Here is a 72,089-nt window from a genome sequence, read left to right as displayed (position 1 = left end):
TTAAGAGTTTTACAGTTGCAGTTCTTAAATTAGGTCTTTGATCCATTTTCTGTTAATTTTGTATATGATGCAAGGTAGGGTCCAACTTAATTCTTTTTCATGTGGCTATCCATTTGTCCCAGCACCATTTGTTGAAAAGACAATCCTTTTCCCAAGGGTACAATCCTTGGCACCCTTGTCAAAAGTCAATTGACCACAAATGTATGGGTTTATTACCTATCAATTCTGTCCCATTGATTTACATGTCTATACTTATGCAAGTACCCACAGTTTTGATTACTGTAGCTTTATAGTAAGTTTTGAAATCTGAAAGTGTAAATCTTTTAACTTGGTTCTCTTTTTCCTCCCACCCAATGTTGTTTTGGCTATTCTGAGTCCCCTGAATTAATATCTTTAAATTTTAGGACAAGCTTATCAATTTCTATAGAAAACCAGCTGGGATTTTGATAAGGGTTGTATTGATCAGTTTAGAAATATTGACTTCTTAACTATATTAAGTTTTCCAATACGTGAACATAGACTGTCTTTTCATTTATTTAGGTTTTCTTTCTTTCAGTAACATTTTGTAGTTTTAGTGTACAGGTCTTGGACTTCTGTTAAATTTATTCCTACATGTTTTATTCTTTATAATGCTATTGTAAATTGAATTGTTTTAATTTCATTTTCAGATTGTTCATTGCTAGTGTAAAGGAAAACAATTGATTTTTATATATGGATCTTATATCTGAAACCTTACTGAATTTGTTTCTTAGCTCTAATAGGTTTTTGTGTGTGTTTATTAGGGTTTTCATTTATATGAGATCATGTTATATACAAATTGAGATAGCTTTTCTTCCTCTTTTCTAATCTGAATGCCTTTTTAGTTATCTGATTGTCCAAACTTGAACCTCCAGTATAATGTTGAATAGAAGTCACACAAGTACACATATTGTCTTGTTCCTGATCTTTTGGGGAAAGCTTTCCGTCTTTCACCATTATGTCCAATGTTACCAGAAGGGTTTTCTTCAAGGCCCTTAGTCAGTTGAGGAAGTTCCCTTCTATTCCTAGTTTGTTGAGTGTTTTAATAATAAAAGGGTGTTGGATTATGGCAAATTCTTTTCTGTATCTATTGAGAAAATCGTGGTTTCTGTATATATTTTTAGTTAATGTTTTAGTGGTTGCTATAGGGATTACAATTAACATCCTAAATCAGCAGTGGCCAACCTTTCAGACCTCACAGACCACCAGTTGGCGACCTAAATTATAGCAAATACTTCAGATTAATACCAACTTTCAATTCAATTTCAATAGTGTGATGGTTAATTTTATGTAAAAACTTGACTGGGTCATGTTTTTTGGTATTTGGTCAAACATTATTCTGGATGGGTATCTTTTTAAGGTGTGTTTTTTTTTTATATGAGATTAACATTTAAATTTCTTGGGACTGAATAAAGCAGATTACCCTCCTAGGTGTAGGTGGACCTCATGTAATCAGTAGAAGGCCTGAACTGAACAAAAGGAGTGATTCTCTCTTGAGTAACAGAGAATTCCCCTGCCTGACTGTCTTTAAACTGGAACATTGGCTTTTTCTTACCTTCAGGCTTGAGCTGAAACACTGGCTCTTCCTGGGTCGTGAGCCTGCTGGCCTTCGGACATGAACTACACCATTGGCTCTCCTGGGTCTTCAGCTTGTTGACTAACCCTGCAAATCTTGGGATCTGTCAGACTCCATGATCACATAAACCAACTCAGAATGAATGAATGAATGAATGAATGAATGAATATCCTACTGGTTCTGTTTCTCCTATATGGTGCCATTTCCCTCCTTCTTCATGTTACTGTTTTCACATAATTACATTTTTATACATTACATATCCATCAATACAAATTGATAATTATTACCTCATACATTTGTATTTTAAATAAGAAGAAAAACAGTTAAAACAAAAAATATATTTTACCATCTTATATATTTATCTATGTAGTTACCATTACTGGTGCTCTTTATTTCTTCATGTGGATTTGAGTTACTGTCTAATGTCATTTCAGCATGAAAGGGCTCATTATATTATTTCTTACAGAGCAAGTCTGCTAATAACAAATTCAGTTGTTAATTTATTTTGGAGTGCCATAATTTCTCACTCATTTTCAAAGGATATTTTTACTGGCTATAGAATTTTTATTGACAGTCTTTTTCTTTCAGCATTTTGAATAGGTCATCTCATTGCCTTCTGGTCCCAATAGTTTCTGATGAAAAACAAGCTGTTTGAGGATTCCTTGTATGTGATGAATTACTTCTCTCTTGTTGCTTTCAATATTATTTATCTTTGGATAGCTTGATTGTGATGTGTCTAGGTGTGGATGTGTTTGAGCTTATTTGAATGGAGTCCATTTGGTTTTTATTTTGTATCAAATTTGGGAAGTTTTTGGCCATTATTTCTACAAATATTTCTCTTAGAGCCTATTCCTCAAGTTAAAATGTGTCCCTTGACATTGGTCTTAGTAGTGTTTTTGTGAATTTGACTCCAAAGGCAAGTTAAACAAAAGTAAATAAACAAATGGGACTACATCAAACTAAAAGTTTTATACAGCAAAGGAAACCATCAACAAAACAAAAAGGCAACCAACTGAATGGGAAAATATATTTGCATAAGATATTTCCAATAAGAGGTTTAATAACCAAAATATATAAAGAACTTATACAACTCAACAACAGAAAACACACAACACAATTAAAAAATTGTCAGAGGATCAGAACAGAAAATTTTCCATTGAAGGCTTATAGATGGCAAATAGGCACATGAAAAGATGTTCAATATTACTAATTATTAGGGAAATGAAATCAATACCACAATAAGCTATCACCTCACACCTGTTAGAATGGCTAATATAAAAAAATAAAAAATAAAAGTGTTAGAGAGGATGTGGAGAAAAGGGAACCTGTTGGTGGGACTGTAAATTGGAACAGTCACTATGAAAAATAGTATGGAGATTCCTCCAAAGATTGAGAGCTACTATGTTATCCAGTAATTCCTCTCTGGGTATTAATTCAGAGAATATGATAACACTAAATTGAAAAGCTTTCTATGTATACCCCTATGTTCTTTGCAGCATTATTTACTATAGTCAAAATATAGAAACAACCTAAGTGTTTATCAACAGATCAATGAATAAAGAAGATGAGGTACATAATACAATGGAATGCTACTCAGCCATAAAAAAAGATGTAATACTGTCATTTGTGACAACATGGATAGATCTTAAGGGTATTATACTAAGTGGAATAAGTCAAACAGAAAAGGACAAAAACCATATGATTCCACTCATGGAATACTATAAAATAAAAAAGTAACAAATGTACGAACAAAAAAACTAAAACTGTGGATACTGGGCAGGGGAACTTTGTCATGGCGTACAGTGAACAAAGGTCAGAGGGAAAAAGAGCTGAAAATGAAAATCAGAGAATGCTGAGGATGAATATGGCTCCCTCCCAATTTTGCTGGGACAATCCTGCTTTATAAGATCTTCCAGGGATGGGATTTCCCTGTAGAACCCAGGTTGTCACCAAAGGTGTCCTGAGACATCTGGTCATTTTTACAAGAAAAAAGAACAAATTCTTGCTACTGGCATTACTGGCATCTAGTTTATCCCCAGGGCTACTTTTTATCCCCTCGATGCCTGGGCAGCTGCAACAGGCGTTGTCTTCCTTTAGTAAAGGATGAGCTCTTTTTTACCATGGAAACAGGAAGCTACACAGCCTGCGTCAAACAGGCCCAAAGTAAATGTTCATTGAATTAGAAGATGACAGCCCTCTCATTTAGCGACTAGTACATGTCAAGGTGCATCTAGAGTGACGGGGGGAGGAAGAAGAGAAAGCCATCTGCCGCCAAAGATACTTCTCTCTCCATCTTCCAGTTTCTGCATTTTAGCCATGTTACTCCTACACGCCTGTAAACTGCCCTAGATTTTTTTACTTAGCAATTGCCTATGAAGGTGGTAATGTCTCAAATCAATAATTCAGGAACATAGTCGTGCAGAAATAAGATAGGTTGAAAATTTATACAAGGCTATATTGAGTAAACATTATCATCTCAGGCATAACATATTTTGTTTTATTCCCCCTCCTAAGACGTTGTGGAGGGAAATGATTTTCAACAGCAAATCTGCTTCTCTGCGCCCATGTGTACACTCACACATTCTCCCTCTCTCGTTCCACCTTCCTGTTGGCGTCATTCGAGACTGACGCCAACAGGCTTCCTGAGCTTGCTTTAATTTATCTCTGCTGAGCTACTGCACTGGGGTCACAGGGAGGTTAGAGCAGATGTTCTTCTCACTGCCCCTGCTTAATATTCACTTTGTTTTTCTCTTGGGGTTTACCAGAGTAGAAAAAAACCTAGGGGAGATACAAGATACAAAAGGGGACTTGGAAGCTGGGAGATGACAAGATACAAAGGAAATTGGAAGCTGTAGTGCTTTCTTTGGAAAGGGGCAAATGTGAATAGAGAGGTCCAATTAATTCCCTTTCACTGCATCAGACAGGCAGGAACCTCAACCTCACTGTAAGGTCTTTCTAGGTAGGAATGATCTTGTTTATTCTCATATCCTTGGAGTTTTTCACAGGGCCTGGCATACAGAAAATAAACAAGTTTTATGTTAGGAGGTAATGCTGAGAGTCTGGGGACACGATAATTGCCTGGGCAGAGCGTTGTCAATCCCGTGCCTTGACCCAGAATGTTCCAGCAGAAAGATCATAACAGCTGGGAGGTAAGTGCACTCCCCACTAAGGCCAATATCTCCTCTCCGGATTAGACTCTCTAAGATTCTTCAAATATTTGTTATAAGACAAGTGGAAATCGAGGGGCTATAATGCAGTGGAAAGGAGCACAGGCTTTTGAAATCACTCATTCATTCAACAATTATTCGTGTACCCATGTGTTATTGTTTTAGTCTGTTAGGATACAATAATGAACAAAATGGACAAAACACATGCCTTGTGGAATTTATAATGTGGTCGTTGGAGACAGACAGTAAACAGTTATATTGTATCTTAAAAGTAGGTGCTATAGGAAAAAGTAGAGGAGAGTAAGAGGGATCAGGATGAGTAGTGATTTCCAAAATGACATCTCTGAGAAGATGCAGAGACTGGAGGGAGAACAGCCAAGGCAAAGCCCAGCGGTGGGAGCTGCCTGTTTGGACTCAAGGTCAGTGTGGGCAGTGAAGAGAGTGAGGAGGAGACTGTGGGAGGTGAGGTCAGACAGATAATGGGGGGCACATATCATGTAGGGCCTGTTGGTAGGGTTGGCAGATTTAGCAAACATGAATTCCCAGTTAAATGTGAATTTCAGATAATGAATATTTTAAAAGTATAACTATGTCCCAAATATTGCATGAGAGATACTAAAAAACTATTTGCTGTTTATCTGAAATCCAAATTTAACTGGCCATCTTGCATTTATCTGGCAACACCACGTGAAGAACATTGTAGGAGCTCTGAGCAAAACCGGGATTCCTTGCAGGGTCTTAGCAGAGGAGGGATTCCTGGGGTGCCTTGTGGAAAAGAGTGAAAGAGCAATGTAGGAAGCAGGGGCACCAGATGATGGTGTTGATTCAGACCAGGTGGCAGATACATTTTTAAAATATATATTTTTATTGATTTCAGAGAGGAAGGAAGAGGTATAGAGAGATAGAAACATCAATGATGAGAGAGAATCATTGATCGTCTGCCTCCTGCACGCCCACTACTGGGGATCAAGCCTACAACCCAGGCATGTGCCCTTGGCTGGAACCAAACCTGGGATCCTTCAGTCCGCAGGCCGATGCTCTATCCACTGAGCCAAACCGGCTAGGGCTCCAGATACATTTTGAAGGTACAGCCAACAGGATATCCCGTCTGACTGGGTGTGGAGTTGGAGAGAAAGGGACGAGTCAGTGATAACTCTGAGCGTTCTGGCTGTGCAGATAGATGGAGGGAGTTGCAATCAACTGGGTTAGTGAAAACTGTAGGTGGTGTGATCTGATGCAGATGGGATGCGGATATTGAGCTCCATGTTGAAACTGCTAAGTTTGACATCGGAGTGAAGAGGTCAAATAAGCATTTTACTATGGAGTTCAGGAAAGAGGTCCATGCTGGTGATACAAATGGAATCTTCATCATATAGCAATTAAAGCCACGAGATTGGAGAAACTCAATAAATGAGACCTGCTGCCCTCCTGCACTAAGAGGAGGAGCTGGAAAAGGAGATGCGAAGGACTGACCAACAAGTAGGAGGGAACCCTGGAGAATGTGATGTCCCTGGAGGGGAGATAGGTCAGGCTACTGATAGGTCAGGCGAGAAGAGGACTGAGGGCTTACTCTTGGATTCAGCAACAGGAGGTCACTGGAGACCTCAATAGGAGCACTTTTGGTAGAGTGGAGTTGGTGAAACTGGAATGGGTTAAAGAGGGAAAAGAAGAAGCATAATAGGAGACAATATAGGCATCCCTTTAGAGCAGTGGTTCTCAGCCTTCCTAATGCCGCGACCCTTTAATACAGTTCCTCATGTTGTGGTGACCCCCAACCATAAAATTATTTTCGTTGCTACTTCATAACTGTAATTTTGCTACTGTTATGAATCGTAATGTAAATATCTGTGTTTTCCGATGGTCTTAGGCTCTACAGCAGTGGCTCTCAACCTGTGGGTCACGACTCACAGGTTGAAAACCACTAGCAGGGTCGCCTAAGACCTAAGACCATCGGAAAACACAGATATTTACATTACGATTCATAACAGTAGCAAAATTACAGTTATGAAGTAGCAACAAAAATAATTTTATGGTTGGGGGTCACCACAACATGAGGAACTGTATTAAAGGGTCGCGGCATTAGGAAGATTGAGAACCACTGCTTTAGAGGAATCAGACATATTTAGTTCCTGCCACTTACTAGATGTGACTTTGGGTAAATTACTTAATTTTCTCAGCCTTAAGTTTCTCCTCTTGTAAAAAAGGAATAGCAATTGGGACACCGTGAGAATTAAATAAAATATGTAAATTGTATGGCATATACTGTTAACAATATTATGATGCAATATGAATTTGTCCTAGTGTGGGCAAGATACCTGGTACTTAACCTTTCTGTGCTTTAATTTCCTTATCTGTAAAATGGGAATAATAATAATACCCACCCCATGGTGTTGTTGAAAGATTAAGTGAGATAATCTACATAATGCACTTGGAACAAGCCACTTGCGGCACATTATCTGAACTCAATAAAGCTGTTAATATCCAACCAAGTCTCTCATAAATGCTGGTCTACCTCTTTTGTAAATGCACTGCTACCCAGAAGTGAACAGGGTACTGAACTTATAACTTCCCATCTATCCTTGTGTTAATGGATCTAAACTCATTCCCTTTTGATGCCAGTGTCTCTGCAGCTTTGTGATATGTAAACCTGTGCATAAGTGATGGTTATCATAACTGACTCAAGATCCTGCTGTGAGCAAAGCCCACTCTCTGCACCACAGAAGTCGCTTGTCTTCACTTGAAAGTGAGTCACAAAGGTTAGTAGTTGTTTCCCATCTTCCCAGAGAACCCAGAAAGCATATAGGTTTATTAACTTCAGGGTGTAGAATTTCTGCAGGCATTCTTAATCATTTTTGAGAATCTGAGGAGGCTAAGAACTTTCCTCCAGAAAATATACAACCATCCATAATTTAACACCCAGAGATTTAAAAAAATCCTTCTGAAGACTCAGAATGTGTTTAAATTGTAAGAATTTTGCATTTCTCTACAACAGAAACTTATAAAGGAGGTAAAAATCATATCTACTTGGAAAGTCCAAAAGAAAGATGGAAAGGTGACTTTTCCCCATTGAACTTCTTCAGTGGAGCAAGATAGAATTAGCTGCTGTAGCTTCCGAATAAGATGAGGGTCTGGTAGGTGTTTCCCCACCACCTTATGTAATAAAGACAGACAGAAAGAAAGACAGTGTTAAAGTCTAAGTTCTATAAACACAGAAAGCTCTGTGGCAGCTTTCAGCAGTGTTAAATTAGGAGAAACTTTAAATTACTCTAAGACCCTTACTTCCCAAAGGATTCACTAATGTCACAACTTGTTTTTACAAGTAAAGAGAGGTTAGATGAAGTGAGTTCCAAGTTTCATTTCCAACTCTGAAACGACAGGCCATGGAACCAAATATTTCAAGGAAAGGAATTTTATTTTAGCACAGGGCTTGGCACCAGAATTCCTGTCCTAGAGCGCCACCTAGCAGTGAGGAGAGAGCAACACCTAATCTCCAAAGAAAAGCTATTTCATTTGACTTTTAGAACAAAACAAAATTTTAAAAATAAAAGGTAGACTAAAAGATGCCAATTTGGTAAATCAAAATTTTAAAAAGGAGGGTGAGAGGCTGACTGTTGAGAACCTGCAAATGTCAAACCGCTTTTTTTCTTTAATACTTTCTTTTACAAACCAAACTAGAAAAATAATCAAATATGGTTTGTGCAGAAGAATAACCCAGACAAAATATTTCCAGTCTTCCTACTCAGTTCTTATCTGGAGGGCACGCTCTTTAATTCTAAATGCAAAGTTTAAATGGGATGTTGTTTGCTCGTGTGTGATTAATCTCTTCCCAACAAAGCCTTCTGTTTTATATTCAGAACGTAGAAAAGAGATCAAGGTTTCAACGGATCTTATTTGTACCTTATTCTTTGTCCTGTTTACTTATTCATTCACTCAATAAGACTGACTGGAATTCTGCCACGTGCCAGAAGACATGAAGGTGGCTTGGCCTACGTTAGTGGCAGCAGGTCTGCAGGAAAACAGGTGGACTAATGAGGTACTCAGGAGGTAGAATCTGATTTGACTGTGGCAATGAAGGGCAGGGAGTGGTCAAGGATGATTCCACTCCTGGGTTTATATCTGAGGCAACTAGTGGGTGGTGGCAGGGAATACAGGGGTAGAGGTGGGACAGGGGAGAAAGAAGATTTTTCTCACTTTTTTCTGTTCAAGAAAGTGTAAAGAGGGTTTTATGAGTCTTGGATTCCTAAAATTAGGGAACAATATCTATGAATGTGTGCTTTCTGGGGAGACAGTCCTCAGTGTTTGATATTTATTTAAAATAAGGTTAATGACCCCACAAAAGGTTAGGGATCACTCCCCCATAGCATATAGAACTTGGAAATTCTTAAGCATTAAATTCATGACAAACAGAGGGCTCTACCAAGTTGCTCAAGCACATGGTCTTTTTTTTTTTTTTTAATATATTTTATTGATTTTTTACAGAGAGGAAGGGAGAGGGATAGAGAGCTAGAAACATCGATGAGAGAGAAACATCGACCAGCTGCCTCCTGCACACCCCCTACCGGGGTTGTGCCCGCAACCAATGTACATGCCCTTGACCGGAATTGAACCTGGGACCCTTCAGTCCGCAGGCCGACGCTCTATCCACTGAGCCAAACTGGTTTCAGCAAGCACATGGTCTTTAACAGGACTCTATCTCAGGAGTATCCCATGTTTATGATCTGGTCCAAGGACAAAGCAGGACCAGTGAGCATGAATTTCTTTCAACTTAGCTGAGAGACTTAACAAAAATTCCATAGAACTCTAGGTTTGATACCACAAATTCATTTCCACAATACGTTGAATGACTGTAAATCTGAAAAGATCCTAAGTAAAGCCAGTACTGATAATTACATGGTGTTTTCTACAACTGATTTGGCTATTATTGTTCAACTCACCATTTTTCTCTTAAATCAAGTTTTTGAGGCAACTTTCCCGAGTCTCGTGAATCCTGGTAAAGTCAACAATTGGACCAATTCCAAGTAGAAACCAGATTAAGGAGTTATGTTTTTGAATCTAAAAAGTTTAGCAAATATAAATCTGCATCAATTGAAAAAAAAGATTGTTGAAAAACCCATTCTACATGATCATAACAGATGTTCCACTGCCTAAAATGTGAGATGTTACAACCAAATGTTCCATCCCTTTACTCCCAATTTGTTTAACTGCCCTACTCCAGATCAGTACAGGAACACTGTTACTTTTAAAATTCATAAAAGGATAAACCTTGGCTCTAGCCCATATCATGTATCTTTGCTTAAGTTTCATCCTGCTAAGCGAAGGGGAAACATATCCGTTAAGGTATCGTGAGGAGGAAATACGGAACATCCCTCAGGGATATGCTTTGCCTAATAGTATCCTAAATGATACACACAGAGTTTTATTTAACCGACAGATATTTTCATATGTGTGGTATAAGAGGCGGCTTTCCATGGGTATCAACACTACAGTAACAGGATGCTTTGTCAAGAAGTAATTTTTCTAGTAAGTTATGAACTTAGCTGTCTTTGGTTTCTACTGAAGAGTCCAGTGGGATGACAGATGAAAGAAAAGTTTGTAGGAAACGCCACCTGAGAGGAGTGTGAGGACCACCAGTAAATAATCTGCTTTAGGCAGAAGAATTATTGCAGCAAAGGCTCTGAATTTGACTTCAGGAAATCAAGGCAATGCAGCCACAAGATGCGACAGAGGACTGGTATTCAGTAATTTAAGAATTTAAGAAACCGGAAGATGGCTTATAAGGGTTTGATATGTTCATATAAACATAAGAAAAAAAGTCTTAGAAATGTGACTGTCAGATATTTAAGAAGTGGTTCCAGTGCGAGTTAGTTTCCAACTTCATGGAATAAAGGTATTATCTACAATATAGCAAAAGTTTACAAAGGCCAAAGTAAGAATAAAGAGGTCGTACCAAAAATGAAGACAAATATTTTAGTCGAGAAGAATATCAAATCTCTGTTTTCACAATTACACAAGGAAATTTTGTATTTTACTCAAGTTCTTTCAGTCACATATTTAAGTGAAGTTTTCATTTCTGCAGAATCATCACAAAAAAAAGCTAATTTATAAAAACCGGCTTAGACATTTTTGATGAAACCAATTACAACTTCATAAATATTTAAATAAAGCAAGCAAAATGCTGTTACAAACACCAAAGATTAGGTTAATAATAATTCCTTAATACCAATAGCTATCTGTTTGTTCTATAACAAAAGTTTAAAGAGCAGAGATTCATAAATTTGGTTTCCTCACCAATTTATCTAAATTGCATCAAGAATATTAAACACATTGTTGTATGACCATTTTTCCATAAATTAAAAAATATTTTTAAAGACTGACTTGCCTCCAGTCACACTACTTAAATTCCCATATCTGCTGACTCCTAGCTCAGTGCCTTCTCCACAGGAAAATATTTTAAAAAACTTTTTTAAACAATAATATAAAACAAAATTTAAAGTAAAACAGAAAGCTAAAAGCATTTCCTGAAAACTATGTTTATAACCAAGAAAATTTAGCTGTGTATAAATTCTCTACTCAGTTTTGGGGTAGATCAAAGAATTTCATGTGAAAAGTGGCACACCAATCAGTCATGGTTCTAAATATCAGAGCAGTCCTTGACTGCGAAGTTAAAACAATTTCTGTCTACGTGGTTCAAACAGCAGAGTTTACGTATTCTGGTTCCAATTGGATGACTCCAAAAACTCAGTAGGTTGACTGGTGACTAACAATATGAGACAAATGAGTATGGCTAAGTTCAAAGTAAATAGATTTAGTTGATATGCGCCTTGGAAAACATCAAGATCTGAATGGGCTATAGGAAATGAAATTTTTAAGCGTCTTAGTGATGACTCCTGCAAAATTATGAATAATTGAATAATACTGAATATATGAATAATATGAATAATGTTATATAATAATTATGAATATATGAATAATACTGTCTGTGGCACTGTATATAAAACAGGACGAATTTAAGTCTGAAAAGACATCAGAAGTTTGTTAGAAAAGCCTTGCTACACAGTATAAACATTAATAGGAAGCTTCAGGAAGATGGCTTTATAAGATGTTGGTTTTTCATCCCTTACAATGCCCCCTTCCAGGTGTTTTTTTAAAATATATTTTTATTGATTTCAGAGAAGGGAGAGGGAGAAATAGAAACATCAATGATGAGAATCATCTATCAGCTGCCTCCTACACGCCCCCTACTGGGGATGAAACCCACAATCCAGGCATGTGCCCTGACCAGGAATCGACAGTGTCCTCCTAGTTCATAGGTCAACACTCAACCACTGAGCCATGCCAGCCGGGCCCCTTCCAGGTTCTTCAGTAGGACTAGTCCACTGCTATTTAAGCTATCCATGTTCAAGAATATAAGCTCTTAGCAAATCCACCCTGCCCTCCCTTTCAAAACCAGGGGTGTTTCTTCAGCTATCAGAACCACCTTTCTTCTGGATGTACCTACGATACACTGTCTTCTCGCATCAAATCATTTAAACTTCACAAGAGAGAGTTGCAATATTTTCCTGTGGAGAGGGCACTGAGCTACGAGTCAGCAGATATGGGAATTTAAGCAGTGTGACTGGAGGCAAGTCAGTCTTTCTAGGCTTCAAATGTTCTCAATGAAGGTCCCTTCTAGATCAAATTTCTATAATCCTAAATCTCTCAGACATAGTCTGACTGCAGGCTGAAGCCTCTAGTTACCCCCCTTGAAATGGATAACTGGCACCTCAATGTGTGAAACTCAGAGGGAAGAGGCATGGCTGGCTGTAGCTGGAATGACCCCTTTTTTGATACCCCATGGTGTTTTTAGAAGGAAGAGGGGTATTGGCGACAAGCCACTGGAGTCAAAATCTGAGGTCTATTAGTAAAGCCACCCCCTCTTCCATCCCTAAAGAGTTTATAACCAGGAATTTCCTGTATGTTCTCACCCCCATTCCCTCTCACACACCTCAGGCTCCTACTTCCCAGTCAATATTTCTTAGGGACCTCCATTATTTCTAATAGATCCTTAACACCAAATCTGTGGGTAGGGGGGCTGTTCTAAGTACAGTAAATGTCAACCCATCTTTTAACAATAAAATGTAAGTAATTTAACCCTAAACCACGGAGCATCTACCTATCTTTTGAACAGTTCTTTGTGCTGTTCCAGTTAAACAGAGACCTATTTACTCATCTTCAAATGACCTACTAAATTTGTTTCATGCTTTAACTACCAAACAAAGCCCACCTTTTGGGAGAAGACAGGTAAACAGATAGGCAGATTGGCTGTCCTAGTCAAAGCCAAGTGGTCAAAATATGAAGCCACTCAAAGGTCCATTCACTCTGCTAACTCAAACAGGATGTTAACTATTAATTATTAAATAGGTTTCTAAGCATGTTGACAGACAGTGTGAGATGGCGCTGTCTAAATGATTCTTCTCTATCAGGGCATTTGCAATTGGATAGGATTCTGAAAGAGCCTTCACACAGGGATTCCCTAATCCCTATCTAACTGGCAAAGTGTAACATTAGTCACTGCCAGGTTACTCAGCGTTGGCAGAGTTCCTGCTGGTAGCTGAATGCTTTTCAGAGGAAAATGTAAATATTACCCAAAATGTAAATATTGCTTTTACCAAATTTACCTGACCACAAACCCAATGCCTGCCCATCCGGACAAGTGAAGTATGTTACTCAAACTTGGTTTCTTCTTTAAAGCAAGAATTCTAAGATAAATTTTCTTCTTTAGAAACAAATTGTGAATAATTACCTAAGCTTACAGGAAAAACAAAGCTTTTCCAGGCCATATGACAATATCACATATTCTATTTAACTGCCATAGAGACCATTTATTGACCCTCCGTGTAACTCTTCAAATGTCTTCTCCAATAAAAAATGTCTTGATATAAAATAACAAAAATCCAAATGAGTAACTGTTCTTTCCGGTGGGTCAATGATGTTTCCAGATTACTATTTTTTGGGTTAATTGTTATATCATCATTCTTTGAGATAACTGGAATTAAAGGTGAATCTAGATTTTTAAATTTTATTGCAGTACACATGTTTTTTCTAAGGTCTTTAAACCAAAAACTATCAGTAGTTAGCGACTCTGAGTTTAACTTTGTTGTATGAGTACTTACTTCTAAGAAAGAAGTTTCAGCCAATAAGATGATAAATTTAAGTGCATTTCCATATCCACTGTCATCTCACTCCCTTCCTCAGTGGACATTGTGCTAATTAAGTAGCCAAGAAGGAAAGAGGAGAGATTCCTTATTGTAGAAAGAGAGAAAGGAACTAGGGGCAGCTCTGCTGTTTAATGCTAAAACAGGAGGCTGCAGGAGAGGGGCTAAGAAAGTGAGAATAGGTCATATAATATTTTATATTAATAGGTCATATACTATTTCACACAATTGGACTTCAGAGAACATAATGTTATATAAATGCTGAAATACCACGGTTGAACTACTGCAACATTAAGGCTCCTGGGAACTGTGATGACTACAGAGATGGCTCAACTCAGTTTCAACAGTCAGCCTCTAATTTAGTTACTTGTTTCCAAAGAATTGCCTATACTGAGAGACAGCTTTTTTTTAAAAATATATTTTATTGATTTTTTTTTTTACAGAGAGAAAGGGAGAGGGAGGAGAGTTAGAAACATCGATGAGAGAGAAACATCAATCAGCTGCCTCCTGCACACCCTCTACTGGGGATGTGCCCACAACCAAGGTACATGCCCTTGACCGGAATCGAACCTGGGACCCTTCAGGCCGCAGGCTGACACTCTATCCACTGAGCCAATCTGGTTAGGGTGACAGCTTAATATTTTTTAATGTAAAAGTATTTCTATGACCAAAGCTTCAGATGTGGATTTTCTTACTGATCCTAGTATTGCAAAGAAATACAGATGGTAAGAAGTCAAGCCCTGAATTCTTTCTCTGATAGAGAAGATTGCAAATGAATAGAAAAAGCAGCTTCAAGATTCAGACATCCTTTTTCTGGAGATAGAGATGTAAGATCATTTTTATCTTACTAAATATGGATCACAAAACATTAGTTTTTCAGTTTTCATTTATCAGTCATGATATGTATAAGAAAAACATTTATATGTAGCAACATAAAGAAACAACAAATATAAAAACTCCATTAAACTACATTAAACAAAGGTGAACAAAACTATACAGAATAAAAAACAACATCAATAAAAAATTAACAATAAATACCAATACTTACACAACAAAATGGACTATTAGCACAATAAAGATAACACACAGTCACACAGAGAGACAAAGGCCTCAACTACCAAAATACTATTTTGTCTCAACATATCCTCCTATTTTTGGCCTGGGAAATCACCAAGCCCAAAGCAGTGGGTTTATTTTCTCCCCGTCTCCTTCCCTCCCTTCCTTCCTCCTCCCCTCCCTCATGCTTCCATCCTTTTCACACTGGGGTACCAGTGTAGGAAGCTCCTGGATGTGGCTAACCGGGCAGCAGCTCCTAAGGCAGCAGTGGCTGTACTTCGAGGAATGTAGAATTTCTGAGAAATCTGGTGCTCAGGAGACAAAATCAAAGAGAGCTGGTCCATGGCTCCATAGCTTTTATCTTTGAACACTGTGATAGCATGGCTACTAGAAAAATCTTCATTCTTTAGGCTCTCTGGAGAGCTTTCCACTGAAAAAGAAAGAAAGCACAAGTCTTTTCAAGGGATTCTCACACGGCCTTCTCTCTCCTATTCTAGATCTCTACTGTGCGTTACAAACATCTTCTGTTAGGTGGTAAGAACCAATGGCAAATCAGAGAGGATGAGACTTAGAAACTAATCAACAAGTGGAAAGGAAATGAGGATGAGGAATCATGCTTTGAGATAAAATAAACTCCTGTCTGGATGAGGGCAAAAAGAGAGAGAAAAAAAATGTACCCTGAACAAGGAAAGTAAATTTTCTTTCTAGGGCATCTCATCTTATATCCAAAGATTGGATATAATTCCAATTCCAGGGAAGAGTCCTGAAGCACTCCTATTTCCTTCCCTGGCCATTGTCTATTGCCAAAGTGGTCCCAATTCCAAGTCTGTGGCAGTGTAAAAATAAAACTGACTAAGACTATGGTTGCTACGAAGTTCTAAAAACCAGTTATCAGCTATACCCTAAATTCTTTAGGAATTAGTTTCAGCTAAGAAGAAAGAACCTTTCTGGTGAGGGGATTAAGCAGTAGAAATCGGTAGTTGTAGACTAGTCACACAGATGTGGACTGCAGCATGGAGAACATAGTCAATGATGGTGAGATAATGAGGTGTGGGGCCAGGCAGGTGCTTAGGGCAGCAGGGGACCACTCTGTAGAGTGCATGGTGTTCTGGCCACTTTGCTGTACATCTGAAACTGGTGTGAAATGGTACTGAATGTAAACTGTGGTTGAAAAATAATCTATATATATACCTATATATATAAAAGCCTAAGCAACTGGCTGACCGGCTGATCATTTGGGAGCTATGAAGTGCACTGACCACCAGGGGGTAGACACTCAACACAGGAGCTGCTGAGCGACAACAACTTTGCAGAATGCCCTCTCGCACTCCAGGACCCCTCGGGAGATGTCAGACGGCTGGTTTCGATCTGTGCACCAGGCCTCCGACATCCCCTGAGGGGTCCTGGATTGCAAGAGGGCGCAGGTCAGGCCGAGGGACCCCACAGATGCATGAATCCGTGCACAGGAAGGAAGGAAGGAAGGAAGGAAGGAAGGAAGGAAGGAAGGAAGGAAGGAAGGAAGGAAGGAAGGAAGGAAGGAAGGGCCTTTTAACTGAAATAAATTGCTGGGAACTCATATTTCTCAGAGTTCCAAATATCCAAAAAAAAAGGAATGCTAGGCATTTCCACATGTGTAATCTAGACAGTTCTACTAAAAGTAGCTGTTCTATGAAGTATTTATTACTTCCCTACCATGAGAGAAGTAGCTTTTTCCAGCATTCTGCTTCCTTTAAGAAAGTCCTGCTTTTGAAAAAAAATCTACATGAGCTAGACAATGCTCTATTGTGTAGTCCACCATATAAACAGTTCACACACTGGCATCAGTATGCTGACTACATTTTGAAAGCACTGCTCTATACCTTAAAAACACAGATTTTTAAAAAAAATTCAGAGAAGCCCTGTTTACTCAGTGGATAGAACATCAGCTTGTGGACCGAAGGGTCCCAGGTTTGATTCCGGCCAAGGGCACATGCCCAGGTTGTGGGCTCGATCCCTGGTAGGGGCATGCAGAAGGCAGCCAATCAATGATTCTCTCTCATCACTGATGTTTCTATCTCTCTCTCCCTCTCCCTTCCTCACTGAAATTAATAAATATATATTTTTAAAAATGATAATTTTAAAAAAATCAGAGAAAATAGCAGGTATAATCCAACATTTTATTCACTTCCGCATCTTTAGCACTAGCTACAGTAGTAGCATGTGGTATATGTTCCATACATTTCTGATTAATTAATTATATTCAAGATTTGACAGGTTATTCTAAAAAGTAAAACTGCAATCATTAAAACTATAATTGATGCCCACAAGAGAGGAAAAGAGATGGTGTGTTCTAATGCAATCATGTGGTTTGACAGGAAGTCTTCAGTGAGCTCAGGTTTCCAAAAGTATAAAAATATCAAAGCAGGGCCATGTGATCAAAAATTTAAAAGAGCAGCAAAACTGTTTCCAGACATGATGTTAATTTAACAAGGATTGAAAAACAAACTTCCTGCTTTAAGCAACTGGAGAACTGGACAAAATATAGGAAAAAGCAGCTTTCAGACCTGAACAACAAATGTGCAGGACAGAGATCTCGAAGAGGAGGTGAAAAACAAAGTGAGCCCCACCAGTGCCTTAGCTCCCTGGAGATGGTTTCCAGGCTGCAGTACAGGAGGAAGAACCCAAACGGAGCCTGGAGGTCTTACTGGGCTCAGAAGACCGAGTCTGGAATTTGGGAGGAAAATATCAGAGATGGAGGGAGAAGCAGCTGGCAGTCTGCGAGAGGTCCCTCTGAGTCTTAGGCCAAGCAGTGATCTGGCCACAATGTAAAATTAATAGTGTCTACCATCCAATAAAAATTACCAGTAATGCAAAGAAGCAGAAAAAATGACCTGTTATCAGGAGAAAAATCAACCAATAGAGGCTGATTCAAAAAATGACAGAGATGACAGAATGCAGAAATGATATATATGCTAGAATCGCAAGATAAGGGTATGACAATAGCTGTTATACGGAAATGCCAAGTTTTCAAGAAGGCAGAGGAAAAATATGACTGTGATGAGGAGAGGAATGGAAGATATAAAAAAGATCCAAACCAAACCTCTAGGGATGAAAAACATAGTTTCTCAGATGAAAATATATTGAATGGGAAAAGAACATATAACACATGGAACAAGAAAAAGTTAATACACTTGAAAACATAGTAATACAAACTATCCAAAATGAAACACAGAAAGGAAAGACTGGGAAAAAAGCAAGTGTATTAGTGAGCTGCGGAACAACATCAAGTGGTCTATCACATGTGTAATGTGAAAATGGAGTAAAAGAAGGGGGGAGGGTGACTGAAAAAACCTTTTAAAAAACCATGATTTAAATTCCTCCAAATTTAATGGAAACTATAAACTTACAGACCAAGAAGCTCAATGAACCCCAGGCAGAAGAAATAGGAAGAGAACCACACCAAGGCACCTCATAACCAGATTGCTGCAAACCAGTAATAAGAGAGAAAATCTCAAAGCATCCAGAGAAAATACCACATTACAGCAGTGTCACCCGCTTATCCATGAAGGATATGTCTCAAGAACCCCAGTGGATGCCTGAAACCACAAATAGTACTGAACACTATATATACTATTTTTCCGTGTGTGTGTGTGTGTGTGTGTGTATAATTATGATAAAGTTTGATTTACAAATTAGGCACATTAAGAGATCAATAACAATAAGAAATAATAAAAATAGAATAATACTAACATACTGTTATAAAAGTTATGTGAATGTGGTGTGTGTGTGTGTGTGTGTGTGTGTGTGTGTGTGTGTGTGTGTCTTCCTCTATCCCATAACTGATCTGATAACCCAGATGGCTACTAAGTGATTAAAGGGTGGTTAATGCATCTAGTGTGACTATGCTGGAAAAGAGATGATTCATATCTTGGGCATGAAGAACCAGGATGGCATAGGATTTCATCATGCTACTCAGAACAGCATGCAATTTAAAACTTATCAATTATCTCTGGATAACTAAAATCATAGAAAGCAATACCATGAATAAGGGAGGACTACTATACAGAGGAACAAAAATAAGAATGACAACAGACTTCTTGTTAGAAACAGTGACAAGCAGAGTGACATCTTTTAATGCACTGAAAATTTGTCCACCTATAACTTTATATCCAGAAAAATAATCTTAAAGAAATGAAGGAAAAATAAAGACTTTTTGTAATGTATGAAAGCTGAGCGATTACACCAGTAGCAAACCTGTATTACAAGAAAATGTAAAGTTCTTCAAGCAAAAAAAAAAAAAAATAGTAATACCAGATGGAAAGTTGGATTTACAATAGGCATTGGCAAACTACGGCTGGTGGGCCAATACCAGCCTATCACTTGTTTTTTAAATACATTTTTATTGGGACACAGCTATGCTCATTCATTTGCATATTCTCTATGGCTTCTTTGGGGCTATATTATAGAGGTATTTGCAACATAGTCCATATGGTCTATGTAAATATGGTCTATTTACTTTCTGGCTCTTTACAGAATAGGATTGCTGTAAAAATCGGATTTCCTAATTTATACAATAAAATACAGAACACTGGATATAACAGACAAATTAATAAACAAAAGAGAATTTTCTCATTTTTAATTTGTTTAAAAAAATTGACTGTAGCAAAAATAGTAAGAATGGAGTTTGACATTTATAATATATGAAGAAGTAAAATATATAACAATAGCTCAAAGGCTGGGATGGGAAAAATGGAAGTATGCTATTATAATGTTTTCATACTATACACATGATAATAAACACTGATCCTTATATCATACCATTTGCAAAAAATCAATGAACTGGATCACAGACCTAAATGTAAGAACTGAAATTATAGAATTTTCCTAAGAAAATATAAGAGAAAATCTTACTTAGGTTAGAAAAGATTTCTACATAGAACAAAAAACAAACAAACAAAAAAACAACAACTCAAAACTTTAAAGAAAAATAAATCAACAAATCTGACTTCATCAAAATGAAAGCTTTTGTTCTTCCAAAGAAATTAAAAGGCAAGCCATGAACTGGGAGAAAATATTTCCCATGTTATATTTGACAAAGGATTTATGTCTACAATAAAGAATATTTTACAAATCAATAAAAAGGAGATAGTCCAATAAAAATTAGCCAAGCCCTGGCTGGTGCTGCTCAGTGGTTGGAGTGTTGGACAGCAAACCAAAGGGTTTTGGGTTCGATTCCCAGTCAAAGGCACATCCCTGGGTTGCGGGTTCGCTTCCTGCCCCGATCAGGGTGCATGTGGGAGGCAACCAGTTGATGTGTCTCTCTCACATCCATGTTTCTCTCTTTTTCTCTTTCCCATTCCTCCACTCTCCCTTCTTTACCTTCCCTCCCTCCCTCCCACTCTCTCTGAAAAGCAATGGAAAAATATCCTCATGTGAGGATTAACAACAACAACAAAAATTATCCAATATTTGAACAAGTAATCTACTAAAGGAGATATTCAGATGGCACATAAGCACATGAAAAAATGGTCAAAATCATTGGCAAATAGGGAAATGTAAATTAAAACCACAATAAGATACTACTACACACATACTAAAATGGCAAAACGTAAAAAGATTGATGATACCATGTGTTGGCAAGGATGTGGAGCAATCACAACTTTCATACGTTGCTGGTATAAATACAAAAGGTACAGCCACTTTGGAAAACACTTTGGCAGTTTTTAAAAAGAATGTAGTGACCATACGGCCCAGCGATTCCACTCTGAAATATGTACGGAAAAGAAATAAAAAACATCATGTCTACACAAAGAGCTGTATGTGAATTTCACAGCTGCTTTATTCATAATGGCACAAGCCCTGAAACAACCTAAATGGCTGTCATCTGGGGAAGAGATAAACAACCTGTAGTATATCCAACACGCCTGGTTACTACTCAGTGATAAATAGGAACACACTTTTGACACTAGTGACAACTTGAATGAATCTCTAAACCATTTTGCTAAATGAAAGAACTCACTTTCTTCTTCACACATAAAAACTATAAACTTGATGAAATTCTAGAAAAGGGAAAGTAACATGCCCTTTTAGAAGCCAGCAAGTAGGGGGAGGGATTGACTGCACAGGAACACAACAAAACTTTCGGATTGATGTGAACGTCCCATATCACAACTGTGGTGGTAGTTATGAGACTGCATACATTTGTCAAAATTCACAGAATTGTAAAAACTGGCAAATTTTACTGTACGTAAACCTGACACCTCTCAAACTGCAGGAAGAAAGGAAGAGTGGCAAAGTGAAAGGGAACAACTGAGCCCAGGACTTGAGACAAATGCTAACGTCAGCATTTTCCAATTCATGTTCTGGAAAAGGTACGTTTTTTAGCAACATGGTGAGTCACATTTGTCAGTTTTATGTACACCTACCTGAATCAGAGTGTTTTTCTGGGGAATCCACCATGGTCGGGGGTGAGTCGAGTGCTGCTGCAGGGAGCTGAGCCTGCTGTGGCTGCATCTGCGTGCTGTGCAGCTCACACGGGCTCCCTTCTGCTGACTGCTGTGTCTGGATAAGAGAGATGTAGAACTCTTCCAATTTGGGCAATGGGGAAGAATAGGAAGAACCTTCTGAGTTTGGTTGCTGCAGAATGGGAAAAAGGAGGCAAAACCATGGAAAGTAACTGTTAATATAATGGCAGGATTAAGCCTGTTTTGTTTCCTTACTTAAAAATAATAAAAGATAAATATTTTTATATCATAAATTTTAAAAATCATTTTTAAGAATCTATATACTTTCTGGAAAAAACAAGTCCACTAACTTAGTGACCATCATTCATTGAACACATATTTTGAGCAAACATGGCACCTACCAACCACTGCCACACACAGCTAAGGAAGAGTAGCAGGAAACGAGAGACAGTGCTAGGTTATTTGCAAATGTTCTTCATTTCAACATCAGAATGACCACTTTTTGGTTAGGTGTTATGTTTTTGTATTACAGAGAGCTAGAGTAAGTTATCCAATGTCAATCAATGAATGACAATACAGAGATCTGAACTCAGGCCAGTGTGTGTTCTCTGTGCTCAACCACACCATTTTCCCAGGAGATGTGATCCTGGTCCCTAAGGAGCTCACGGTCCTCAGTTAGGGAAACGGTGTGAGCTGCAGCTAGCCATGAAGACGCATTAACTGAAACACAGAGTTAAACAGAAGGCTCCTCAGAAGAAGTGACACAACGGAGTATTAAGAAACCATGGCTTCCAGAAACACCAATCAGAAAGGATATATGCACCCCTATGTTCATAGCAGCACAATTTACAACAGCTAAGATTTGGAAACAGCCCAAGTGCCCATCAGCAGATGAGTGGATTAAAAAACTGTGGTACATCTACACAATGGAATACTATGCTGCTATAAAAAAGAAGGAACTTTTACCATTTGCAACAGCATGGATGGAACTGGAGAGCATTATGCTAAGCGAAATAAGCCAGTCGGAGAAAGATGAATATCACATGATCTCACTCATATGTGGGATATAATGATCAACATAATTTTATGAACAAGAATAGATCCAGAGACAAATGGCAGGGGAGGGGAGGTTAGAGATCAACCAAAGGACTTGTATGCATGCATGTTAGCATAACCAATGGACACAGGCACTGGGGCAGTGGGGGCTTGTCCTCAGGGGTGAGAGAGGGAGGGGGTGTCAATTGGGGAAAAAGGAGACATATGTAAAACTATAGAAAAAAAAAAAGAAAAGAAACCTGGCTTAAGAGAAAAAGATGAATGTCCCAAAGAGAGACTGAATTTGGGCTAAGTGGATGGAATACCAAATTTTAACACACAAAACCACCAATTGTCCTGCTGTTTTCAGGAAGCTCATAACATAGCTGAGAAACAAAAAACAAATGTATTTTATTCCAGGGTTAGTGCGCCTGCCAAACAACATGAAAGAAAACAGACCTAGATAACAGGACAGATACAGAGCTTAAAATTTACAGCTAAGTTATAAAAAAATACCTGTTTATCTATCCCAAACATAGATGCTTAATCAATCTTTTAATTTTAGGCTCAGGGTTTTCTTTTTATTTTTTAAAAAATATATTTTATTGATTTTTTACAGAGAGGAAGAGAGAGGGACAGTTAGAAACATCGATGAGAGAGAAACATCGATCAGCTGCCTCCTGCACACCCCCCACCGGGGATGCAGCTGCCTCCTGCACACCCCCCACCGGGGATGCACCCGCAACCAAGGTACATGCCCCTGACCGGAATCGAACCCGGGACCCCTGAGTCCGCAGGCCGACGCTCTATCCACTGAGCCAAACCGGTTTCGGCAGGGTTTTCTTTTTAAGTATTAAGTTCACTGACATTTTAAAATCAACAAACATTGAATGTATATGTATTCTACAAAATGCTAAGGGAGGGATCATTAACCAGAATTTTACTTTCTAAAAATGAAAGCACTTTCCTCATGCAAACCTGTGAAAATAACATTCATTAGATATTTACCTTTTGAATGCTGGTTGTCCCAGTATTTTTTTCCTGAGCACCCAGTCCTTCTTGTTTTTGAGCTTCTACTTGCATTCCATTCACAAGGCCTAAAGGCTGACATGAATCATCCCATGTATCTTGTGTAGAAAAACACCAATCCTACAGAGAAAAAATTCCAACAATAAACTGAGAAATAGTGACACATGGCCCAAACAGAGGATAACTTGTGCAAGGTAAAGATAAGGAGTCAATGTATATTAAACAAGAAAAGGTACTTATTAATTTTCTGTGACTTTTCCTCCTTGCATTATTGATTGATCCATACCCAGTATCCTAAATTCCTCTGAATACCCATCCTATCTAATAAAAGAGTAATATGCAAATTAACCACCACTCTGCTACACTCACAAGCCACGCCCACCAGCCAATGAGGAGCTAGTATGCAAATTAACCCAATCAAGATGGCTGCGAACAGGAGACTTGGGTTGCTCCCGACGATGGAGGAAGCCAAGCTTTCCGTACACCCTGGCCAGCTCAGACCTCCACTCAAGGCTACAAAGTTTCAATTATATAAGATAAATAAATCCAAAAAAAATGGCTGCTACCACAGAGCAAGCAGGAGGCTTGGCTCCGCTCAAGGCTACAAAGTTTCAATTATAGAAGATAAATAAATCCCAGATACCAGGGACTCCACTTGGGTGCCGGGGAGCGTGGCTGGCCTGCAAACCACCACAGGCCCCTCGCCCAGGCCACGCCAAGCCCCAAGGGAACCCCCACCCTGATCCAGGACACCCTCCAGGGCAAACCAGCTGGCCCCCACCCATGACCAGGCCTCTATCCTAAGTAATAAAAGAGTAATATGCAAATTGACTGTCACTCCAACACACAAGATGGCTGCCCCCATGTGATCAAAGATGGCTGCCACAAGATGGCCAGCAGGGGAGGGCAGTTGGGAGGGACCAGGCTTGCCAAGGAGGGCAGTTGTGATAAAAGGGAAGTCGGACATCCCTCTCACAATCCAGGACTGCTGGCTCCCAACTGCTCGCCTGCCTGCCTTCCTGATTGCCCCTAACCACTTCTGCATGCCAGCCTGATCACCCCCTAACCACTCCCCTGCCAGCCTGATTGCCCCTAACTGCCCTCCCCTGCAGGCCTGGGTCCCCCCCAACTGCCCTTCCCTGCAGGCCCGGTCGCCCCCAACTTCCCTCCTCTGCTGGCCTGGTCACCCCTAACTGCTCTCCCCTGCAGGCCTGGTCCCCAACTGCCCTCCCCTGCAGAACTGGTCCCCCCCCAACTGCTCTCCCCTGCAGGCCTGGGTCCCCCCCAACTGCCCTTCCCTGCAGGCCCGGTCGCCCCCAACTTCCCTCCTCTGCTGGCCTGGTCACCCCTAACTGCCCTTCCCTGCAGGCTTGATCGCCCCCAACTGTCCTCCCCTGCTGGCCATCTTGTAGTGGCCATCTTGTGTCCACATGGGGGCATGATCTTTGACCACATGGGGGCAGCCATCTTGTGTGTTGGAGTGATGGTCAATTTGCATATTACTCTTTTATTAGATAGGATAGTATTTAAATGGCATAAATTAGAAGGAGCACCTTAACTGCAGATATTTCTTCTTTTTCATAACCGGTGGGAAATAAATTAAAATTTAAATATATAGTTAGGACCAATATTAGCAAATGTTCTCTCACTGCTAACATCCAGAAGTTATATTACAAGACTAATGCAGCAAAAACAAAATTCAGGAAAACAGTTTACTTATAGATCCTAATGCCCTGACCAGATGCCAATGATGAAACAAAAATCATGATTGAAAGGGTAGAAAGGCACAATAAGTCCATGGTTTATTTGTCCCTTCTTCATTCTATCCCCCTTCCTACCATGACTAACTTTAAAAGAAACAGTGCATTTTTTTGAATTATCTTCTGATAAATCATTTTGAATTGAAGAATGTATGGCTTTCTTGAAGTGTCAACAGGTGAGTTTACATTTGCTTTTTTTTCAGTAGTGATTCACTTTTTTTCCCTCAAGGATCTAACCTTCTCTGGCATTTCTTTACATGACAGGTATGGCTTCTTTCCACCATGGCTGGAGCGGGAGGCATCGCCCTCTTCTCCCATTTTAGCTCGCAAAGGTAACCAGTTTTCATCCCAAATATCATCACCTATGGTCACTGACTCCAGGCATGGCATTCCAGTGGGGATCTCATCCTAGAATGTATCAGAAGACAGAAAAGCTTTAATTTATAGTTCCTATAGGAGCACATTTTAAAATTTAGGTTTACAATTTTTTTCTGATTCCAGTTAAAGATAGCAGTTTGAATACACAATTTATTACTCTCTCCCTCCTGAAATATCACCAAAATAAAATAAGTAAATTTAAGGTATAAACTCATGGTCAAAGGGAACAAAAGAGGAGAAAATACCATCTACATTCTGGATACAGGAAAGCAGACAAGTGACAGCTGACCAGTAGTCCTGAGAAAGTGGAACCCTAAGCTTAGAGTCGAAAAACTAAGAAGAAACCTAGATTTATACCACTGATACCACAAAACTGCAGGAATTGGCACACAAGGTTTTTTTAAGTAAGGGGTAAAGTGGTAATGAAACAAAAGCACTGGTTGAAAGTCTGAGTAAGAAGCAGTTAGATTCAAATAAAACTGAAACAGACTCATAGACACAGAGATCTGGCTGGTGGCTGCCAGATAGACTGGAGGGTGAAAAAGGTGAAGGGATTAAATCACAAATTGGTAGTTACAAAACAGTCATGGGGATAAAAATACAGATAGGGAATATAGCCAATATTATTGCGATAACTGTATGGTGCCAGGTGGGTACTGGAAATATCAGGGGTACCACTTTGAAAAGGATATGACTGTCTAACTCTAACCATTATGCTGTACACCTGAAACAAATGCACAACAATACTGAAAGTAAACTGTGATTGAAATATAAAAAACGCCCCCCCCCCTCCAAAAAAAAAAGCAGTAGTAGTTAGAGCACCAGATTCAAGGACCCCCATCTCAAGGAACCAGGAAGCTACGTCTTCCTCCCTCTGGAAGGCCAGAGGGTCTTCTCAAGAGAAAAAAGTGAGGGTGGAGCACAAAACTATACATGTGTCAAAACTGACAGGACAGTGCATCAAAAGAAAGTCAATTTTATTGTACGCTGGGTTAAAAAGAAACATTAACACAAGAAAATAGAAGCTATGCAGGGAAGGAACGTTGCCATAACAAATTGGCTGTGAACAGCACTTACAGAGTCATAACACTGTAAATATTGAATGGTGAACTAACAGAAAGTTTGGTAACTATATTAGTGAGATGGTGGGGGGAGGTAAAAAGGATATGGTTGTGTGTGGTCCATACATATACAGATAACTGAAGAATCAATAAATAACATAAGCATCTTATGTAATGAAAGAAATAGAGGTAAATTCCAAAAGCAGCAGCTAAAAGAGATGAAAACGATTGCTCTGTGAAACAGGAAATGTAGGGGGAGGAGTTATGGGTGACTCTAAGCTATGTGTTCATAAACATTTGACTAAAATAAAAATATGTCCTCCAATACTATGCTGCCATAAAAAAAAAAAAAAAAAAGAAGGAATTCTCATCATTTGCAGCAACCTGGATGGAATTGGAGAACATTATGTTAAGTGAAATAAGCCAATCAATGAAAGAAAAATACCATATGATCTCACTCATTTATGGATAATAAAGAACATTATAAACTTGAACAAAAAAGACAGATACAGAGTCAGTAAAGCATCAAACAGACTGTCAAATTACAGGGGGAAAGTTAGGGAGAGGTGGGGGAGATAAGAGATCAATCAAAGGACTTGTATGCATGCATATAAGCATAACCAACGGATGCAAAACTCTGGGGGGTGAGGGCATATATGGGAGTGGGGTGGGGGGTGGCAATGGTAAGATATGTACACATATAATACCTTAATAAAAATAAAAAAAAATATGTCCTCCAAAAAAGTTGTCAGCATTTTTTCCTGATGGGCTTTCCTAATACTGTTTCTCAATACTAGTTTCTAATCACTGCATAATTCTTGAAGACTGCTCAAAGCTATGGGTAGTAACAGATACAGCAAAGCCAGATAAGGCCCTTTCTTTTTTGTGATCAAGACTATGATGCTTCTACTTTGGTCTTGGTGACTGCTGAAGGGAGAATTTCTAATTCATCTGTGGCAGATGCTCTGACTGCACTGAGAGCAACAGTAAGGTTTAAAGAGCTATTTCATTCCAGCCCCCTTCACTTATGGATTATTTGTATTACATTAGTTACATTTAAAAAAATCTTTCCTTCTACCTCATTTTCTTCCTTCAGATCCTTTAGCTTAGGGATAGAACACTTTGTATCTTCTTCATAGCTCTTATCTTGAGTTTTCAAAGAGCTGAATTCAGAATCCTTTAATGGTTTCTTTGACTCATATTCAAAGTCAATGACAGCCTTTTTATCATTAATATCTTGCTAGTAGATATGAAAGATAAAATATTATTGTTATTTTTGTTCATCCATACCTGAGGATATTTTTCCATTGCTTTTCAGAGAGAGTGGAAGAGAGGGGGGGAGAGAGGAGAGAAACATCGATGTGAGAGAGACACATTGACTGGTTGCCTCCTGTAGGTACTCTGACAGGGGGCAGAGAGCAACGCTCTAACCACTGAGCACACCGGCCAGGGCTATTTTATTTAATTTTTATACTAATGCTGTTTCCAAAAGCTACATGCCTATATTCGGGAAGGGGAGGATTATTTTGCTGTGGTTCACACAAATACTACATTGTTTTCTACTTTATTCATGACCATCGGACTTCCCATCCTGCTAAACTAGTTCAGGCCAATAAACATTTATTTAGTACATACTATGAAATGTGTACAAGGTAGTTCTGTGAATTTAAAGATGAGTGCAACAGGTTCCAGCTCTAAAATAACTCAAATATAGCAGGAAAACACACAACTGGATAATCACAGTACAACCAATAGTGAGATCCCTCTCAGTGCTAGAACTAAAATATTACCAGGGAAGGAGGATGTTCTGAGAAGATGCAATAAAGAATTTAACACAAACTGGTGGAATGCTTAAAAGAAGAGTGGGAATTACAGGAAACTCGGTGTCTGTGTGTGTATCATAAAGGAGTATTAATATGTTAAAATATAGGCTGGATGGAATAGGGAAATTTTAAGACTTCTCTCTTTTGCAGAAAAGATGGCCTTATTTCATTTCTAGGGCTGAACTATGATTATCTGAAGACATAAACAGAATGACGATAGTATATTCTACAAATATTAAAGGTTGAATTCAATTCATTATTTTAAAATCAGGAAATATAATTGTTCTAATCAAATAATAATGACTAAGAAAACTTCAGGCTTAAGAAAGCCAAACAAACCCAATTAATTTTAACGTAAACTAGAAAGAAAAAAATCTTTATATTGCATTAAACATGCAGCAATAGCCCTAGCTGGTTTGGCTCAGTGGATAGAGCATCAGCCTGTGGAATGAAGGGTCCCAGGTTCAATTCCAGTTAAGGGCACATGCCTGGGTTGTGGGCTCGATCCCAGTAGGGGCTTGCAGGAGGCAGCCAATCAATGATCCTCTCTCATCATTGATGTTTCTCTCTCTCTCCCGTCTCTGAAATCAATAAAAATATATTTTTAAAAACATGCAGCAATAAACTTTCACACATATTTTTCAAAGCCAGTTAATATCCCCAGTAGTCAAATTTGCTTTTTCTTTTCTCTTTTTGTAATAACTAGTGTCTACTAAAAAACATAATCATATCAATAATTTTCAAGTCACATATGTAAAACATACTAATATTTTCCTATTTTATTAAAAGAAAATAAGTCCTATTGTGTCCAGAAAAACACTTTTTTGGCGCTCCAATTTGAACATACCCTATATTCTTAGCCCAGTACTTGCTGTCAGGAGGAATATAAGACTCAAAGGGCATGTTTATTTGTTCACTGGTTGAAAATCATTTAAGTTCTTACTATGTGCCTCATTTATATGTAAAGTGGAGATATGAAAGTACCAACCTGGTAAAGTGGTTGTGAAAATAAATTAACTAGTACATGTGAGTACTTACAACAGTGCCTGCCACACAGTATGAGTTCAATAAATGTTGCTGTTGTTTTATGTTATTACTGCTACTGGAATAATAATAATGTTTGTATTGCTGTGGGTGGGAGCTGCAAAAAGGTTTACAGAGAAATGAAAACATAAGAACACCTGAAGAAGCAGCTGAGGAGTGTCAGCATTTGGATTGGTGTAAGTGAAGTCACAATCGCACCAAGGCAGCTATGGAATTGAGTGCAGAAGAATTCGTGCAGGGGGAAGCATTACTGAAGCAAAGGGTGAAACCAGAAATTTATGAGAGGTATAGGTAAATGTCTCTCACTAGACATTTCCTAGGTTTGGAAAGCCTCAGTTTCCTTACCTGTAAAATACAATTATTATAGTAACTATGTCACGGGGACTTTATGAAGATTAATATATCATACTTGAAGTTCTATTTATAGTGTTTGGCATATAGTAAGCACTAATTAAATGTTAACAATAAAAATAATTATAATCATATTTGCAAAAACCTATTACCGGGGTATACAAATCACTCTCTTTTGACTGTGGACTTATCTCTCGGTCTTCATTAAAATAGTGGTTCTGGGAAGGACAACCAAGTACTGTCAAGACATCCTCTGGCCCTTCACTGGACTTAGTGTATAAAACTAAAGGATTGAGTTCGCTGAAACCCTAGGATAAAATAAAGAAGAAAGTGTTTAATTACTCAGGGAAAAGTGAAAAAGTACTTCATAATTTTCAATTGTTGTGGAAATGTATTATCTTCTAAAATTAATAGTTAAAAATAATGAAAGTTTTTCCTAGTCAGAAAAATTCTCAACATCAATATTAATGGTAATGCAAACATTGCTATCAATAATTGCAAAATAAGAGAGTACTGTTCTTCTCTAAATACACCTGAGAGAATTAAAATACTTCAGGGTAAATTCTCAATCAATTATTTAAAATACAAGTATTCATAGTCTAAAGGACAGGAAGCTAACTGCAGTTTTTTGTGGTCATCTGAAAATGAAGAGAGTGCTCTGCATTTAGAAGGCAGGAATCTCACAGGTATCTAAGACTAGAGAATAAATAAAATAACCTTCTGTATTAAATTCTCTTATAAATTCTCTTATACCTGTTGAGATTAAATAAAACAAACAAACAAAAAATTACAAAATACTGCTCCACCTTAGAAGGGACATTTTCTCGGCATACAATAGCATGGCCCTCTGTTCTCAAGACATGATGGAAATAGATGTCTTCATTTGAGGATGTATCACACAGAAAAATATTAAGGATTCCATCTATGTATTCATCTACTACTCCCACTAATGGCTTCAAACCACACAACTTCTGGAACTGCAAAATGGCTCTGGATGTCCAATATTCCTGAAATAGAATCAAGATATAAAATTCACATGGTAAACTCAAACATGAATTACATATAGTAAGCATATGCAAAAGTGAATTCCCTGCTACACTGCAAGTTCATTTATTAGGTCTAGTAGTTTTCTGATGGAGTCTTTGGGGTTTTCTACGTATAGTATCATGTCATCTGAGAATGAGGACAGTTTTACTTCTTCTTTACCAATTTGGATGCCTTTTATTTCTTCTTGTCTGATTGCTATGGCTCGCACTTCCAGTACTATATCGAACAGGAGTAGTGAAAGTGGGCATCCCTGTCTTGTTCCCGTTCTTAGGGGAAATGAGTTTAGTTTTTGCCCATTGAGTATGATGTTGGCTGTAGGTTTGTCATATTAGGCTTTTATTATGTTGAGGTATGATCCCTCTATTCCCACTTTGCTGAGAGTTTTTATCAAGAAAGGGTGTTGGATTTTGTCAAATGCTTTTTCTGCATCGATTGATATGATTATGTGATTTTTGTCTCTCAGTTTGTTTATGTGATGTATCACATTTATTGATTTGCGAATATTGTACCATCCTTGCATCCCCGGAATAAATCCCACTTGGTCATGGTGTATGATCTTTCTAATGTAATGCTGAATCCGATTTTCTAGAATTTTGTTGAGAATTTCAGCATCTATGTTCATCAAGGATATTGGCCTGTAGTTCTCTTTTTTTGTGGTGTCTTTATCTGGTTTTGGGATTAGGGTAACGCTGGCTTCATAGAAAAAGAGCATGCCTTCCTCTTGAATTTTTTGGAATAGTCTGAGGAGGATAGGTTTTAGTTCTTCTTTGAATGCTTGTTAGAACTCCCCTGTAAAGTCATCCGGACAGGGCTTTTGTTTGCTGGAAGATTTTTGTTTGCTGCTTCAATTTCTTCGTAGTTATCGGTCTATTCAGGTTTTTTTATTCTTCCTGGTTGAGTTTTGGGAGCTTGTATTTTTCTAAGAATATGTCCATTTCATCTAGGTTGTCCATTTTGTTGGAATAGAATTAACACCCAGAAATCTATGGCCTTTTTATATACCAATAATGAACTCACAGAAAGAGAAACGAAAAAAACAACCTATTTACCATTGCACCAAAAAAATTAAGATACCTAGGAATAAACTTAACTAAGGACATAAAAGACCTGTACCCGGAAAACTTCAGGCCATTGAAAAAAGAGATAGAGGAAGACATAAACAGATGGAAGAACATACCATGTTCATGGATTGGTAGAATCAACATCATTAAAATGTCCATACTACCCAAAGCAATCTACAGATTCAATGCACTCCCCATTAAAATACCAACTGCATATTTCAAAGATCTAGAACAAACTCTCCAAAAATTCATCTGGAATAAAAAAAGACCCCGAATAGCCACAGCAATCCTGAGAAAGAAGAACCAAGTTGGAAGGATCACATTACCAGATATCAAGATATATTACCAAGCACGGTTCTCAAAACTGCCTGGTACTGGCACAAGAACAGACATATAGACCAATGGAACAGAACAGAGAACCCAGAAATTGACCCAAGCCATTATGCTCAATTAATATTTGACAAAGGAGGCAAGAGCATACAATGGAGTCAAAACAGTCTCCTTAATAAATGGTGCTGGGAAATCTAGATACATGTAAAAAAATGAAACTAGATCACCAACTTACACTATACACAAAAACAAACTCAAAATGGCTAAAGGACTTGAATGTAAGATGGGAAACCATAAAAATCCTACAAGACTCTATAGGCAGCAAAATAGCAGACATATGTTGTAGCAATATCTTTACAGACACAGCTCCTAGGGGCAATGGAGACTAAGAAGAAAATAAATAAATGGGACTACATAAAAAAAAATAAAGCTTCTGCACAGCAAAAGAAACCATCAGCAAAACAACAAGAAAGCCCACTGCATGGGAGAACATATTTGCCAATGATATTTCAGATAAGGGTTTAATCTTGAAAATGTACAGGGAACTCATACAACTTAACAAAAGGAAGATAAACTATCCAATTAAAAAATGGTCAAAGGATCTAAATAGACACTTTTCAAAAGAGGACATACAGAAGGCCCAGAGACATATGAAAACATGCTCAAAGTCACTAATCATCTGAGAGATACAAATCAAAACAACAATGAGATACCATCTCACACCTGTGAGAATGGCTATCATCAACAAATCAACAAATGACAAGTGCTGGTGAGGATGTGGAGAAAAAAGAACTCTCCTGCACTGCTGGTGGGAATGCAGACTGGTGCAGCCACTGTGGAAGACAGTATGGAGTTTCCTCAAAAAGTTAAAAATGGAACTCCCATTTGACCCAGTAATCCCACTTCTAGGTCTATATCCCAAGAAACCAGAAACACCAATCAGAAAGGATATATGAACCCCTATGTTCACAGCAGCACAATTTACAATAGCTAAGATTTGGAAACAGCCTAAGTGCCCATCGGCAGATGAGTGGATTAAAAAACTGTGGTACATCTATACAATGGAATACTATGCTGTTATAAAAAAGAAGGAACTTTTACCATGTGCAACAACATGGATGGAACTGGAGAGCATTATGCTAAGCGAAATAAGCCAGTCAGAGAAAGATGAATATCACAATGATCTCACTCATATGAGGGATATAATGATCAACATAATTTGATGAACAAGAATAGATCCAGAGACAAATGGTAGGGGAGGGGGGGTTAGAGAGCAACCAAAGGACTTGTATGCATGCATATTAGCATAACCAATGGACACAGACACTGGGCGGTGGGGGCTTGCCCAGGGTGGGAATGGCTGGGAGGGGGGGTGTCAATTGGGGGAAAAGGAGAAATATGTAAAACTTTAGGCAATAAAAATAAAAAAGAATTTACTGCAAAGGGAAAAAAAAGTGAATTCCCGATGAACTAGAGATTTTAATGAACAACACATTTGAGGATATTTATGACTTGTAGATGACAAAAATCAGAATAAAGGAAAAATCATGAAAAATGTGATCATAGAAAAAAAATTTAATTTGGTGAAAGCTTTCATTTTCAGATATGATTCAGTAAGATTACTAGACCAGTCCTCTTATAAAAATAACTAAATATTCTAGATAAAATACTTTTAAAATGTGTTCAAAATTTATAAAAAAAAACTGGTAAGAAAGTAACAAAATTATTAAGCCAAAATTAAAGGGAAAATGGGAACTATTTTTGCCTTAAAGGCATCTACTAATCAAGGCAAATTTGAACTTTAGTTCTGATGCTCTCAAAGGTCAAAGGGAACAGAAATCAAATCCCATGGTATGGAGTGGGGAGGAGAACTCTCCTTCATTCCCCTGAGTCCCTGTAGGAGTACACACTCAGGATAAGGGGGAAAAGACATACACTAGCCTCCTTCACATGGATTTGCACCTTTATTTTCACATCACACCTGGGTGATATACAAATCCTCAAGCTGTTCATTTAAATTAACAAGGTTCCAGACTGGTAGTATTCCTAGGTGCCTGGCAGAGTGAATAAATCTCTTCATAGGTAGGCAATCTCAGCCCATATTACTCAGCCATTTTACGAATAGCTTTTCAAAGACAATGAGCAGTACATAAGCAAAGATTAAAAACATACAAAGAAACAACAAATCACAAGAACCAGAAGAAACAACACAAGTGAAACAAACCTTAAAAAACTTTATATATTTGAGAGTCTAGACTAATTATAAAACAACTAAACTTACTCTGCTTAAAGTAAAAACAAACAAAAAACATTAATTTGAAAGCCTCTGCAGAGATTATCTATCTATAATAATAAAAGTGTAGTATGCTAATTAGACCAGAGGACTTTCTGGACGAAGCTGGGGCTGAGATTGCCTCAGGCCCAGGCAAGCTGCTGTGGTTGGCGAGGGCCGAGCCCCTTGCACGAATTTTGTGCATCAGGCCTCTAGCCAATCTATAATAATCAATCTAGCAGAATTAAAGAACTAAGAGAGCTTTAAAAATACAATAACATTTAAAACCTAATAGGTTGATTTTAATAGATTAGATAGAATTAAATCAAAAAGAAGATAACTTGGAAAAAAGTACCCAGAATGTAACATGCAAAGCATGTGTAAAATACAAAAGAGAGGCTAAAGGATATAGACAATAAATTGAGAATAATTATGGTCCCAGAAACAGACAGGGGGAATATATATCTACATTAATATATGTACATACATTCATATATATGGATTAATATATATATACACACACGTGTGTGTGTGTGTGTGTGTGTGTATGTGTATGTGTATATATATATATATGAATATTGGGAAACCTAATTGAAAAGAAAATGGCTAGGAATTTCCCAGATTTAATGAAAAGTAATAAGGCACAGATTTAAAAAAATCCAATGAACCACAAAAGTAGGGTAAATAAGAATAAATCTACACATAAACATACTAAAACTGAAGAACACAAGAAACAAATAGGAAATCTTAAAAACAGCTACAAAAAGGACATTGGCTACAAAATAACATCCATTAGACTGACTTCTCAAATATGATAAGGAAACCAGAAACCAGTGCAATGATATCTTCAAGGCTGTAAAGATATTTACTGCCAAACATAAAATTCTATAACTAGGGAATATAGCTTTCAAGAATAAACACAAAATTATATTTTCAAGTAAACATAATTACGTCTGCCATTATCAAACCCTCACAAAATGAAATCCTAGAGGGTACAGTTCAAACAGAAGGAAACTGTCCCCAGATAAAGGAGAGAATAAAGAGCTAAGAAAATGAGAAATATGTAACTAAATCTACATGGATGTTATCATTTTATGCAGTCAATTTCTTGAGGGGTCAAAAACTATAACATTAACTACACAACAAAAAAATAGACCAGAAAATTAGGTTAAAGAATTTAAAGTGTCCTAATATCCTTGCATTGTTACACACATATATGCTGTATTTCCTAGAATAATCACTAAAATAACATAGTGTTAATTAGGGGAATGATTTTTAAATATCTCTTCAAAATAGGGGAATACAAGGTGAGAAAAAGAAAGACTAGGTAAGCCCATGATTTTTCAGGGCCTAAGTTCTCCCCAGTGCTTGCAAAGTTTAGTAGTGACCTAATAATCTGGGCAGATTGTGTACATTGATTATAGAATTCACCCAATCTGTGGCTCCCTCCCTTCATGTGTGTTTCCTCCTAACTTCTAGCTATATTGCCAGTCCCAAACAATGTCCTCTAACTCTTCAAACCAGCAAGGCTGTAGATTCGGCTTCCAAAGGTAGATTGCTTTTCTGCTCCCTTTGGATTTTGTCTCTGGGAGTTAGTCCCACCATGCTACTCTGCCATTATAAATTATACTAGAGGCCCAGTGCATGAAAATTCATGCACTGGAGGGGGGCGTCCCTCAGCCCAGCCTGCCCCCTCTCACAGTCCGGGAGCCCTCAGGGGCGGGAGGCGACCCGGCAATCAGGGGAAGGCGACACCCCATCACACCTCTGCTGCTGCCACTGCTGGCAGTGCAAGCCTCGGCTGGCCCTGGTTACCTGAGCCTCCGGTGGCCCTGGGCGGCTGGGAAGCCACCATCCGAGGCTTGCCTGCGCCTCAGGCCAGCCCTGGGCAGCTGGGGGGCTGAGGCGACTGGGGGACTCTGGAGGCAGGTGCACAGAGCGGCTGGGCCTGCCTGGGGGCAGGCCTGGCCTTGCTGTGCGCCTGCTGCCCTGGCAGGGCTGAGGGGACTGGGCACCGCCATCTTGTAGCTGTGGGCGCTGCCATCTTTGAGGACAGGGCAGTCAATTAGCATATTCCCTCTTTATTAGATAGGATTAACTTTTTTTCAAAACCATAAAAAAGATAGAAATAAAATGAAATACATTCATTTAGTTAAAAACATTTACTGAGCACGTATCATGTTCCAAGCATTGATTTATACACTCGTGATCTAGTGAACAAGATAATGTCCCTGACCTCAGGAGCTTACACTTTTGTATGTGAACAAATAATTAAAATAATACCAGATAGTGTTATGAAGATAAAATAAAGTCACCATTAAGGATGGAAGTGGAAAGGTGCATTTTAAATTGGCGGGTCAAGGAAGTCCTTCTTGGGGAAATAACATTTGGGCTAAAAAGTGAATGACAAAAAGGAGCCAACCATGAGAATTCTTTGCATAAACTATTCCATTGATCAGAAAGGGCAAATCCCTAAGGCCAGAAGCCCTAAGTTCAGGAAAGAAATAAGAAAACAAAGCAAAGAGAATCAGTAATGGTAGCGATCTGGCAGATATGAGAGTAATGAACATTGGCTACAAGTGGGTCACGAATTTAGTGCTGAGCTTCATGATGTAAGTCAGGGCTACAATGCACCCTTAGAAAACAATCCTGAATACTGACTTGCACAAAAAACATACACTGCATACATTATTTATAATACTAAAAAATCAGAAGTAGATTAAATGTCTAACAATAAAGGGATAAACAGGCCATGATGCACATTTACCTAACAGATTACTGTGAGTCAATTAAAATTGAGAATTATGGTAACATAAACATATTTATGCTATAATGCCAAGTGAAAACATGAAATATGAAAAAACAGGATTACTATTTTATGAAATGCTCAAGACTACAAAAATCCTCACCCCCAACAACCAATAAGCTAAACTGAAAGAAACATACATCAAATTTCTAAATTTAATGTGTTTAGTGGTAAAATTATACATAATGTTTTTTCTTTTTCTTTCCTCTTTCCTGTGTTTTTTTGGATTAAAAAAATTTTAAAGGGAAAAATCCATGTATATGTAAGCAACTGATAAACAGACAAATATGGTATAATAATATGTATGGTATGTACAACTAAGAGTTCTGAGGGAAAAACATATATTAGGTACATAAATATAACTATATAAACAAATTTAATTACCTGGGTGAAAATGCCTCCTGCTTCATCCCACTACAATCAGTTCCCACAAAGATGTTACTAGAGAATCTTTAAAAAACATAGACTGACTGTGGCAGTTCCCCATGGATACCCTTTAACTGCTCCCCAGCATCTAAAGGACAACATTCAGTTTCCTGAACAGGAATATGGATCCCCCTTAGGTTTCTGTCTATTTCTCTGAAATCATTTGCCATGCCTCAACCCTAGCTCATCCTATATTACGTTGCCAAACAGAACCACTTCAAACTTCTCAAATTTGAGATGCTTTGTGCTATTCTCATTTTGCCTGGAATGTCTTCTCTTTTTTGTCCAGTTATAGTCTTAATCTTCCTTCATAATTCCACTCAAATACCACCTGTATTATGGGGCCTTCCCTAATTACCTTGAACAGAGATATATATTCTTCCTCATACACCTCTACCATACACAGCAGAAATCTCTATAGCAAATATGGCACAGTACAATTATTTTTATCTACACATCTGTCCTCCATATTTTCTACAATGATTTCTTTGAGAGCTTATTTTATGTTTTATTTTTGTATCCTGAGAAACTAAATCTGTTCTTGGCATCACATGTTTTCTGATTAAGAGGAAAACAAGCAAACATACCTCTACTGGTCTCACCCAAGCCAAAGAACAAGGGATAGCCTGAGCTGGAAGCTTTGTGTAGCAGCATCTGCAAATGATAATCAAATATATTAATATTTAATCATGTTTTTATACTGTATGCTATGGAATTTCTAAGCCATTTCTTGATTTTAGCTATTCACACCATTTCAGAGTATTTTATTCCTGCATTTTAAATTGTCTTATACTCTAAGAAATACTAAAATTATTAAATATAGTAGTTTTTTAAAACCATGCAAATAGGTAGGAAGAGGATATCTTCATGCTATATAAATGCAACTCTTAGCATAACCCAAACAAACATTTTCTTTTTTTTTTTTTTAATTTCTTTATTGATTAAGGTGTCACATATTTGTCCTCATCCCCCCATTCCCATCCCACACCCCTCCCCACGGATGCCCCAAACCCCCGTTGAACTCAACCGTTGGATAGGCTCATATGCATGCACACAAGTCCCTTGGTTGATCTCTCCCCCCTCCCCGCAACCTCCCCTATCCTCCCTCCGAGGCCCGATAGTCCGATCGATGCCTCCTTGTTTCTGGTTCTGTTCCTGTTCATCAGTCTATGCCGTTCATCATTTCCCCTAGATGAGCGAGATCATGTGTCACCAGAGATATAAGAACCGAATGTGAGACGAGCAATAGTAGTTATGCTGACAGGCAGATGAATCAGTCTGTAGTGAGTTTCTTTCTGGACCAACAGTTCTTTAGAGACCCAATTTCAATGTCCACCAGTTCCTTATGTGTACATGTCAGCAATGACCCCTCAGCTCTGGATGGTGGACAAATGGTGGTAACGGAGGTCCGACTCCCTCTGGTTTGGTCTCGGCCGGACCCAGGGGCACGGCTTCACCCGGACTCAGGTGCACGTGGCCTCACCCAGACCCAGGGGCGCGTGGCCTCTCCCAGACCCAGGGGCATGTGGCCTCACCCAGACCCGGGACCCAGCCTCACCTGGATCCAGGGACACATGGCCTCACCCAGACCCAGGGGCGCGTGGCCTCTCCCAGACCCAGGGGCGTGTGGCCTCACCCGGACCTAGGTGCGCGAGGCCTCACCCGGATCCAGGGACACATGGCCTCACCCGGACCCAGGGGCGCGTGGCCTCTCCCAGACCCAGGGGCACGTGGCCTCACCCGGACCTAGGTGCGCGAGGCCTCACCCGGATCCAGGGACACATGGCCTCACCCGGACCCGGGGGCGCGTGGCCTCTCCCAGACCCAGGGGCACGTGGCCTCACCCGGACCTAGGTGCGCGAGGCCTCACCCGGATCCAGGGACACATGGCCTCACCCGGACCCAGGGGCGCGTGGCCTCTCCCAGACCCAGGGGCGCGTGGCCTCACCCGGACCTAGGTGCGAGAGGCCTCACCCGGATCCAGGGACACATGGCCTCACCCGGACCCAGGGGCGCAAACATTTTCTTAATAAGAGGTTGAAATTCAATCTCATAGTCTAGTCAGATTCACAGTCATGTGAAAAAAAGACACAAGAGATTATAATCCAACTGTGAACCTAAATGACCACTTGCCAAGTCTGCACCAAGAAGAAAGAGGGATGGTAAGCAGGGAAGGATAGAGGAAGGCAAAAGAAAACAAAGAGGTTTCCTAACCACACAAAGCTTTGGCAGTGATTCAAAACTTGAGTTGTCCTTCCTAAATTTGTTAACTCACTTGAGGAACCTCAAGGAGGACTTCTGAACAGTTCCAATATTTCCAAAGTCTGGGTAGAACACTTCAACTTCCTGTTTCCCAAGAACTCGATGGATAATGACTCGATACCACCACTTATCCTCAGAAATCTTTACACAACAGAGATGTCCTGGTTGGATAAAATATTCTGGCATGGCATACCGATCAGAAACCAGTTGATTAGAATAACAGCGCCTGTGGAATTCCGTAACAAGGAAACATAGGGGAAGAACAATTTTTACTAGTGTATCAAGAGCAAGGAAGTCTGGGCAAAGGAAAAAACCCTCACTTTTTCTGATTTGTTAATGCTTATTAATACCAATTAGTTTAATTTTCCTTTTTCTTTTCTAAATCCCTCTCTTCATCAACAAACATCTTTAAACAGAAAACTCATATACTCATTTTGCCTCACATTCTCTGCTGAAGAATGCAATCTAACTTCATTCCCCAGAACTTCCTAAAATGGACATTGTAAAAATATCAATGTTCTGTTAATTCCCAAATCCAGTAGCCTTTCTCCTCAGCTTTCAATATACTTGCTCTCTCTGCAGAATGGCCCTGATCCTTTCCTCTTTCAAATTCTATCCTACTTAGTTTCCAAGACACTCTTTTCTCGTACTACTTCCTTGTCCATAATTATTCCCTTACTGGCTCTGTAATTGCCTTAAAAGTTTGGGTTCTCTGGGGGATTTTCTTTAGGGAGTGTAACATACTAAAAGATCAGGCTCTGAAACCAGTAACCTGGGTTCACATCCATCATTTACTATCTGTGTGATGACTTTATCTTTCTGTGCTTCAGCTTACTTGTTTGAAGATGGGGATGGTGATAATAAAGCCTTACATACAATATATGAATGTTTAGCAAAGTCCAAATATAGTAAACACACAAATATTAACTATTTATTATTATCCTTGCTGTATACCATCTCATCCATTTGTTTTAATTTTTGGTTTGTTTTTTCTTTACTGCCTCATCCATTTTCATACCTTATACTACTACTGATAAATTGATTCTCCATCTCTATGTTTGACTCTGCATCCCTTCTGCCCTTTTAAAACTTTATTTCCAACTGTATGGAAAAGATGCTAGTTGTTGCCAATTTCCATTCTCTTCTCTTTTTTTTTTTGTAGTAATAGCACCCCTATTTTTTAAAAAATTATTATTTATCCTCACTGGATGACATGTTTCATTGATTTTTATTTTTCATTTTAAAAATTTTATTATTAATTTTTTAATTGATTTCAGAGAGGAAGAGATAGATAGAAACATCAATGATGAGAATCACTGATCAGCTGCCTCCTACATGCCCCACACTGGGACTGGGCATGTGCCCTGACTAGTAATTGAACCAAACCATGACCTCCTGGTTCACTGGTCAACGCTCAACCACTGAGCCATGCTGGTCGGGCTGTTTCATTGATTTTTAGAGAGAGAGGGAGAGACAGAGAAACACTGATGTGAGAGAGAAACATTGATCAGCCACTTCCCAGACATGCCTAGGTATGTGTCCTCCAGGGAATTGAACTCATAACTTTTTGGTGTATGGGATGGCATTCCAACCAACCCAGTCACCTGGCCAGGCAAGAGAATCCCTATTTTTTAATATATATTTTTTATTGATCTTTTACAGAGAGGAAGCGAGAGGGATAGAGAGTTAGAAACATCAATGAGAGAGAAGCATCGATCAGCTGCCTCCTGCACCCCCCCCCCCCCCCCCCCACTGGGGATGTGCCCGCAACCAAAGTACATGCCCCTGACTGGAATCGAACCTGGGATCCTTCAGTCCCCAGGCCGACACTCTATCCAGTGAGCCAAACCGGCTAGGGCTAGAATCCCTATTTTTAACTAATTTCCAAGGCTACTTTACATCTAAATGTGGCTACTTGAATACTAAGTTCTGGCCAATGGGATGTGAGATTGTGAATTCATGTGTATTTTATCACAATTTTTTAAAAAGTAAAGTGTGAAAATCCACCTTGTGTCTTTCAAAGAAAAAGGAATGCCTCCAACCCTCTATCTCTCCTACTTCCCCTTTCTACTGGCTGGAATGAAGACCCAGAGGATCTGGTGGTGAGCTACATCCTGGACCATGTGGGTGGGCCAATATATTATCTTGGGCAGCAAGACAGAAAACACTGTTGTCCCTAACACCTGGAGCTATGCTATCGGCAAGTATTACTTATACACGAACTATTATGGGAAGAAGAAATAAACTTTTATCTTCATGCTATTATAGCTAACTTATGTCTTTGTAACATTGGCTAAACCCTAATCCTAATATTACGCACTCAACATTATTAATTCAGTATCTCATGATCACCTTAGATTCACTATCTGTAAGCTTCTAACTTCCAAGCCCAGCTGAAACCTACCTAATCTCTAAAATCAGCACAGTTTTCATATTTTCCTTTTCTCTCATCCTTTTCAACCACATTCTTGTCATCAAGACTTGACAATTCTATTTTCTTAATTTCTCTCCTCCTTTCCACTCTCTCTCACCAACACTAGCCTATAATGGATCTTCTCCCCTTCACTCCTTCAATCCTCCACACTGCAACTAAAGTTATCCTTCTAAAATACAAACCTGATGTTCTTTCTTTCTTAAAACTTTAGATGTTCCTCTCTGTATACAGAAGAAATAAAATTTCCTTCCCATAGTGTCCATACTCTAGCTTTTCCCTAGTCTTCCAGTTTCACATCCAGTCATTGTTCCCCCAACCTCACCCAGTGGTGACTTTAATTCTCTATTTGTTGCTCCCAGAGCACACGGCTCACTCCTTGGTGCCAGTGACTGGATCTGCACACATCCACTCACACCTCCTCCTTGTCTGGAAAATTGTTACTTATACTTGAGGCCTAGCTCAAGTGTCTCCTTAATGAAGCTCTCCTCCACCTTGCCCAGGCAGAACTCCTGCCTCACACAATATCCCCCTTATCCCTCATCTATTTCCCTAGCTAATCACTGTGTTCACAAAGGCAAAGACCGTGACTGTCTTCTCCTTGTACAGCCAGTGCCTCAACATCCCAACACCAAGCAACAGCAGATACAGTATTAATAATAATAGCAGCCAACATTTGAGCTAGACTCTATTCTAAGTACTTCCACATTCACAACTCTGAGTTAAGTACTATCATTATCCCTATTTTGGAGATCAGAAGACCAGACGCAGAGAAGTAAAGTAACTTCAAAGTCACAGAGCCAGTAAGTGTGCTTTAAAATATAGACACATAAAATGGACCATACAAGAATATATTTACCAAGTGATTATTATGTGACTTACATTATTCCAGGTATTCTTGGTGCGACATGAGTATATAATGTAAAATTAGAAAAAAACATGAAGTGCTTTTGAAGAGATACAAAATAAATAACAAAAAAACACACTTGTATGTGACACTAATATAAAAATTAGACATTATTGTTCATGAATAAATCTAAAGTGACTGAAAATGTATACATTTTACATGGTGTTTATTAATAAAGGACATCATTTTTCAGTAGAGAAAAGAGATAACTTAGAGCATCAGTTCTTTAAGTATAGTTCACGAACCCCTAGAATCCTGTTAATATCCTTCGGGAAGTCCATAAGAGCAACGCTGTTTTAATATTTTAGTATTATTATGAAAATAGTTATTTGCCCTTTCACTGTGTTAACATTTCAACCAAAACAACATATCTCAAAACAGAAGCAGATATTAAAAAAATCCAAGTTTCTTCTATTAAGCTAGATATTAAAGAGATCTGCAAAAAATGTAAACCATGTCACTCTTCTAATTTACAAAAATATTTTCATAAAAATGTTATTTATATTCAGACAATTGGATTTATTAGATTTTTTAAAATATATTTTTAAAATCTTGTCCTTTTAATTTCTATATGGTAAATATCAATAAACGAAAGCTCTCTTGGGTCCTTAATTTTTAAGAGTCCTGAAGCCAAAAGATTTGAGAACCGCTGATTTAGAATGAGATACATTGAAAACAAGAGACTCCTACCGCATTTCAATCATCATGTCTTCAAGTAACTCTGATGAATCCCTGCTATATATTTGGATGTAGAATTGACTAGGAGAGATGATATTTTCCACAAAGACTCCCACGAGGGTACTGGTATCTAATGGCGGCAGTCTGCATAATTTCTTGTCCCAGGCAGCATCTGGTGGGATATCATGATTTGCCATTGCCAGATTGAGCTGTGATTTGTCGATTTCTACTTGCTACAAGTTAAAAAAGAAATCAAAGAAGCCAACATAAATCTTCGGGTAACATTTCAAACTTCATGACAACATTTCTCCAAGTATATTTCATGAATCACCTTTATCAGAATCACCTAGGAAATTATAAAAATGAAGATTCTTGGGCTTTAGTCTACACTTACTAATTCAGAATACCTGAAAGTGGGGCCCACAAGTATGCATTTAAAAAATTCCCTCGGTGATTCTTATCTATGATAAAATATGAAAACCTACTGCCTTATGATATTAGGTAAAGAGTTAAAAGTGTATTGCTCAACTACCCTATACAACACTAAAATATGGTACTTCAAATATTCAGATTGAACTAAGATTCTCATCTTACCCAACCTTACCAACAAAGGTAACCTGAAAGAATAGATTAAATTTCAAACTAGTCTTGTAATAAAAAATAGGGTTTCTCAAACACTCATTCTAAAATATATTATTTTCCTTTAGGCCTTCCTATTGTCCTCTAGAAAACACAGCAGACTCTCCTAAAACAATGTTTCCCTTCCATGAAAGAAGCAGGTATAGAGGGTAGAAGGGAAGGAGCGTAAGTATTAATTCCTTAATAACAATAGAATAAGTAATAGGAGATGAGAACACAAAAAGGGAAAATGTAGAACATTATGTTAAGTGAAATAAGCCAGTCAATGAAAGAAAAACACCACATGATCTCACTCATTTATGGATAATAAAGAACATTATAAACTTGAACAAAAAGACAGATACAGAGACAGTAAAGCATCAAACAGACTGTCAAATTACAGGGGGAAAGTTAGGGAGAGGTGGGAGAGATAAGAGATCAATCAAAGGACTTGTATGCATGCATATAAGCATAACCAAGGGATGCAAAACTCTGGGGGGGGGTGAGGGCATATATGGGAGTGGGGTGGGGGGTGGCAATGGTAAGATATGTCCACATATAATACCTTAATTAAAAAAAATTGGGAAAAAAAAAGGGAAAATGTGTGTGGAGATATAATAAAGGAGAAAAAAGAAAAGCTCCCTATAACTGAGTATAGGTTGGGGTAATCTGCAGCAGCTGTTGAGGCATACAGCTGACACAAAGCTCCTCAAGTCTTCCCTTCTAAAGCAGTCCAGGGTTTTCAAGCTTAAATCTGAAAAACCTGTACAGAGAATCAGCAATGTCATCTTAAGAGAACTGTCAAATCTTCAAAGCCATGTGAAAACTTGAAAATGAGACTTGAGGGAAAGCTAGGAAAAAGAAAAAAAAAGATTGAAAACCAGAATAAATGCTGCATAAAGTGACTTCAGACCAAAGCTCTAGTCTCTTCCAAGAAATCAAATTCCCAGAAATAAGACTTTCTAAAATAGAATTTTGGTTTAATGAAGCAGTCATCCAGTTACCCTCCATAATGCTGAATTTCCAAGGCACAAGTCTAGAAACCTCACTCACCAGCTGTAAAGGCTTCACCACCAGGTTAGGCTTCTTGTAAATTCTCTGTTCTGGCTCTTTATGATTTTTAAAAGACCAATTCCATGGGGTTTCCTTAATAGTAGCAGTAGACAATGCATTTCTAGGGGGACTGGAGACACAAGTTTTGGCTTCTATTTTCTTATCTGATTGAACTAAATATGAACTTCTTACTGATGAAACAGCTCCATCTGAAATGACCAATAGAGTAGCCTAAGTATATCTGTTAAGATACTTTATAACTGCTATTAAGCACATTCTATGTGCCAGGCACTGGGTAGATAGTGCTGAATAAGAGATACGGACCTGTCTTTGCAGAACCTTTCAGTATGGAGACATGTAAGGGAAGTTCTAGATGGGAACAAATCTTAATTACGTTGGGGGAAGAGGGTAATTCTGATAAGGCTTCTTAAGCTTTGGTGGAAGGTTTTTTATCTTTCAACATTTTGATTTCAATTTATTTCTCCTTCACCTTTAGCAGTGAGCATTCATTGTTGCTTCATGTAGCATGTCTGTGACTACTTAGTAGTCCATAATACAATGCCTTAATTTTTATGGGAATTACCAAATCAATCACATATTTTGTTGAAATTTACATGTGTATGATGATTAAAAGAGTTTGGCACATTAAAACAGACCCCAGATACATCTAAAACCATAGTGGCTCCTAAATAATAAAATAAGTGCACAAATAGATACAATATTTAATCACTGTAGTTTTTCATAATTGACATGTCCATTAATAGATTAGTTAAGTGAATTATAATATAGTCATATAAAAGAATTATATATAGTTAAAAAGAATGAAATCAACCTGTATATGCTGATATGGGAAAACATCCACAATATATGAAGCATAAAAAACAAGGACTAATACAATATCCTATCTAATAAAAGAGTAATATGCAAATAGACCATCACTCCAAGACACAAGATGGCCACCCTGATGTAGTCAAAGATGGCTTCCCCCATGTGGACACAGATGGCCGCCACAAGATGGCCTGCAGGGGAGGGCAGTTGTGGGAAGTTAGGGGTGACTAGGGCAGCAGAGGAGGGCAGTTGGGAGTGACCAGGCCAGCAAGGGAGGGCAGCTGGGGAAGACCAGGCCAGCAAGGGAGGGCAGTTGTGGGGGACCCAGGCCTGCAGGGGAGGGCATTTGTGGGGGACCCAGGCCTGCAGGGGAGGACAGTTGGGGGGGGGACCCAGGCCTGCAGGGGAGGACAGTTGGGGGGGACCAGGCCTGCAGGGGAGGGCAGTTGGGAGCCAGCAGTCCTGGATTGTGAGAGGGATGTCCAACTGCCCATTTAGGCCCACTGGGATCGGGCCTAAATGGGCAGTAGGACATCCCTCAAGGAGTCCCAGATTGGAGAGGATGCAGGCTGGGCTGAGGGACACCGTCCCCCCCGTGCAAGAATTTCATGCACCAGGCCTCTAGTTTATATATACTAGTAGTGTCTTGCGTAAGAAAAGTTTACATACATTATATAACTACTAGAGGCCTGATGCATGAAATTCATGCAAGAGTAGGTGCCTACTTCCTTCCCTCGGCTTCCGGCACCAGCTTCCCTCCGGCACCCAGGACCCAGGCTTCCCTCGCAGCCCCAGCTTCGTCCGGAAGGTCGTCTGGAAGGACGTCCGGTCTAACTAGCATATTACGCTTTTATTATATAATAGAGAGGCCCGGTGCACGAATTCGTGCATGGATGGGGTTTGGCCGGCCCAACCTGATCAGGGCCGATTGGATCAGGCCGGCTTTGGGGAGGGAACGTGGGCAGCTGGCCGGCCAGCCCTGCCCCCTGGTTGAACTCCTGGTCAAGGGGACAATTTGCATATTAGCTTTTTATTATATGTGATATGATGTCATACAGAAGAAGTCCATAAGTAGACCCTCTAAAACTACTAACACTAGTTATCACCTCTGCATTGTTTGAAATGTTTAAAGAAGCCAATATTATTTTTGTAATATTTTAAAAATCTAGCTATGCTTACATATATATTGAAAAAAGTCTGGCCCTACCCGGTTTGGCTCAGTGGCTAGAGCTTCAGACCAAAGACTAAAGGTTTCTGGGTTCGATTCCAGTGAAGTACACATACCTTAGTTGCAGGCTTGATCCCTAGCCTGTCAGAGCACATTCGGGAGGTATGCAATTGATGTTGTCTCTCTCACATTGATGTTTCTCTCGCTCTCTGTCTCTCCTCCCTCCCTTCCATTCTCTCTCTAAAATTCAATGGAAAAAATATCCTCAGATGAGGATTAACAAAAACAACAAAAAGGTCTGGAAGGCTACACAAAAATTCTAATAGCATTTTTGGGGGGTAAAATTATGAGAAATGTCCACTTTCAACTTTCCACTCATCAGTGCTATTTGAATTTTTTAGAATGAACATGGATTATTTTAATCAGAAAAATATACAAAGAAACATTATACTTTGGAGAAAAAAAAAGCTGTTCATTATAACCATTTGCAGAAACTTATCTCTATATATAAAAGGCTAATATGCTGTGTCCTTCCTACTGTCCAACCAGTTGATATGATGCACACTGACCACCAGGAGGCAGATGCTCAATGCAGGAGCTACAGTGATGCACACTTTCCATTTACAGAGAAACAGCAGCACGGACCTGGATGACAAAGCAACACTTGGCTTCCCCCAAGTGGGACATGGCCCCGCCACCACTCCTGAGCGACAGCCCACCAAATCACAGCCAACGCTGCTGAGACCCCATGGCCAGCCCAAAAACGGCCGCCGTGGGTGCCAGGTAATGATGTCACATAGCAACGCCTGGCTTCCTCTCCCTAGCGACTAGCCTCCTTGGAGTTCTTCAGCCCAGGAACATGACTTGCTTTATACCTAGGTGGAAACATTTACACTTTAACCAAATGTCTGTAAAGCATTTTCCCATGACTCATCTCATTTGATCCTCACAGAAGTCTTGGAGTAGGTAGGTAGGAGATTCGGTGGAATCCTATTTTATTTTCATTAGCCAGAAAACGGAGATTTAGAAAGCTTAGAAACTTGACCCAACTGAAAAGTAAGAAATGGTGGGCCTTGAAAATGACTTCAGGTTTTCTCACTGCGCAGAATATAGTCAAACACTGCTGCAATTAAATATTTTACCCTTTGTTCTCCCTGCGTGAGCTACAATAATCTACTTTGTGTTGATATTTACTGCTGTGTTGCTGACAATTACCTGAAAGAGAATTGGGGTGCTTCGCTGGCTGGAAAAAGTTTAGCTACATCAGAAAGCAGGTCTAATTAAGCAACTTTATTCTATATCTATAAAAGGCTAAGTTGACTCACTTATGTGCGATACATATAAAGCTCTCGCTGGCGCCAATCGCATGGGTGTGTTTCCATCTGTCATTGTCGATTGTGAATTTGGTTGACACTTTTCTTATAGAGAAAGGGCAAATAGCGATATTAACACATTGTGGACGGATCACGAGAATTCTTGTGTTTTCTGTTCTAAGGCTTGTGGCCAATCATGAGAATTCTTTAAAAAGATATTAGCTTGTAAGAACATGTAATAAAATAACTTCAAAATGCAATGGGTATCTTAAAGTGTGCCTTTAACATTTATGTAAAACATTTTTTGTACTCATTCAATAGAAACTTATCTGGCCACTGGGTAAAGCTAGCAATAAAACTACTGGTCCTCAATGTGTTAAAATATTTCTTCTAATTAATTTCCTTTCAATGTGCAGAAATTCATGCACCGGGCCACTAGTAAAAATATAAGTACAATATTGTACTATTGGTTGGAAAGACATTATCAATGAGGGAACTGAGGAAAGAATACATGGGATCTGCCTGTATTAATTCATTTTTTAAAATTTTTTTTAAACAAATCTTTATTGTTCAGATTATTACATATGTTCCTCTTTTTTTCCCCATAGCTCCCCTCAACCCGGTTCCCACCCCACCCTCTGTCCTTACTCCCCCCCCCCCCGCCCTGCCCCACTGTCCTCATCCATAGGTGTACAATTTTTGTCCAATCTCTTCCTGCACCTCCCACACCCCTTTCCCCCGACAATTGTCAGTCCACTCCCTTTCTATGCCCCTGATTCTATTATATTCACCAGTTTATTCTGTTCATCAGACTTTTTATTAACTTGATTTTTAGATTTACTTGTTGATATGTATTTGTTGTTCATAATTTTTATCTTTACCTTTTTCTTCTTGTTCCTCTTCTTAAAGAATACCTTTCAGCATTTCATATAATACTGGTTTGTCGGTGATGAACTCCTTTAGCTTTTTCTTATCTGTGAAGCTCTTTATCTGACCTTCAATTCTGAATATTAGCTTTGCTGGGTAGAGTAATCTTGGTTGTAGGTTCTTGCTATTCATCACTTTGAATATTTCTTGCCACTCCCGTCTGGCCTACATAGTTTCTGTTGAGAAATCAGCTGACAATCGTATGGGTGCTCCCTTATAGGTAACTGTTTTTCTCTTGCTGCTTTTAATATTCTCTCTTTGTCTTTTGCTCTTGGAATTTTAATTATGATGTGTCTTGGTGTGGTCCTCTTTGGATTCCTTTTGTTTGGGGTTCTGTGTGCTTCCTGAACTTCTAAGTCTATTTCTTTCATCAGGTGGGGGAAGTTTTCTGTCATTATTTCTTCAAATAGATTTTCAGTATCTTGCTCTCTCTCTTCTTCTGGCACCACCATAATTTGGATGTTGGTATGCTTGAAGTTGTCCCAGAGGCTCCTTACACTACCTTCATATTTTTGGATTCTCTTTTCTTTTTGCTTTTCCGGTTGGGTGTTTTTTGCTTCTTTGTATTTCAAATCTTTGACTTGATTCTTGAGACCCTCTAGTCTGCTATTGGATCTCTGTATATTATTTTTTACTTCAGTCAGTGTATGCTTAATTTCTAGTTGGTCCTTTTTCATATCATCGAGGGTCTCACTAAATTTATCGGCCTTTTCTAGAAAATTCTTGAAAAACCTTATAACCGTGGTTTTGAACTCTATATCCAGTCATTTGCTTTCCTCCATTTCTTTCATTTGTGACCTGTTTCTTTGTCTCCGCATTTTGGATGCTTCCCTGAATTGATAGAGTGGCTTTGTGTGCTAGGTGTCCTATAGAGCCCAGTGGCTCAGCCTCCCCAGTTACCTGAGGTGGACACTCTTGGTGCACCCCTTTGTGGGCTGTGTGCACAGTCTTGTTGTAGTTAAGCCTTGATTGTTGTTGGTATCACTCGGAGGAATTGACCTCCAGGCCAATTGGTTGTGAGGATCAGCTGTGTCTATTATGGGAGAACTTCTGTGCTGGAGACACCCTTATGAGGCAAGACTTGCTTCAGTGGGGCTTTGGTGCTCACTGAGTCTGCCCCCTGAGTGTGTCCCTTATGGATCTGAGTTGTAATCTGGACAGTCCTACTCTGACCCCTGGGTACACTGGCTCTTGGATCTCCAAGGAGGTGCTAATTTAACCTCTGCCTGAGGCCACCCAGCAGGAGCTACGGAGAGATCTGCAGATTCCTCTTCTTTGTCTGGGTTTTGGAGGTGCCCAGATGAGGCCCAACTGTGAAGCAATGCAAGCTGCTGTGGGGCCTTGGGCCTTCTTTTGAATGTTCTGACTCAGCTGCAGTTTGTTAGGTAAGTTTAGATTTCAAAGGACCAGGCCATTCATATGCAAAAGCCTCTGTGCTCAGCTTGGATGGGGATGGAGTCTCAGGGTGGAGCAAACAGCAATGGCTTCATGGGGCGGGATCTCAGGGCAGAGCAAACAGCAATGGCTTTCCGTCAGTCAGCCCTGCCCTAAGAGGCCCCTGGGTCTCAGTGTCCCGCAGTAATCGCTGCAAGCACCTCTGAGAGAAAGCTGCCCTCGATTTTCGCCCACTGCCAAACAGTCCAGTTTCTCCCCGTATGAGTCTGGTTCCCCAGAGTCTCACCAGGAACTGGAGTTCAGAGCAGTCGGGCGCTTTTGTCTCCCTCTGGCTTGAAAAAGCCAGCTGCGTACTCAGTTGCCAGCCCTCTCCGTGCGCGTGCCTTCATACCTCTGCCTTCTGCAGCTCCTGTGAGTCTCAGTGTGCTTTTCTCTTTCCTTCTAGTTGTAGAATTTCCACTCAGCCAGCCTTCCTGTGGTTCTGGATGATTTCCGTTTTGTCTTTCAGTTGTAGTTTTGAAAGTGTTGTGCGAGGCAGCAGTTCAGGTGTTTACCTATGCCGCCATCTTGGTTTCTCCCCTGTATTAATTCTTAATAAGTGTATTTGAATCTACAGTAATGTCAATAAAAATTTCAAAAGAAAAACATTAAGCCACATTAAAAACAAAAATAAAACAAACAAAAACCAAGTGCTTTAATTGCAATGTGGTGTCCTGAAGTGGATCCAGAAATAGAAAAAGAACAATTTTTTGAAAACTGTTAAAATCGGAATAAACTCTGGGATTCAGTTAATGTAATGTACCAATGCTAACTTATTAGTTTTAATAAATGTATCATGGTAATGTAAGATGTTACTATTAGGAGACACTGGATGAAGGACATATGGGACCTCTGTACTATCTTTGCAACTTTTCTGTAAACCTAAAATTATCACAAAATAAAATGTTCATTTTTAGAAAAGCACAAGTGCTGGAATGCCAAGGCACAACCATTTATTATGAATTTCCATGTATTTCTTTTTAAAAAAATAAGTTAATTGATTTTAGAGATAGAAGCAGAGAGAGGGAGAGAGAGAGAGAAACATCAACATCTACTGGCTGCCTCCTGCAAGTCCCCTACTGGGGAATGAGCCTGCAACCCCTAATCGAACCGGTGCCCTCTTGGAACAGGGACTGATGCTCAACCACTGAGCACACCAGCTGGGCTGAATCGCCATGTATTTCTAAATAGCTTTTGATACACAGCCAACGTTAAGAACCACCTAGTGCTTCCCCATCAGATCACTATTTTAGAAAACCGTTTTCTTCAGAATCATCCAGAAATCTGGACAATGAAGAAAGTAAATTTTTAAAAAATCAGATGATCTTGAATAGTAATACAGGTTAGCCTATTATAACAAACTAGAGGCCCGATGCACGAAATTCGTGCAAGAGTAGGCCCTCACAGCCCCAGCTGCCTCGGCCCTCATAGCCCCACGGCCCTGCAGCCCCACCCAATGGTCGTTCAGGAAGGTCGTTCCGCCGTCAGGTCTAACTAGCACATTAGCTCTTTATTATATAAGATATCACCAGAAATAAGGTCATTATATACAAAACATTTTTAAGACTAATGTGTGATCTGTTTGGTTATAACAAAGAATCATACACATACAAATAATACTTTCTTTTTCCTTGTCCTTACAGGGACAACTTAAAATAAGGTTTGCTTCATATTGTAATTAAACTCACCACGTGGTAGAGGCTTCATATCAGCATCAAACACGAGTAAGTCTTGCTCTCCTTCCCTGAACTCCACATGGAGAATGTCACTAAGAGCTCCAACAAGTTCTATCACATTTAAGAAGCCCAATTTTTTTGGAGAAAGTTGTTCTTTAAAAATTAACTGTCATACACACACACAAAACAAACAAACAAGAACAACATGAAACAGCAACGTTAGATAACAGGAATATAATATCTGCAGACACCTTGGACAGTGCTTTAATTTGGATTTAGCCAAGCTAAATCTGTGAGGATTAGTGAACTCAGGTTCTACAGCAAAGGCTTGCTTCCATACAAGTATAATACAAATCAAGAGACCTATATAATCCCTCACTATAAAACTTATAGGCCAATCATGAATATCCCAAGAAATAAAGAATTGGTTGAGGACAAGGGAAGAGTGGTGGTGAATTAAACTTAGTATCTTTACTTCTTTGTACCTTACAAATGTATTATGGTTTCTTTCCCTTTTATGTTCATTAGTTACTTTAATGGTTTCTCTACCTTCTCTGCAGGTACCTAGTACTATGAAAATGCAATTCAGTGAGCAAAAGGCTAGTTTACAAAGAATTTTTTTAATATGAATTCTTTAAATAAATGATATTTAAAAGTCTCAGGAAGGTATAGAGCAAAAAAACAGTCTCTATCCCACTCCCATCCACCAGTCACCCAAGAGATCACCTCCCGGGATGTAACCCTTTTCACCAGTTTCTTGTGCAATTTATATTACCCCATTTTATTATATATATAATCTGTGAATTTTTGGTTTTGCTATCTGGTTTCTCTCTTCATCTTTTTAAAAATATATTTTTTTTATTGATTTCAGAGAGGAAGGAAGAGGGAGAGAGCGATAGAAATATCAATGATGAGATAGAATCATTGATTGGCTGCTTCCTGCACGTCCCCTACTGGGGATCAAGCCCACAACCTGGGCATGTGCCCTTGACCAGAATCGAACCTGGGACCCTTCAGTCAGCAAGCTGACGCTCTATCTGCTGAGCCAAACCGGCTAGGGCTCTCTCTTCATCTTTATGTGGAGCTGCAGGAAGATCCCAAAACTATACTGCTGATATATTATCTTCTCTTCAATTAGCAATTTAATAAGGGGTGTTGAAAGAATGGCAGAGTGTTGACCAGGTATTTCAAGAGAAAAAAATCATAAGGTAGCTTTTATATCATGTTGGATAAAATAAAGGGAAGGGTTGGCAGGTGTTGCTACAATTTAGAATAAAAGTTAAATTAAATCTATACTCACTATATATTTATAATCATAAAATTGAATTTCAGCCTAAGTCTATTTATTAAGAAAGGCAAAGAGCTTCCCTGCAACATTAAAAGACTTATTTTAATTTCTCCTTAACCTTTGTAATCTTAACACCCTAAACTTTTATTACACGAAGTACATTTGCTAAAATGTTTGTGATAGAAAACTGCTCATGCTGAGCTGTGAGTCTGGTACAGGAGGTTGATTTTACCCACAAATTTTATATTAAATCATATTTTATTACTCTCAGACTTTATTCTGTCATTTCACTGATAAGTGACTTTACTTGTTAATCCAAAACACATCAGAGCCTTTGCTTTAGCTTCTCCCATTGGTCTACTTGAAAAACACTTTGTGGCTCTAGATTCTAGAAGATACATTTCTTTAAAACAAGATGAATTTAAATTTTCTCCATCTCTATCCTGAGGGATGATATGTATTTTCTAAGTTTTCTTCTTTTAACATTTACTGAATAATTACTAGATGGCAGGCACTGATCTAAGTACTTTATTTTTAAGTCATTTAAACTTCACAAAAGTATAATATTAGGTAATATTATCCTGACTTTACATATCATCCATAAAATAGCACAAAGCGATGTATCTTACCCATTATGCTGTAGTATCTCACAATATCTGTATTCATATCTAAAATATATGTCAGTTTTTATGGTATAGTAGTTGAGAGGTAGGATTCTAAAACCAGACTGCCTGGGGTTCAAATCTTGACTCCTCCATACTTGCTATCTATAGGCCCTTAGGCAAGTTACTTCTTTGTGCCTCAGTTTGTTGTAAAAATCTAATGAAAGACATTCAGAGCAGTGTTGCACACAGCTAACACTATATGTATAGGTTTTAACCATTTTTAAAAATTGGATATAAGGCAGTATCTGAACTATCATTCTGCAACTTGATTTTTTTTTCCCCAAACATGATGGTTCCAAAAATGTTCCAGGTTTCAGAACAAATCTAGTTCATTTATTTTATCTACTACATATTATTCTATTGTATAAATGTCAATTCCAAGTTATTTATCCATTCTGCTACTGATGGTCATGTAATCTGTTTCCAATTTTTTTACTATTCTGCAATGTGCACATGCCTTATGAATGTCTTCATGTGCACGTGTGTAAGAGTTTTCTCTAAAGTGCGTGTGTAGAAGTGGAGCTGCTGGATCAGTGAGGTGCATATCTTAAGCTTTTCTTGGTACTGCCAAAACGCTCTCCAAAGGAGATTTGTCACACAAGCAGCATAGAGGTATTTTGTTTCTCCATAACCTCTCTGCTACTTGGTATTATCAGATATGAAAAATAACGTTTTTTTCTAATAATATTGTAACGATAAGCAGTAAAAATATCTTTCCTATGCATCATGAATTATTTATTAAGGATCATATTCTTGACTCTTTTAGTAAAGAAAAGGACATCAGAAATCAAAACAAGATGTTTAAGCTCTAGAGCGTAGACTTGGAGGGTCCAAGAAGTAGCAACAAAATTTCTATCTATCAGGAAAAGATAAGCTATAAAAAAAACCATGGTTGATGAAAAAGGTAACACTCACCTCAAACTCTCTAAGCAGTTTAGAAATAAGTAAACCCTCTGGAAACTTGGACACAACCTAATAAATAGAAAATGAAATACAATATAAATAGATACCATTGGAGTGTTGGGTGATAAAATATAAGACAGTATAAGTTTAAATATTAACAAAGATAAAAGCAGCATGTTATTGAGTGAAATAGTCACAATATTTTTCAGTTTCCAGTTTTAAAAAACATTATAACAGCAAAAAGCAGTGACTTCCAACATTTCCAGAGTTAAGAAATCATTCTTGCACAACACTGCAATTCCACAGCTCTCCACAAATTCCTGTAAGTTCTTTAGCTTAGATAGCATACTTACCATTAGTTCACATTAAAAAAAAAAAAATCTAAAAAAAAATTCTATAGCATAAATTCAAGCATTTTAAATGGTAGAAAAGAAATACAATGGTCATTATAAAAAAACTTCGAAAAATACAGTACAGAGAAAATATCCAGTTAGCCATTGTTGTCTATGTGTACATAAAATACCTATATTTAACATAAAATAGGTCATTATTTCTATAATCAGTTTTTAAATATCAAACCAAACACATCTTCCATGTCAGTCAATATGCATCAACACGTTTCTGGCTTGGGTTTTCAAAATATTCAATATACTTAAATTTGCTTGCTCAGTCCCCTAGAGCTATTTCCTATTTTTCATAACCACAAACACTGAAGTGATTATCCTCATAGTTGCACCTTTTACTTGTCCAGTTATTTTTTTAGAATTCCTAGAAGTGGATTCAGTCTCTCCCAATAAAGTATAAAAAGCTTTGCACTGGCCATGGCCAGGTAGCTCAGTTGGTTAGTGTTGTCCTGATACTCCAAGGTTTCGGGTTTGATCCCCGGTCAGGGCATATACAAGAATCAATCAATGAATGCATAAATAAGTGTAAGAGCAAATCAATGTCTCTCTCTCTGTATATATCTTTTTCATCTCTCTCTTTAAAAATCAATAAAAATTTTAAAGCTTTGCGTTTTCCTAGATTTTTCAAGATACTATATATTTTATTTTAATTCAAGTTTCAGAAAAATGCAAAGTAGAAATGATTATAAAATCCTATGATTCAGAGATAGTTGTTGATGCATTTCAGAAACCAACTTATGCACAGACATATTCAAATTATTTATGATTTACATTAAAGGATAATATTAAACATGTCACTCTATAAAATCTGTTTTTAGAGTCCAACAGTATGTCAAGGAGATACTTCATGAAAATTAATTGAGATACACATAAACTTTCTTATGAGCCACATGATATTCCCTAGTTTGGGTGGATAATTTAACCAATACTTTATCAATGAATGCTTACTATTTCTCTAATATTTTGTTATCATAAAAAAGTCATATTGAACAAATGCCCGAAAGTTTTTGCATTTCTCCTAGTACAACCACGTAGCTCAAATGAAAGTAAGGCAGAAAGAGTCACAATGGCACTCTGATTATTCAAATTACAATTAACAGCTACCACCAAAATTTTAAGTGTACAAAGAGCTTTTACAAATTAATAAGGAGAAACAGTAAATTAGGCCAAAGACATAAGAAATATAAATGACTGCTAAGCATATGAAAACATGCTCAATGTAAAAATCAAGAGATATAAGTTAAAACTACATAATTAGTAACATTTCACTATCAATAGGAGTGAAAATCTGTTCAAATCTTTTAGAGGCAAAAGTAGTAATATTTATCAAAACTTAATCAATACCTCTGTCAATTCCACTTCTAGATAAATGTTCAGACATTAACTACAGCATTTTTTAATAGCCAAGGCTAGAAATAACCCAAATGTTAATCAATAACAAATCTCATGTGAAATACTGTATATCAACACGATGGGATACCATACACAATTTAGAATAGTATTTGACATAAATATATAGAAAACTGGTATTAGAAAGAACTTGACAATGATTCATTGGGGTAAGGGGAAGAAAACTGGGAAGAGAGCACATTTATGAAGGAACTTAACATTTTCTGAAGAATTTTTTTAAAAATTTTAAGACTGTGTAATTTATTTACTGTTGTTTTTTTCTGATCTTAAACGAATAGCCACTCCATTTGCAATATATTTGAAAAGATCGGGCATAAATATAAATATTAAACTAATAAATACTCTTAAGCAAATTAACTTGGCCACAAGTAATATCTAAATGTATAATCAAGTATTCTTATGAAAATACTTACAAATTTTATTTTATGTTTTAGTTCTGGATTAATAGTCCCACCAGGTCCAATCTGTGCAATAACTGATTTGAAGGTGTTCTCCAACTATGATAAAGAAAGAAAAGTTCAAGTTATAGTCCAAAAAAAGTCAAAGATAAATCTGAATAATATGCAAAGGAAAAATATTTATCAAAGGAAATGTATTTCAAATGGATAAAAAACTGTTCTCAAGTCACTGTAACATTTCATACATACAAAATACATTTATAGTAGATGAAATATTTATTAAAATTAAATACTCAAACTTTTCAGAGAATTAACATTCTCTAACAATTAGATTCTAGAGTCTTCAATTACTCAATCCCATATTCTTACCCAGAAAAAAAATTTGTTACTAAGTTTCTTCTCTTTATAAAAGTATTCAATGTTTATTGAACACATACTTAGTGTGTGCCTAATGCAGGGAAGAGATGGGATAGTGAAAGGTCCCTGGGAGGCAGGATTCAGTGTGAACCAGGGCAATGACTGGCCATAAAGGGCAGAAGGAAAAGCTCTTCTGTTGAAATAGAAATGAAGGAGGAAAGAACCAATAGGGATGCAGAACGATCTGTGAATGTGGCGTCAGAAAACAGAGTTACTATCTAGTGTATTCTGAATTTAGAAGCAAGGCTCACTCCTAAGGATAGAGGGAAAGGGGAGGAAGTTCACAAAGTTGAGCAAGTGGAAAAATAAAGTTAAGGAAACAACGGATGATTATCTGAATTCAATGGATAGCAAAGACAGGAGCAGCCCAAGTTAAGACAGCAGGGATCTAAAAAAAAGAAAATAAATGAAAAAAAAAAAGACAGCAGAAAGAAAAAAAAAAAAAAAAAGACAGTAGGGATCTGAGGATTTTATCGGAGAAAAGCCAATGGCAAAGGGAGACCCAAATAAAGTAAAAAGATGAAGAGACTATTGCAGAAAAGTGATAGAGAGGGCAATGAAGGTAGAAGGAACTTCACAAACAAAGAAAAAAGAATAGTTTTCCTGAAGGCATTAGAAAAGTAGTGGAAGAGGAAACTGAAAAAGGTAGACCCAAATCAAATTACAGAATATGCCAAACTAACCAATTTTTCTTAGTTCCATAAACAAAAACTGATACAGAGATTTTTAGCAAGGGAGAGACATTATCAGAATTTTAATCTGGCAGAAAATTAGATTTGGAGGGATGAGCAATCAGGAGACTAGGGTGCTAAGAGAGTAAGAATAGAAACAGGAAATAATAAAGGTGGAACCCACAGAAATTAGGAAAGAATACCATGGAGAAGGAATTGCTGATCCTACAGAGATGAATAAGAGACCAAGGAAAAAGACTCAGTGACCTCAAGTTTTAATGCAGAAAGCTAAAGGACCTTGGACATAAAGGTAGGTTTTTGTTGTTTTTTACTCACTTTCAATAATTTGGGAAACTGGGAAGTAAATGGCAGGATATTGAATACAAATGTGATTTGTTTCTATGAAGAACGGCTTGTAACAGGGTCAGCAAACCATGACCCATGGGTCAAAACTGGCCTACCATCTATCTGTCTTTGCATAAGTCCATGAACTAAGAATGGTTTTGACATTTTTAAATGGTTGGGGGGAAATAAAAAAGAATATTTTGTGACACATGAAAATGATACAAAATTCAAATTTCAGTATCCATCAATAAAGTTTTATTGGAACACAGATTCACTCACTATTGTCCAAGGTTATTTTAGCACTACAAGGGCAGAGTTGGATAATTACAACAGAGACAATTTGGCCCTCAAAGCCTCAACTATGTATTATGTGACCTTTTAGGGAAAATATTTTCCAAGCCTGGTTTCAAGATGTCAAAATGATGGGCTCTTACTAGGAAAAGAATGCTTCTCAAGAAGATGAATATGGTTTTTGCCTGAAATTAAGAGACTTAAAATGAATGGAGTGAGGGAGATTTTTTAAAGTCCAGGTAATCTTGAGGATATCTATAATTAGAGGGTAGAAGTTATAATGTGGGGGAAAGTAAGAACAGCAGGTGATCAGTGATTGACATAAAGAAAGTAATCAAGAGGGTCCCCGATTTCACAATGCCCGCCTGTATACAAAATACAAAGAATGGGCAATAAATCAAGTGAACAAAAGATTACAACACAGGGGCATAGATAAAGATGTAAATTGACCCTCCCTTCCCCAAAAGCCATATTCAGATAGAAACCTATAGGGCCAGAGAAAAGGCAGAAAAGAGCTTTGAATCAAAGATATATATTCTTTAGAAAAATGGATAAACAATGAATAGGCAACTGATAAAAACTAACACTAAATAGATAATAAAAGCATAAAGTTTAACCTCTAATAATCAGATAGTAATAGTTATTTACCAAATTGGAAAATTATTTTTACAAAAGAAATATGGACTTTTAATCTTTAATATTTTTTCTGAAATTTTCAATCAGTAAATAAATTTAGAAAATGAAAATGAGAACTTTACATACTGAAAAAGACAAAGGAAAATTATTTATAAACATTATTATGGTGTATTTTGAGAACCTAAGAGAAAATGATTAAACAAGTTCAAAGTTCAGTAAGGTGGCCAGCTTCAAAATAATATTTCAAGAAATTAATTTCTTTCCTCATAAGCCTTAAGTAGTTAGAACCCCATTCTCAATAGCAGCAAAAGTGTCACACTATACAATACCTAAGAATACACTTACAAGACATGCACCAAACTCTAATAAAGAAAACTATACATCTGCACTGAAGAGCATAAGATAATACTGAATTAATAGAAAGTTGCATATGTTGTTGAATAAATCTATTAAATGTAATGTGTGAAGTCTTCAAATTTTTTAAAATTTAATTCTAAGAGAAATCTCATTGAAATCTTAGAATTTACAAAAATAATTATAAACTTCCAGGAAAAAATACATTAGAATAGATGAAAAGTATGAAAAGGGACTAATTAGTGGAGACTTGCCCTAACAAAATTAAGGTGAATTTAAAAGCACCAAAATAGAACTGGCACAGAAACACCCCCCCCCCCCCCCAAATTATAATCCAGCTAGATTTAAAATTGATCCATACCAGGTACCTTATACAAGAAAAAACTTGAAATCAATAATAAGACCTAAGAACTAAAATCATAAAACATCTAAAAGAAAACACAGGAGAACATTTTGTAACTTTGTATTAAGCAAAAATCTATTATGTAGGCAAGAATCAAAAGAAAAATGTAAATTCAATTTCATCAAAAATACAGACTTTTCCACAAAAGTCAGATTAAAGAAATAAAGAGACAAGTATAGACCAGAGAAAATATTTCTCTGATAAAGGAATTATGTCTAGATTATATAAATAATTCTTCCAACTCAATACAAAGACTACTCAATTTTTAAGAATGAGCAAAAATATGAATAGACACTTCAAAGAAGATATACAAATGGAAAATACTCATATGAAAACATGCCCAACATTATTCATCATTAGAGAAATTTCACTTAAAACTAATGAGATCCCATTATACACCCACTGGAATGGCTAATAGTTTAAAAACTGACAATATCAAATGTTAACAAAGCTGCAATGAAGCTCATGAGAAAGTAAAATTGTACAGACAATTTAGAAAACATTTTGGCAATTTCTTATAAAGTTCTTAAACACACACTTAGTGTATGACCCAACAATCCTACTCCCAGGTACTTACTCAAGAGAAAAGAAATCTATATACATACAAAGTATATATAAATGTTCATAGCAGATTTATTCATAATACCCCAAAAAGGAAATAACATCTAATTGAAGTATATCAATACAGTGGAATGATATTCAGCAAGAAAAAGGAACAAACGGCTGATATATGCTGGATGAATTTAAAAAGCATCATGCTAAGTTAAAGAAGATAAACACAAAGCTAAATGTTATTTAATTCCATTTATATGAAACTCCTGGGAAGTCAAAATTACAGCTATAGAAAGCAGTGATTGTAGCTGCAGACAGAGAAAGAGATAAACTACAACGTGGCATGAAGGAACTTTGGGGGATGATGGAAATGTTCTGTTTCTTGATTTTTATGGTTCTTACATGACTAGATACAGTTGTCAAAACTCAAACTGTCCATTTAAAATGTGTAAATTTTATTATATATGTTACTAAAGCTAGTATTTTAAGTTATAGAAATAAAGCACTTTTATGTCTCAAATTTAATTTCCATGTGCTTATTCTGAGCTCAACTTGTTATCTTGCTAACTTAACCAGGCCTTTGTTGGTTATATTTTAGTAGTTTTTATTCAAAGTCCTTCAGCATTATAATCACACAAAGATACCAGGATTGTAGTGCTCAGGGGCCAGCCACTCAGGTAAAGATATTCCTGAGGTAAGTTGTAAATATGCTTCTATAACTTTGGTGAGAAGCTGGAACTAGAGATACAGATCTGGGAATCATCTGCAGAAAATAGTGGAAACCCTGGAGTTGACAAAATTGTACTCTTTTCTCACTGCCACTTCTCATTTCTTACTAATCCAGAGAACCAAAGAAAATGCTTAAGTTATATCTGAAATTAGTGAATGACTTGAATTTTAAAAGACCAGCTTTTCCATCAGATATAATAACCACTGAATTTAAACACATTTTCAGTGTATTTATATCTCCAAACTCCAATATCTCACCTGGTTTAATTTTTCAGTGTGATTCAGCCTTGAAGTCTCCACTACATTTGACTTAGAAGTCTTTTCCATGTTCAATATGTGCTTCAATGGCTCCATGTTTGAAGTGGGTCGTGAAAAGCGTGTCTTTGCTAATGGGAAGCTTGGAGAGTATGATCCTTCTTGTTTCATTCTAAAAGGCTGGGTAAAAATTTTACCTTTTGTGAATAAAAGGAGAGAAAAATTGTCACTAGAAATTTCTAGTTTATTTTCTGGTGGTTATCTACGAGGCTACCATGAGCTAAATTGCCCTCAACTTAGAACTAAAAATTAATGCAAGTAAGCTTACATTTTAAACATTAAGTCAATAAAATGTACGTGTGATGGAAGTGATTAGTCATCAACAGAAGAAAACCAAGAGATCCTAAGTGTGTTACTGAAAAAGGGGACATCTAAAACTCCACTTAAGGTAATCCTACCCTATCTAATAAAAGGGTAATATGCAAATTAACCATCACTCCGTCACAAAGATGGCGGCGCCCAGTCCTCTCAGCCCTGCCGGAGTCCCCCAGTCCCAGGGTGGCGACCGCTGAGAGCGGGCAGCATGAACAGCTTGGCAGAATGCTTGCTTTGTCGCTGTGGCGACAAGGCAAGCGTTCCGCGTCTGGCTGTGGATGGGCCTCTGGCCAGGCTGGGGTGCAGAACGTTTGCGTCGTCACCCCAGAGATGAGACAAGCCTTCTGTGCCCGGCCACAGATGGGCCTCTGGGCCGCGGAGAGCCTCTGGGCAGTGGGCGTGGAGCAGCCAGGCCCTGCAGAGAGCTACTGGCACACGGATTTGTGCACAGGGCTACTAGTCTGAATATAATTACAGAGATGCAGGATTCAATAGGTAAAAACTCAAAAAGCTGTATCTTGTGTAGGAGACCAAAAAGTCTCCAAGCAACGAGTCTGCTTAGGACTATGCTTCTCAAACTTGATAACCACCTAGCAAGCAATATGTGGAAGGGGAAGGGGAATGGGAGGAATGAAAAGATATAGAATAAAAGATATTATTCTAGACTGTAGTTTTTTCTTCAACATTTGTAGGAAGGAGAATAGCACTGGAGAGGTTTATTCTTTTGTACAACATGAAAGATGTATCACTGGGCCTCACCTCTTTCTTTATCCTAAGTTCAAGCTCACCAAAAAAACCCCAATTATTTCCAAGATAGCCTGATGATAGAAAGAAGGGCAATGGATTGGGAACATGAACCTCTTGTAAGTTTAATCACAAAAGTTAGTCTCCCTAAGATTGAGCACCTCAAGAATCCTATATAATAAAAGCCTAATATGCTAAGTGTCTGGTTGACCAGTCCGCCATTCAACCAATCAAAGCATACTATGCTAATGATATGCTAAGGCCACTCAACCACTCGCTATGATGTGCACTGACCACCAAGGGGCAGACACTTCGACCAGTAGGTTAGCTTGTTGCTGGAGTCCGGCCAATCGGGACTGAGACAGGCCAGACATGCCCTGGAGACCTCCCACTGTCCCTCCCCAGCTGGCCAACCTCCCGTGTCTCTCCTCAGCCCCAATTGTGCACCGGTGAGGTCCCTCGGCCTGGTCTGAGCCCTCTTGCAATCTGGGACCCCTCGGCAGATGTCAGAGAACCGGTTTCAGCCCAATCCTGCAAGCCAGGCCAAGGGACCCCACTGGTGCACGAATACGTGCATCGGGCCTCTAGTACTAATATAATTGAGGACTAGACTCTAAACACATAGTGGCCCCAAGGTCTTTCCTGACCAGAATATGTAAACCCTCCAGCATATCTTTGCCCAACTATATTATCCACCACTGTTTAAATATTTATTTGTAAACTCCTGACATTCTCATGTTCACCTATATTAATCTAAATGTAGATTTTAGAGCAAAAGAAAAAAAACACTGAAATAGGCATAGAATCCCCCAAAAGGCTCAATATATAGATTCTTAACTGTCAAGGGTCTAGAGAAACAATATACAAATGATTATACTGGTTTCTGAGCCTTTGAGAATGACAGTGATTTGGGAAGGAAAAACAATGAAGGAGCAGTAATAAGAACTGGGTGTCTAACCTGGCTCTAGCACTTTTCCAACCATGTGACTTTGGAAAAGTCATTTGGCTTTCCTGAGCTTTGGTATCCTTATCTGTAAGACAGGGATACTCACACTACTTGTCTATGGTATGGCAATGACAACTCAAGGTCAAATGCTATATAAATAAGGTGGTTATCATTACACTACATAAATTAATGCAGTGCCTGCTATGACATCAAAGATCAATGACAGCAAAGATCAGATGGCAAATGCTACTAACTAGTATGATTTTTAAAACTTCATTTTCCATGTTTCATCTTCTTTACGTGAACACATAGACCTAATGTTCATTTACAGTGCTCTAGAGAGAGCTGATTTTGTGTTTTTATAACAGACTAGAGGCCCGATGCATGAAATTTGTACATGAGTAGGCCTTCCTTCCCCCAGCTGCTGGCACTGGCTGCCCTCTGGCACCCGGGACTCCGGCTTCCCTCTGGCCAGCCATCAGGCACCCGGGACCCGGGCTTTCCCCCAGCCCCGGCTTCGTCCGGAATGATGTCCAGAAGGACATCTGGTCTAATTAGCGTATTACCCTTTTATTATTATAGATACTACTTATTATGACCTTACTAAATGCCAGGCACTTTACAGACCTCATCTCATTTCATCCTCAGCACAATTCCAAGGTGCAAGTATTATTACTTCCATTCTAGAGATGAGGAAACTAATGCTTAGATGTTTTAAGTAACATGCCTGACATCATCACCCAGCTAGTGAATGGTAAAGCCAACATTTAACTTCAACAAATTGGTGGAGCTTAGCCATCACATGCCTCTCTCTGTGTCACGAGTGCTCCGAAATTTGTTCATCCACAATAGTTACCAATGCTAACATGCTTACCTGCTGGCCACCCTCTCTGCTTTTCTTCTGATATGCTCTTCTTTAACATCAACAAAGAACCTGCTCTGGTCTGCTCTACAGAAATAACATCCGAAGCCGCATTCAGCACTTCAAACATGGACAGGAACCCATATTGCATGTACTGGAATGATCGTCCAAATCGCTTGGCAAATGCCTTTTCAAAATCAGACAGAAGAACAGGAGATAATGCCAGGAGGTCCTTCAACTCACTCTTCACAACAGCTGGAAGAATAGGGGGCACCCTTCCTCGGTAAGGTACTCGCCGGTGAAAGCTGGGCCCAGAGCAAACACTGGCCCTTCCCTTCTGCATGGAGTTTCGAACCTTATGACTGCTCCTCTGTTTTGCAACTAAACTTGCTATTCCTTTGGTGGATTCATCTGGAATGGCTGAAGAAATGAACAAAGAAATCACATGTAGGTGAAAACTTACTCTCTTCTTTATCCTTTGTATCTGTGGTTGTATAGACATTTTTTAGCTCTCCATGTTGATGTGTATCTGGATAGCATAAATATGAACCCCTGGTTCTTTTTTTTTTTTTCTTTTGCATTTTGTCTTTTTTTTTAACTATATTTTATTGATTTTTTACAGAGAGGAAGAGAGAGGGATAGAGAGTTAGAAACATCAACCAGCTGCCTCCTGCACACCCCCTACTGGGGATGTGCCTGCAACCAAGGTACATGCCTTTGACCGGAATCGAACCCGGGACCCTTGAGTCCGCAGGCCGATGCTCTATCCACTGAGCCAAACCAGTTTCGGCTTCTTTTGCATTTTGGACAACAGCTTGGTTCCTCTACCAGAGGATGAAGAGAGAAAGGTAAAACCCAATATGTCATTATTACTGCTAACTGACTCCTTGAAAGGTTTGAAAATCTTGAGATGAACAACAAACTTCCCTTGGATTTTGTGTGTGTGTGTGCTATGTGGAATTAAAAATATGATTTTATAATAAAAAAAAAGTACCAATGCTATGTTTCTCCCAACTAAAGGTGCCCATCATCTGAAATAATATGCAAAATGCAGTTTTTGTCAATGTACATTTTTGGGGGGCGAGAAAGGTTTCTTAATTTTGCTAAAGCTCTAACTTAGCCCACAACCTCAAAGGTAGATATGCCTATGATCCTCTCTGCCCCCCAGAATTAAAACACCCTGCCTCAGATGCAGGGTTAATTGCTAAAACTTGACTAAGTGATGATGATTACCAAGTTTACCTCTCAGTATTACAGTACCATCCCCGCAGGGGCAGACACTGACAACATCAGGCATGTCCAACACCAGCTCCATCGTGGACCGATACCCGAGGATTCGGAGCGGTAAGTGGTTCCCAACCATCAAAAGGTACTCCTTCTCCAGCTGCTGCGGGGTCAAGCCATCTTTGGTGGAAATGAGCAGTGACCTTATTTCTTTCCTCAGGCATTCCAGTATGCGCTCTTGTTCCGACATTGCGCCCTACGGGATTCAGGCCAGAAACACAGCTCTTGGGCTTAAAACGACCCAGAGTGAAGTATAAACAACGGAGACACGAGTTTTAAAAGCAGAAGCAACACCATGAGAATCCTCCGAAACTTGCGCTGCTTGGCCCAGCCCTTGCCCCCTCCCCCACCCGCACCTCAAACTCTCCATCTCAATAATTATCCCCAACAGTGCTGCTTTCACCTCCACGCGTCTCCAGAAATCGCCCCCTGCGCCCCCGCCCCGTCCCACTCCGCGGGGGGGGAGAGGCCCCCCTTCCCCGCCCCCAACGTCTCCCCGACCCCGGCGGTGTGCGGGGCGGTCCTCCCACCTGCCCCGGGCTGCGCGCCGCCAGGGCGCCGAGGCCCAGGGCCGGGCAGGAGGACCGCCCCTCAGCGGCCTGGCCTCGGGTGGTGGCCGCCACTCACCCGTCTGGCCCCGGCGCTGCCGCCGTTGTGGGCGCGGAGGGCCGGAGGCGCTGGGTCCGACGAGCGACCACGAAGAGCGCGCCGGGGGGCCGCCCGCGCGCCTGCGCGCCTGCGCACCGCAGCCCGAGGGACGCCGCCGGCGCTCCGGCGCCACGTGCCAGCCCCGAGGGCGCGCGCCCCTGGGACGGTTGGGCAGGGCTGTCCGCTCCGGGGTCCAGGCTGGGGCCTGCCCCAGTGGCGGGGCCGCTTGGACCGACCCCCAGCAGCGTCGTGGCTGCCTTCCGGGATGGCCGCGGCCTGCCTACTTGGACGTGGTTTGCTAGATGCAAGGTGGGGACGGGAACCTCTCCAGCCACCGCGGTCCTGCCCTGGGGCCGGGCAGCCCGGAGGAGAAGGTCTAGAGGTTCTAAGCCTGGGTGGGCCTCAGAATCACCGGTGCGGCTGATTGAAGAGGGGCGGGGAGTGCGGGGGGCGGGGGGTGTGTGTGCGGGGAAGATGTCCGGGTCTGATCAGCAGATTCTGATGCAGTGGGTGTAGGGCTGTTAGGGATAATCGCAGGCAATGCTGATGCTTGGGGGAGAGTCGCTGCAGAGCTAGAGGAATGCCTGGGGTGAGGAGGGCGTCCTGAATGCGTGAGCATTCCAGGTGCCACTGGAGATAAAGGAGCTGGGAAGCTAAAGATGAGGATGTAGGGAAACTAACCTAGGGATGTATTTGTTGGACAGGTGGAATGAGCCAGGTTTACTGGTATAAGGTCCTTGAAAACCAGCAAAGAGTAGAATAGAGAGGCATAACGTATTACCTTAAAATGTGCAATCTAAAACAGACCCAGAGACAGAGGAACATCGACCAGACCATCAAACCTCAGAGGGAAGGTAGGGCAGGGTGGGGGTAAGGGGGAGAGATCAACCAAAGGACTTGTATGCAGGCATATAAGCCTAACCAATGGACACAGACAACAGGGGGGTGAGGGCATGAGTGGGGGGATGGGGGGGTAATGGGGGAATAAGGACACATATGTAACACCTTAATAAAGATATTTTTTAAAAAATAAAGTCAGTCAGTTAAAAAAAAAAGTACAGTCTAATTAAAGGAGCAAGACAAACCAAAAGATAACCAAGGAATTTGAATCAAGAAGGAAATCTGAGCACACACATGTACCTTACCTTCTGTCTAAAATTCCAGAGCATAATAAATCCAAAAGAAACACTAGAGAAAAAAATGCTCCGTGAATGAGCCAGGAATATTGAAGAATCCCTTAAAGACAGAAAATAGGAAGGATGAAATGATGAGCTGATATATAGCAGAATGGATAGAGCTAAATAGCAAATAAAAAGAAAAATGATGAGATGGGAAGAATGGATCCAGACATTCCAACGTCCGAATGACAGGTGTTACAGAAACAATAAAGAATGGTGGTGAGGGTTGGGGGTTTCAAAAGAAGAAAATGTCCCAGATTTGAAGAAAAAGACAAATTTTCAAATTGAAAGGACCCACTAAGTCCTTGGAATACTAGTAACTAATGAAATAGGTTACCTATTAAGCAATGGAAATCAGATTGCCGTTGGGTTTCTCAATGACGCAATATTTCAAAGCTGAAACTGAAATCCTATACCCAGCCAATTCCATATTGAAGTGGGAGAAAAGACATTTTCCGACATGCAAGGATTCAGAAAGTTTATCATCTCACTGGAGAATGACTACTGCAAAATGAATTGGGAAAAACAACAACATTATCCCAGATTCTCATCCCCAATCATCTGAGATAATAGGTAACACATATCGAACATTTACTACGTGCTCTTTACGTAAATTATCTAATTTCCCAGTCACACTGTGGGAAGATACAATTATGATCCCCATTTGAAAGTGAAGAGACTGATGTACAGACATAAACAAGGATATAACAAAAAGCGATAGGCAATAAAAACTTATGCTTGGGGGGAAAAAAGGATTTTCAAAAAAGATTCTGGAGCTAAATCCCAGATCAATAACTGCAAACCAGGTGCCAGCGGTAGTTTGGGTTGCTTCGATAAGAAGACCCGGTCTGGAAGAGGCCCTACAATTGGAGTGCTCACTTGGGTTTACAATAATGAACTATCACTCATCCTCCATGACGGGCAAGTCTTTTGTGGTGACTAACCCGGGAAATGAATGGGAATGAGGTGGGAACGATCACACCTGGCATCTTTCACACCATTGATGGTGACACTCACCTCTGCAATTCTTCGGGTATATGTGGTAATGCTTTTGATGTATTATTTTGGCACTCCAGTTGGCATCTTCTACCAGAATAGCCCTTACTCAATGAGTGAACTCAGCAATGAAGAAATTCTGTCAGTTGCTAAGATGACCTATTTCAGCTCTTCACTTGTCAAATAGGGTACCTAACCGTAAGATGCATTCAGTACCACCAGCCCTACCCAAAGGTGAACTTGGGCCGGAATTCAGTTATTTATCACCTAACCCCTATATGAGCGCAGAATGCCGATGGCAAGCCATGGCATTTTGGTACCGGAAATTAGTGATAGTCTCTGAGCAGTTTGGGTGCTTTCTTTTCTCCAGAGCAGTTATCCGTAAGGGATCACAAGGCCTTTGGGGAAAGGCTGGGACAAAGGTTTGTAGTACTGAGGTGGTGTTTCAGCAACATCCTTCTTTAAGAATACCTGGGCTACGCTCTGGAGGCTCCGGGTTTGGGGTCTGAGTTAGCTCTGTGAATGGGGTGACAAGTCATGTCGCTCACTCACGTGATGCCTCTGTTCCCAGCCCTAGAATTGTGTTTTCTTGTGTTATCTTTTGCTTTTTGTTGTTACACAGAGTTGTTAAGTTCATTCCTTGAATCCTACAGTTAATTAACCACAACCAGAGAGCTCTGTGAGTCAAGACCAACGTGTTTTCCACCCGGCTGCCTATTGTGATGACTAGAGCCCATTTTCTTCCGGTAATTAACTGTCTCCACCTGGTCTCCTCCCATCCCAGCTTGCATTGGGGCGTATATGTCAACTGCAGCTGCTCCCACCAACATTCCTGCCTTAGAAAACAGCCAGGAAGGAGAGAGTGTGTGTCTAAGCTTCTGAAGCTTTAATATATGCCTCATGACCAGTATGAGAGACTCTTTTGAAAAACCTACTGAGGAATGAGTGAGGATTGGAAAAAAACCCACAAAAACACATTGTCGCATCCACCTGCTCTGGAACCACATGTGGAGAAACCAATGTCATAGAGGTTAAACAAGTGTTATTCCTGTACTCCATTTAAAGCAGCCCCTTCTCACTGCCTTACTCGGGTTGATTTTCCTTAAGAGCACTTGGCCTTGATATTATGTATTACATACAATTTTAATGTCAATTACACCTCAATAAAGTAGGTAAATAAATACATAAGTAAATTTAAAAAATTTTAATTGTGTGAACATGTTTCTCATCAACAGTAACAAAAATTTAAAGAGCTTATCATTAAAAATCCTTGATTAGCCCTAACTGGTTTTGCTCAGTGGATAGAGCGTCGGCCTTTGGACTCAAGGGTTCTGGGTTCGATTCCGGTCAAGGGCATGTACCTTGGTTGCGGGCACATCCCCAGTAGGGGGTGTGCAGGAGGCAGCTGATGGATGTTTCTGTCTCATTGATATTTCTAACTCTCTCTCTCTCCCTCTCCCTTCCTCTCTGTAAAAAAATCAATAAAATGTATATTTTTTTAAAAATCCTTGATTACACATTTCATGTAGCCATTTCAAACATGAAATTATTTTTGTGGAAGCTCAAGCTTTTTTTCCTCATTTAAAGTGTAATTTTTACTTATGTAACATTAATGTCAGGTGAACAACATAAGGATTCGATATTTGCATATGTTACAAAATGATCACCACAGTAAATCTAGTTAACATCCACCCCCATACATAGTTACAAAACCGTTTTTCTTGTAATGAGGACTTTTAAGATCCCTCTCAGCAACTTTCAGATATGCAACCCAGATGCTTGAGGTCAGTACAATTAGGGAAACTGGCTCTGACAGAGCTGCCTGCAGTTTTAACCAACTGCTCTGCCTACAAAGGTAGAAATTTCCATCTTTCTCAAGTCCCCCCTCCCCCCCTCCCATGACCCCATGTAGTCTCCAAATTCTATTGATTCTCCATCTCAGAGATATTTCCTGAATCCAAGCCATCTCCACTGCAAAGCCTCGGACCCAGCTCTCATCAGTATCAGTTTCCTGGGCCACTGCTGTGCACTCCTGGTTGGTCTCTCTGCCATCTACAAACCGAGAAAGTCAAAGTCAAATAAGAAAAAAAAAGTCAAGTTTAAGTCTCCTTAGTTTCTTACAGCTCTAAAATAAGATTTGCAATTTTATCTAGTGACAATGAA

At 39.0% G+C, this 72,089-nt stretch overlaps 1 protein-coding gene across 5 annotated transcripts; it reads right to left on the bottom strand.

Moving 5' to 3' along the window:
• Positions 1-14,443: 14,443 nt before the first annotated feature.
• TDRD5 (tudor domain containing 5) lies at positions 14,444-67,294 on the bottom strand. Of its 5 annotated transcripts, XM_054711764.1 has the most exons (18): positions 67,063-67,294; positions 65,833-66,240; positions 62,897-63,090; positions 58,256-58,339; positions 56,041-56,097; positions 53,185-53,338; positions 45,827-45,999; positions 44,168-44,388; positions 40,153-40,365; positions 38,465-38,531; positions 30,742-30,942; positions 30,098-30,243; positions 29,305-29,314; positions 27,796-27,957; positions 25,516-25,686; positions 23,498-23,638; positions 21,416-21,626; positions 14,444-15,441 (listed from the first exon to the last, which is right to left on the bottom strand). In XM_054711764.1, the coding sequence occupies exons 1-18, from the start codon at positions 67,292-67,294 to the stop codon at positions 15,194-15,196; spliced, it is 3,093 nt and encodes a 1,030-aa protein (XP_054567739.1). In that variant the 3' UTR covers positions 14,444-15,193. The 5 variants fall into 5 exon arrangements, with proteins under 5 accessions (XP_054567739.1, XP_054567741.1, XP_028007904.2 ...); XM_054711766.1 differs by lacking the exons at positions 27,796-27,957; positions 29,305-29,314 and adding an exon at positions 64,398-64,409 and having other exon boundaries at positions 30,088-30,243; XM_028152103.2 differs by lacking the exon at positions 29,305-29,314 and having other exon boundaries at positions 30,088-30,243; positions 45,827-46,035.
• Positions 67,295-72,089: the final 4,795 nt, after the last annotated feature.

Source organism: Eptesicus fuscus, chromosome 22 (genome assembly GCF_027574615.1).
Source record: "Eptesicus fuscus isolate TK198812 chromosome 22, DD_ASM_mEF_20220401, whole genome shotgun sequence".
Classification (NCBI taxonomy): Eukaryota; Metazoa; Chordata; class Mammalia; order Chiroptera; family Vespertilionidae; genus Eptesicus; species Eptesicus fuscus.
This window is presented reverse-complemented; position numbering and strand designations above follow the sequence as displayed.

What these genes read in the sequence shown, in the direction of transcription:
- TDRD5 (XM_028152103.2), bottom strand. Translation starts at nt 67,294, where the DNA reads ATGTCGGAACAAGAGCGCATACTGGAATGCCTGAGGAAAGAAATAAGG. An exon ending in ATCTGAAGGAAGAAAATGAG is followed by an intron (nt 25,687 to 27,795) that starts GTAGAAGGAAAG and finishes GATACATTCTAG; the next exon opens with GATGAGATCCCCACTGGAAT. An exon ending in GTAAAGAAATGCCAGAGAAG is followed by an intron (nt 23,639 to 25,515) that starts GTTAGATCCTTG and finishes TTTTCTCTGTAG; the next exon opens with GATTGGTGTTTTTCTACACA.